Source organism: Canis lupus, chromosome 20, assembly GCF_003254725.2.
Source record: "Canis lupus dingo isolate Sandy chromosome 20, ASM325472v2, whole genome shotgun sequence".
NCBI classification, from domain to species: Eukaryota; Metazoa; Chordata; class Mammalia; order Carnivora; family Canidae; genus Canis; species Canis lupus.
The window spans coordinates 48,720,823-48,775,487 of record NC_064262.1 but is presented as its reverse complement, the minus strand read 5'-3'; the positions used below and the strand labels follow the sequence as shown (position 1 = coordinate 48,775,487).

The following is a 54,665-nucleotide window of genomic DNA, read 5'->3' as shown; positions in this document are numbered from 1 at the left end:
AGACTTTGTGGCAGGGAAGGTAGTGTGGGCTAGAATTGTTCTTTTTTTTTTTTTTTTTTTTTTTTTTTTTTTTTAGAGTTTATTTATTTATTCATGAGAGACACAGAGAGAGAGGCAGAGACACAGGCAGAGGGAGAAGCAGGGTTCATGCAGGAAGCCTGACGCAGGACCCAATCCCGGGGCCCTGGGATCACGCTCCGAGCCAAAGGTAGACACTCAACCACTAAGCCACCCAGGCGTCCCTAGAATTGTTCTTTAAAAAAAATTTTTTTTAAATATTCATGAAAGCCACACAGAGGCAGAGACATAGGCAGAGGGAGAAGCAGACTCCCCGCAGGAAGCCTGATGCAGGACCCAAACCCAGGACCCTGGGATCACAACCTGAGCCAAAGGCAGACGCTCAACCACTGAGCCACCCAGGTGCCCCGTTCTATTTTTTTTTTTTTTGTATAGTAGTTGCATGGGTATATAGAAATAAAGATTCCCTTAGCTCTCCATTCAAAATCTATGCACTTGGGGCACCTAGGTCGTTCCATCCGTTAAGCATCCAACTCTTGATTTTGGCTCAAGTCATGATCTCAGGGTTGTGGGATCCAGTTCTGTGTCAGACTGCATTCAATGTCTACTTGGGATTCTCTCTCTCTCTCTCTCTCTCCCTCTGCCCCTCCCCTTGCTTGCTCTCTATAAATAAATAAATAAATATCATTTAAAAAAAATCTGTGGGAGCACCTGGGTGGCTCAATCAGTTGAGCATCCGACTCTTGATTTCAGCTCAGGTCACGATCTCAGGGTCATGAGATCGGGTTCTGTGTCAGACTCCACTCAGCGTGGAATCTGCCTGCCCCTCACTCTCTGCTCCTTCCCCTGCTCACGCTCTCAAGTAAATAAATGAAAATAAAATCTTAAAAAAAAATCTGTGCACTTTATATATGTTATGCTCCAATTTGAAAGTTAAAAACATATACATACATTATACCATTGGAAGCAGCTCTTGACCAATTCCTTTCTGAAACATTGGTAATTAAAAGTAAGGAATTAAGGATCGTCTTGCCTCCCCAGTATTAGCTGTAGTGGTCACTAAACAGTCCAAGAAGAATGCCAGCTTAAAAATTTAGGAGGAGAGGGGATCCCTGGGTGGCTCAGCGGTTTGGCGCCTGCCTTTGGCCCAGGGCGCGATCCTGGAGACCCGGGATCGAGTCCCACGTCGGGCTCCCGGTGCATGGAGCCTGCTTCTCCCTCTGCCTGTGTCTCTGCCTCTCTCTCTCTCACTGTGTGCCTATCATAAATAAATAAAATAAAATAAAATTAAAAAAAAAAATTTAGGAGGAGGGCAGCCCCGGTGGCGCAGCGGTTTGGTGCCGCTTACAGCCTGGGGTATGATCCTGGAGACCTGGGATGGAGTCCCACATCAGCCTCCCCGCATGGAGCCTGCTTCTCCCTCTGTCTGTGTCTCTGCCTCTCTCTGTGTCTATGAATAAACAAATAAAATCTTAAAAAAAAATTTAGGAGGAATGGCAGAATGAGAAAAATCGCCATTTTGCAAAAGCCAAGGATATAATTGGTTTGGGCAGTGATCATCAATAGGCATTATAAAGCATCAAGGGAAAGGATGATGGGGAAGAAAATATTCACAGGGTGTTGGATGGCTCACTGGGTATTGGGGAGTGGACCTCATCGTGGAGGCCAGACTATCATCAGCCTTAGCTGCAGTGAAGCTCAGTGTCACAGTAAAGGGACCTGTGGCCTCATTAGTTCACAGCTTCTCCTATGACACATCTTGCCAAAATGTTAAACCTGACTCATTAAGTCTCTCCACCTAACATCCAGTTGGCAGAAAGTGGAAAGAGAAGAGAGAGAAATTAAACGACAACAGCAGGGGCACCTGGATGGCATAGTCGATTGGGTGTCTGACTCTTGGTTTTGGCTCAAGTTGTGGTCTCAGGGTCCTGGGATCAAGTCACATGTCTGACTCTGTGCTCAGGAGGGAATCTGCTTGAGATTCTTCCTCCCTCTCCATCTGCCCCTCCCTACCTCCCCTAAAATAAGTAAAATCTTAAAAAAAAAAAAAAAAAAAAAGACAACATCAGCAAGCAACAGACAAATTCAGGGGTGGCGTGTGCTACAGGACGACTGTCCCTGTCTCTTCAAGTCAGTCCTGGAAAAAAAAGAGTGGGGACTTTTCTAAGACCAAATTGTTCTTTGTGGCAGGGGGCTGCCCTGTGCATTAGAACATATTGAGCATATAGATGCCAGTAGCACCGTCCCTCCCCAGGTATGACAACCAAAGATGTCTCTAGAGAGAGCCAGGGATCCCTGGGTGGCGCAGCGGTTTGGCGCCTGCCTTTGGCCCAGGGAGCAATCCTGGAGACCCGGGATTGAATCCCACGTCGGGCTCCCCGTGCATGGAGCCTGCTTCTCCCTCTGCCTATGTCTCTGCCTCTCTCTCTCTCTGTGTGACTATCATAAATAAAATAAAATAAAAAATTGCTTTATAGAGAGAGCCAAATGTCCTTGGAGATGCTATCCTAGAGGATGGTACAGCAACTGACAGAAGGACATGAGGTTCCCAGCAAGAGACAGACATTCTGTCTTACTTAAGCCAGTTATTGGGTCTCTGCTAAACTGAGAGAACTGTGACTTGGTAAATTCTGTTCCACGTTTTTATATTCATTGAAAGTTTCACATCAGGTAAGGATGCTCATTGAAGTGGGAAGCTGGAGGCAATGTAGGTGTCCATCTTTCTAGAAAGATGAAATCAGAAGGCTGCATGTTATAAATACTAAGCCAACAGTGAAAACAAAGTAGCTCTTAAGAAACGGAGTGCTAATGGGGTGAAATCCAGACACATCATAGCATTTTAAAATATAGCAACCTTGCTCCTGATCCAAGCAGCAAAAGAAAGAGATCTCCATGGAATTTTGCTAAAAGGTAGAAAAAAAGAAGTTTAAAACTATCTACTAATGTGCCAGGTAGTGAGAGTCTGACACTTGGTTCATTGAGATGCAAACAAGGTATCTTCCTGTTACACTGGCAAATCATCATAGAAGCTGGTGCGTTTCTGCTTATTATATATGAAGCGTTATGAATGATTAGCAGGCTAGGGTTGTTGGTTTTTTTTTAAGATTTTAATTTGTTCATGAGAAATAGAGAGAGGCAGAGACACAGGCAGAGGGAGAAGCAGGCTCCATGCAAGGAGCCTGATGTGGGACTCGAACCTGGAAATCCGGGATCACGCCCTAAGCCAAAGGCAGGCACTCAACCGCTGAGCCACTCAGGCATCCCTGGGGGATTTTATTTATTTATTCATGAAAGACACACAGAGAGAAGCAGAGACATAGGCAGAGGGAGATAAAGGCTTCCCATGGGGAGCCCGATGTAGGACTCAATTCCAGGACCCCAGGATCACGACCTGAGCCAAAGGCAGATGCTCAACAACTGAGCCACCCAGGTGCCCCTCTTTAAATGTATTGTTGAATCCAGTTCACTAATATTTTGCTGAGGATTTTTGCACCCATGTTCATCAGGGATATTGACCTGTAATTTTCAATGTGGCTATTAAAAGTAAAAGCAACTAAAATAAAATACAATGAACTAGTTAGTTCTTCTTTTCTCCTGAACACATTTCAAGTACTCAATAGCCACATATAGCCAGTGGCTACCATGTTGGAAAGCAAAGATATAGAACACTTCCACCATTGTAGAAAGTTCTGTTGGCCTGGGCTGCTCTAAATCAACTTTGAAAAGACATTTCAGAGACTCAGGAAAATTTGAATATGTGTTTGGTGTAAGATGATATTTGTCATTGTGTAAATGTCCTTATTTTTCTAAAGGCATCCTATAGTATTTAGAGATGAAAAATGATGTCAATAAGGTTTAATGAGATAGTGTGTTTAAAGCACCTAGCACAGGGCAGCCCCGGTGGCACAGCGGTTTAGCACCGCCTGCAGCTCAGGGCGTGATCCTGGAGACCCTGGATCGAGTCCCATGTCAGGCTCTCTGCATGGAGCCTGCTTCTCCCTCTGCCTGTGTCTCTGCCTCTCTCTCTCTCTCTCTCTCTCTGTGTGTGTCTCTATGAATAAATAAATAAAATCTTTAATAAAAAAAAAAAAGCACCTAGCACAAAACCAGACACTCATCAAATCCTTAATAAATGTTAGTGTTAATTTAAAAGTTTGGAGAAATGGCAAATTGGGAAAAAATATTTACAACTCATTTTACAATAGTAAATCTCCATATATAAAGAACTCCTAGAAATCAAGAAGAAAAACATCAACAACCCAAAAAATAATGAGCAATGAAAGTGGCCAGAGAGCAAAGAGAAAACTATAATAGCTCTGAAATGCATGGAATATGCTGCACTGCACTTATGGAAGGGAAATACAAATCTTCTCTTCTCTGAGATTCCATTTTTCACTTGTTATATTGGCAAAAATCCAAAGGTTGATATACTCCATTGGTGAGGCTATAGAGAAACAGAACTCATTAGTTGCTGCAGGGAATGTGAATTTATCCAGCCTCCAAAGGGAAAATTTGGAGATATCTATAAAAAGCACGGATGCGCAAGGGCACCTGGATGGCTCAGTTGGTTAAGTGTTGGACTCTTGATTTTGGCTCAAGTCATGATCTCAGCGTCTTGAGGCTGAGTCACATCTTGGGCTCCAAGCTCAGAAGGGAGTCTGCTTAAGGTTCTCTCTCTCCCTCTGCCCCTCCCCCTGCTCTCTCTCTCTCTTAAACAAACCTTTTTTAAAAAAGTCACAAATGAAAAAAATAAAAATAAAAAATAAATTAAAAATAAAGTCACAAATGCACATATTTTTCAATCCAGAAATCTCACTTTGGCGAATTTTTCTTAGTATATGTGCTGCTGAAGCGAGCACTGGGGAATTTTTCTACTGATACATGTGATGTATGTGAAATGGCGTTTCTACAAGGCTTTTCACTGCAATCTTAGCTTAAAAACAAATGTATGAAAAAATGTCTGTCTCTGGGAGTGAACAGCAGAATACCATGCAACTGTAGAAAAATAACAGGGTGTATGAAGAGAGTTTCATTTATCTTTTTTGGGGGAGAGGAGCAGAGGAAGAAGAAGAGAGAGAATCTTAAGCAGGCTCCACACCCACCATAGAGCCTGATGCCAGGCCCCATCTCATGACCCTGAGACCATGACTTAAGTTGAAATCAAGAGTCGGATGCTTAACCAACTGAGCCTCCCAGGTGCCCAGGATTTAATTTTATTTGTTTTTTAAAGATTTCATAAAAAAAAAAAAAAAAGATTTCATTTATTTATTCATGAGACACACACCGAGAGGCAGAGACACAGGCAGAGGGAGAAGCAGACTCCCTGCAGGGAGCCTGATGTGGGATTCGATCCCAGGACCCTGGGATCATGCCCTGAGTCAAAGGCAGATGCCCAACTGAGCCACCCAGGTGTCCCCTGAAGAAGATTTTAATAAGGGGAGATCTCTAGCATTTATTGTTAAGTGACAGGGCGGGGGAGGGGGGAAGCAAGGTGCAGCAGAATGTGTAAAGCATGCTACCTTGAATCGAAATTCTGAGAAAAAAAAAAAAAAAAAAGAAATTCTGAGAAATTCTGACGCATGCTACAACATGAACTTGAAAACATTGTGCTAAGTGCAAAAAGCCAGACACAAAAGGACAAATACCAACTGCTTACACAAGGTACATAGAAGGGACTCCCTGGTGGCTCAGCGGTTTAGCGTCTGCCTTTGGCCCAGGGCCTGATCCTGGAGTCCCAGGATCGAGTCCCACATCAGGCTCCCTGCATGGAGCCTGCTTCTCCCTCTACCTGTGTCTCTGCCTCTCTCTCTCTCTCTCTCTCTGTCTCTCATGAATAAATAAATAAAAATCTTAAAAAAAAAGGTACATAGAAGAGACAAATCCATAGAGACAAAAAGGGAGGGTGGTGAGCAGCAGGGGCTGAGTGGAAGCTGGGGAGGAAATGGGGAATGTCTTCAGCTCCTGTCATTGGATTTAGGGTCCAACCAGATAATCCAAGTTGATTTCATCTCTAGCTCCTTAATTACATATGCAAAGACCCTTTCCCCAAATAATATCATGTTCAAAGTTCCCGAGAGGGGCAGCCCGGGTGGCTCAGCGGTTTAGCGCCGCCTTCAGCCCAGGGCGTGATCCTGGAGACCCGGGGATTCAGTCCCACGTCGGGCTCCCTGCACGGGAGCCTGCTTCTCCCTCTGCCTGTGTCTCTGCCTCTCTCTGTATCTCTCATGAATAAATAAATAAAATCTTAAAAAAAAAAAAAGTTCCCGAGGGTTGGGATGTGGAGGTATCTTTGTGCAGGTTACATGCGACCCACTGCCCTTACTCTGTGCTATGCATGGTGCTGCATGCACCAACAACTGCGAATTTCACCAAAGTCCCCAAACAGCCCCATGAAGGAAATATGCTTATTAACCCCATCTTCCCAATGAACTCAGAGAAGTGCCAAGCCTTGCTCAAGGTCACGTGGGTACTGGAATTTGAATGCAGCTGTTTTGGGCTCAAAACTCTGATTCTGTGTGAGGCATAAATCAGTCAAAATCAGACAGGCAGCCGTTACTTTCTGGCATGATCTTTCCCAGCCGGCGAGTTAGGCACTGGGGATCTGGAGGAAAGGGCAGAAGGGTGCATCCCTGGAGAGTCGCTGGGAGAAGAGGAGATATGTGTGGGAGCGCATATTATTCATCAGCCCTTTCAAAGCAGTACAATCAGTAATGATTCCCACTTTCTGGAGCATTGCCTTGGCCCAAGATACCACAGGGGGCAACCGAGGTCAGGGGTTTGTCACAAAGAAAAGGACAAAGGAATAAAGTTCGAACCCAAAGGGAATGTGTCAGGTAGACATAACATTTAAAAAGCACTCACTGACTGCCACAGAATGTTTTAAGGTGCACTCATCGAATCTTCCCTATTTTACAGAGGAGAAAACCCAAGGTACAGAGAGGTTAAGTGACTCACCTATGGTCACACAGAAGGGAAGAGGCAGAGATGGGATTCCAACCCGCCTCAGCCCATCCCCAGAGCCCCTCTTGTTGTTTATTTAAATTGAGGTGAAAATGACATAACAGAAAATTAACTGTGTTAAAGTGAACAAGTCAGTGGCATATAGTATATTCACAATGTGCTACCACCGCCTCTGTCCGAGACATTTTCTTTTTTTTTTTTTTTTAAGATTTTATTTATTTATTCATGAGAGACACACAGAGAGAGGCAGAGACATAGACAGAGGGGGAAGCAGGCTCCTTGCAGGGAGCCGGATGTGGGACTCGATCCCAGGACCCTGGGATCACAACCCAAGCCAAAGGCAGATAGTGAACCACTGAGTCATCCAGGTGCCCCTGTCCAAAACATTTTCATTACCCCAAAGGGATATCCTGTGCTGATTACTACCCATTCTGTCCTCCTCCCAGCCCCTGGCTACCTCTAGTTTGTTTTGTTTTGTTTTTTATCCTCTATGGACCTGCTTTTTTGGGATATTTTAGGTCAACAAAATCATGTAATATGTGACATTCTGGCTCTGGCTTCTTTCACTCTACGTAATGTTTTCAAAGTTCACCCACATTGTAACATATATCAGAACTTCATTCCTTTTCATGACTGAATCCTATTCCATTGTAGGGATCTACCACATTTTGGTTATCCATTCATCTGTTGATGGGAATTTGGGTCTTTTCTGTTCTTTGGCTGTTGTGAATAGTGCTGCTATGAACACACGTGTACGTAAAACACTGAAATGGTGAACTTTATGTATAGGAACTTTACTCCAATATTTTATTTTATTTTATTAAAATATTTTTATTTTTTAAATATTAATTTTTAATTAAAAATTTAAATCTAATAAAATAATATTTTAATTATTTAAAATTTTATTTTTTAAATAATTAAAATATTTATTAAAATATTTTGTTTTGTTTTACTTAGATTTTATTTATTGATGGGGGTGGAGAGAGCAAGCAGGGGGAGAAGCAGAGGGAGAGGGACAAGCAGATGCTTTGCTGAGTGCCGAGCCCAACCTGGGGCTCCACCTCACCCCCTGGAGATCACAACTTGAGCCTAAACCAAGAGTCAGATGCTTAACTGATTGATCCACCCAGGCGCCCTTATCCCAGTATTTTTTTTTTATAGAATGCTATTGAGGTGCCTCAGTGGCAGTGGGTTAAGCATCTGCCTTCAGCACAGGTCATGATCCTGGAGTCCCTGGATGAGCCCCAAGTCAGGCTCCATGCTCACCAAGGAGTCTGCTTGAGATTCTCTCTCTCCCTCTCCATCTGCAGCCCTTCACCATGCACGCACTCTGTCTCTCTACAAAACAAAACACAAAACAAAACAAAACAAAAACCCTCTTAAAAAAAATAAAATAGGGCAGCCTGGGTGGCTCAGCGGTTTAGTGCCACCTTCAGCCCAGGGCCTGATCCTGAAGACCCGGGATCAAGTCCCACGTCAGGCTCCCTGCATGGAGCCTGTTTCTCCCTCTGCCTGTGTCTCTGCCTCTCTCTCTCTCTCTCTCTCTGTGTCTCTCGTGAATAAATAAAATATTTTTAAAAAATAAAATAAGGGGGATCCCTGGGTGGCTCAGCGGTTTGGCGCCTGCCTTCGGCCCAGGGGGTGATCCTGGAGTCCCGGGATCGAGTCCCACATCAGGCTCCCTGCATGGAGCCTGCTTCTGCCTCTGCCTGTGTCTCTGCCTCTCTCTCTCTCTCTGTCTGTCTCTCATGAATGAATAAATAAAATCTTTAAAAAATAATAAAATAAAATAAATAAAAGGAAACAGGATCTTCCCAGAGCCTCAAAATGTTTCATCTGAAGCATTTCTCAATTACTGTATTTTGAACATATGTCCACAGATTCTTCCAAATTCTCCCCTCCCAAAAGGTGGAGATTAACTCCTCTGTCTTGGGGGGAGGCTGGAAATGTTGTTTTCTGGACCCAGCCGTGGTTACAAAGTATGTTCAGTTTGTGTTCTCTTATGATCTGTGCACTTTTCCTTGTGTGTGTCATACTTTGATCAAAAGTTGAAATTGTTAGAATACAAAAGGAAAACAAAAAAAGGAAAGAAGATGAGACAAAGAACTATCTGTTTCAGAGATGCACGTGTTAGTGTTAGAGTTGTCACTAGAAGCAAAGCAGGAAGAACTCAAGGCAGGATGGCAGCCACCTCTGAGGGGAGGGCGCGGTTGTGACCAGAGAGGATGCACAGTAGGGGATGTCTGTGCTGCTGGCAACGTCCTACTTCCTGACCTGAGTGATGGTATCGTGGATGTCCTGTTTATGATTCTTTTCTCTGTCTCTCTCTCTCTTTCTCTCTTTTTTTTTAAATGATTTTATTTATTCATGAGAGACAGAGAGAGAGAGAGAGAGGCAGAGACACAGGCAGAGGGAGAAGCAGGCTCCATGCAGGGAGCCTGACGTGGGACTCGATCCCGGATCTCCAGGATCAGGCCCTGGGCTGAAGGCAGGCACTGAACCACTGAGCCACCCAGGGATCCCATGATTCTTTAAATTGCACATTCTAACAGTGTCCTGGAGCCAGCTGACACTGACTTGTGAGAACTGATGGTTAACTTGTTAGGACTTCCGTGACCACGCTGACATCACTTTGGTGCTTGAAATTGGCCAGAAACCAACAACTGCTACAAATTAGGGCCTTTTTTTCTTTTCTGGAGAACCCATTCGTCAATATTTCCCAGTTTCTCTATGTATATTAAACATTTTAATTTTATTTTTTTATTTATTTTTAAAGGTTTTACCTATTTATTCACGGGAGACACACACAGAGAGAGAGGCAGAGACACAGGCAGAGGGAGAAGCAGGCTCCATGCAGGGAGCCTGATGTGGGACTCGACCTCGGCACTCCAGAATCACACCCTGAGCCGACGGCAAGCACCAAACCACTGAGCCACCCAGGGATCCCCAATATTTTAATTTTTTAAGATTTTATTTTTTTTATTCATGAGAGACACAGAAAGAAAGACAGAGACATAGGAAGAGGGAGAAGCAGGTCCCCTGTGGAGAGGCTGATGTGGGACTCGATTCCAGGACCCCAGGATCACAACCTGAGCCAAAGGCAGATGCTCAACCACTGAGACCCCCAGGTGCCCCTAAATTAAACATTTAAAAATTATTATTATTTAATTGCAGTAAAATACACATAAAATTTACCATCTTAACCATTTTTAAGTGCCCGGTGGCATCCAGCACCATCCATCTCCAGAACTCTTCTCATCTTGTAAAACAAACTCTGTCCCCATAATAGGCTTTTTTTAATCCTCAAAATTTTCCCTTGTCGGGCATGGATTCTGGAACCAGATGCCCCTTTTGAATCCTCATCCTCTGCCCCCCGCCCCTGCCTTACTAGCTGAGCCTGGGGACCATGTGTCACCACTCTGTGCCTCAGTTTCCTTATAGGTAATATGGGGATAATCTTAGTCCTAATCTCCTAGTCCAGAGGCTTTCAAAGTGTGATTTCTGGACCACCGCAGCATCAGCACGGCCTGGAAATTTATTGTAAATGCAGATTCTCAGAGGCTCTGTAAATAGGGCCCAGCAATCTGTGTTTTAACAAGCCCTCCAGGAGATTCGGAGGCGTGCTCAAATTTGAGAATCATTTTCATAGGTTTAAGTAGATACAACAAACTTAGAGCAGTGCTTGACCTCGCAGCGCAAACCAGGGAAACACTCATTATCATTGCTAATATTCACAGAGGAGGTCCAGCCCTATGAGGGGGGCGGTATCTGGCTGTGCCCTCTCTTCCTATCTGGTGGGGTCTGGGTTCCTGGTCTCTGCTGAACTGAGACCTTCTCGCCCCTCTCTGTTGAAGATGACAGTGAGCTGGACCACGTCACCCCATCCCTGGTTAAAGGTTATCACTTGGTCCTGGAAACAGGAAAGGTCGGGGTGAGGAGGGCCATGCCGCCTCCCCTCTGCCGAAGGAGATAAGGGAGGTCACTCGCCTTCTCCATGACAGGTGCGGGGGAGCCAGGATGTATAAATGGGGGGCCAGGAGGCAGCAGCGACACAGACACCCAGGGGAGTTGCCTTGTCTCGCCCCACTTGCCAGGTGTTCTGTCCAGCATGGCCAAGCGCCCGCTGCTGCTGCTGCTAGCCGTGTGGGTACTGGCTGGGGAGCTGTGGCTGAGGGCTGAGGCCCGGCCATCACCCTACGGAGTGAAGCTCTGCGGCCGGGAATTCATCCGAGCAGTCATCTTCACCTGCGGAGGCTCCCGCTGGAGACGGTCTGACATCCTGACTCATGAAGCTCCAGGTGAGGCTGGGGGAGGTAGTGTGTAGGGGCAGGGGGTGGGCAGTGGATGGGACATGGGATGGTCCAAAGAGCAGGGGATGGAGATGAGATGAAGGGTGGGGACAGAAGAGTCCCTGTCCTACTACATGCAACTGGAGAAACATGCTCAAGTCTCAAAGCGGTGCCAAGGTGAGAGGAGCCAGTTAGCAGAGCTGGGATGGGGGTGGCAAGCCATCCACAGCCTCTAGTCGTCGGAGAACTGGCTACTATTTCTGGAGCACCTGCCGTGTGTGAGCCTGCCTTAAGCAAGGCTGCTCCTGGCACAACTCCTAGGTTGGGGGAGTAGGTGGGAGGTAGGATGCCATTTAGACACTGACGCTGAAGTGCTTTTCAACCACTATGTACAAGGTGGTATATTAGGCCAGATTTTGCCACCACCTAGCAGGTGACCCTGAATCTCTCAGGATGGTTAAGTGGCAACACAGTCAAAAACAGATTAGGACACCATCTAAGCTGGGCAGGGGGCTCAGCATGGGCTCAGCAGGGGGAATGGGGTCTAGTTTCATGAGATGCAACGGCCTGGCCAAAAACGACAACAAAAAAAAGAATAGAAAAAGGCTTTCATGATGATGATGATACATATACGGACCTGGAAGACACACTGCCTGGGTTCTAGTGGCAGCCCTACAACTTCATAGCTGCGTTTTCTTGTGCAAGTTAATCTACCAACCACTGCCTCGGTGTTCTCCTCTGGAAGATGGGAATGATAATAGCTGCACCCACCTCATGGGGTTGTCATTGTGAGGAATAAAGGAGTTAATGCACTAGATCCTTTAAATGCACCAGATCCTTTAGTATCTGGCACATAGTAAGTGCTCAGTAAAGGATCAGTGCTATTTTGAGTGCTTATGTGCCAGACACTGTTCTCAGCTTTTCTATGGGTATTGATTATCTCATCTACTCCATATAAAATAGAAGTTATTACTATCCCCACTTTTATTCATTCATGAAAGACACAGAGAGAGAGAGAGAAAGAAAGAGAGAGGCAGGCAGGGACACGGGCAGAGGAAGAAGCGGGCTGCATGCCAGGAGCCCGATGTGGGACTCAATCCCGGTCTTCAGAATCACTCCCTGGGCCAAAGGCAGGTGCTAAACCGCTGAGCCACCCCGGGATCCCCCATATCCTCACTTTTCAGAGAAGGAAACTGAGAGTCAGAGAAGTAAATTCATTTGCTCAGGATTATAATTCAGAGAGGCTGGACTGGTGCTTAGTTCAGCTCCCAAACGCATGTTCTTAACTATCAGGCTCTCAATAAATAAAGAGGAGGAGAAAAGAAATGACGAGAGAAAAGGCAAGCTCAATGAGGTTGAATAATCTGCCCATCAGAACTGGAGCCCAGGGGATCCCTGGGTGGTGCCTGCCTTTGGCCCCGGCGCGATCCTGGAGACCTGGGATCGAATCCCGTATGGGGCTCCCAGTGTATGGAGGCTGCTTCTGCCTATGTCTCTGCCTCTCTCTCTCTCTCTCTCTCTCTGTCTCTGTGACTATCATAAATAAATAAATTAAAAAAAAAAAAAAAAAAAGAACTGGAGCCCGGGCCGGAATGGAATAAAACTTTTGACCATGATGCAGCATCACAAGAATACAAGTAGCTGGGCCAGCCAGACTCTAGGTGTGACAGAAACTGAGCCCCAAGCACTAACTCTTTTCATGTTTCCCCTTCCCAGATGCAGACTCTGACACAGACAGTGAGCTGGATGAGGCTGTAGCCTCCAGCGAGTGGGTGGCCCTGACCAAGTACCCCCGGGCTTTCTATGAGGGCCAACCTGGCTGGCAGGGAATTCCGGGGGCTGTGCGTGGTGGCCGCGACGTCCTGGCCGGCCTCTCCAGCAACTGCTGCAAGTGGGGCTGCAGCAAGAGTGAAATCAGCAGCCTCTGCTAGACCAGTGTCTGGACTCTCCTGCATTCATTCATCAGCAAGTCAGAGGTCAGGCACTGTGCCCTTGGACACAGTCCCCCTCAATGACCCTGACCTTTGACCAGCCTATCCCGACCCTGAGAAACTGCCCCTACCTGGCCAGATGGGAACCTCTGATCCTGACCCCTTCCCTCTCCCCAGGCCATATCATGCCTTTGCCTGGTCTATACCGCACGCGGCTGCAACCGTGCCCCTACTTTACCCAAACTGGCTGCATCGCCAGACCTTTGCCCAAACTGATTCTCTGTTGCCCCCACCGTGGCCAAGACCACGGCGTCTCTGACCAGCCCAAATCGTGTCCCGGCTCCACTCCGGCCTTTGCCCACGCCTCTCTCCCAGCCTTCCAGCCCCTGCACCCCCACCCGCTGCGGACCCTAGAAGCCGTGGCGGGAGCCCTGGCTGGGTTCCCCGCACAGCCTGCGGTGGGAGGCCCGGCAGGGGTACGGATCAGGACCTTCTTCAACCCCGATAATAAAAGTTCCAGAAGACTTTGCAGCGTCTGTGCGCCGTCGCTGGGGGAGGAAGCGGAGGGGGGCGCACCAGTCCCCGCGGAGCTCGGCGGCGCCCCAGGCCGCGCCCCCCCGCGCCCGCGGCCCCCGCCTGCGCGGCCGCCTGGGACTTTCCGGCGCGGGGAGGGGGCGGGTCCCGGAGCGCAAGGTGCGGAGGCGGCGGGCAGGGGAGGGGCGCTTCCCGTCGCCGCTCGGGGCCGGAGCGAGGCGGGCGGCGCGGCGGCGCGGGGCCGGGCAGGGCCGGGCGGGACTGGCGGCGCGGCGGGGGCGCCATGCGGGCGGCCCGGGCGGCTGCCCCCCGGCCGCGGCCGACGCCGCTGCGGCTGCTGCCTGTGCTGCCTGTGCTGCCGCTGCTGCTGCTGTGCCACCGGACCCGGCCCCAGGGTGAGTGCGGGCCGCCCCCGCCGCAGCGCCGAGCCTCCCCGCGTGCACCGGCGGCCCGCACGCGCGAGACGCCGCCAGGCCCCGGGCGGGCCGAGAGCGGGGGCACCGGGGGACGGGGGTCGGCGGCGCGGGGGCAGCCGACGCCCGGGGCTGGGGTGGAGGCTCCGGGTGGTAACAGGATGTGGCTGGAAGAAAGGGAGGGGAGGAGTTCTGCCCCAAGCCCGGGGAGGGGTGCCCAGCGCCCCCTTCCTGCTGCTCACGCCCGGATGGGACCCCCGGATGGCCCCCCACCATGGGCAGAAGTTCAGCTTCTGGGATGCGCGGGATGGGGGAGTTGAGCCTTCTGCCCTGGGAACACCCCTCCACCCCCCACCCTGCCTCCCTCTCCAGACAGCCCTGGGCCACTGCAGTGCTATGGAGTTGGACCCTTGGGCGACCTGAACTGCTCGTGGGAAGCTCTCGGGGACCTGGGAGCCCCCTCCACGCTGCACCTCCAGAGCCAGAAGTAGTGAGTACAACCGGCCGACTTGGGGAAACTGAAGCTTTAGAGGGGTGGCCGCTCAGGTCCCAGCATACTCAGGTTGAGAGGACCCCAAGAGTTCTGCTCCTTAGCGCCCCCCCCCACCACTCTCAAGCCCTTCGATTCCAGGTTTCCACGTTTCCTTGCCGTGTGACCCTAGACCAGTCGCCTTCCCTCCCTGAGCCTCGCTGTCCTCCTCTATCAGAAGGCGGTAGTGAAGAAACCTGCCGCCAACCTTGGTTCTGAGGGTTCTGAGGATATGAGGAATTAGGCAGTGGTGAAGAGAAATTGCTTAATAATCTGAAGCTGTCTTTTATGGCTGTGTGACCTTAGGCAAGTAGCCTAACTTCTCAGCGTATAAAAAGATAATTTGGTAAAAAAAAAAAATTGGTATGGTGCCAGGGAGGCAGCAATGAAAGGCAGACGGAAGCCTGGCCCTCGAGGAGCCCATAGTCAAGGGGGAGACCTGGGTTCCTTCATGATGAATCGCAGCTGCAAACTCAAATTCATTTCAAATTTGGCTGAAGGAGGAGTAAAAGGGGCATTGAAAGGTGGGAACCACAGTGGGAGTGGGGGGAAGCTGGGTTTTTGTTTTTTTTTATTTTAACAATGGCAAAACGTAAAAGTTGCCATCTTTTTTTAAAAAAAGATTTTATTTATTTATTCATGAGAGACACAGAGAAAGAGGCAGTTTCCCCGTGGGGAGCCCGATGTGGGACTCGATTCCGGGACTCTGGGGTCACATCCTGAGCCAAAGACAGACGCTCAACCGCTGAGTCACCCAGGCGCCCCTGAAATTTACCATCTTTTTTTCTCAACCATTTTAAGTGCACAGTTCAGTGGCATTAAATACATTCACGTTGTTGTGCAACTGTCACCACCGTTCCTTTCCAGAGGGGCCTAGTTTTAATTGGCATAAGACAAAGGGGAGTCAGAGAACGTCCCCCCCTTTTTTTAATGAGATGAAATTCACATCACATAAAGCTAACCTATTTTAAAATGAACAATTCTTGGGATCCCTGGGTGGCGCAGCAGTTTAGCACCTGCCTTTGGCCCAGGGCGCGATCCTGGAGACCCGGGATCGAATCCCACATCGGGCTCCCGGTGCATGGAGCCTGCTTCTCCCTCTGCCTGTGTCTCTGCCTCTCTCTTTCTCTGTGACTATCATAAATTAAAAAAAAAAAAAAAAAAAAAAAGAACAATTCAGTAGTATTTGGTACATTCACAGTATTGTGCAGCCACCTCCTCTATCTAGTTCTAGAACATTCTCATCACCCCAAAAGGAAGTTCCATCCCTATTAACAGACACTGTATCATCATCCCCCCACCAGCCCTGGGAACCACCATACTGCTCTCTATGGATTTTCCTCTTCTATGGATTTGCCTATAAATGGAATCCTAGGAAATGCAGCCTTTTGCATGTGGCTTCTCTCATCTAGCATATTTTTAAGTTTCATCCACGTTGTAGCAGGAATCTGAACACAATTCCCTTTATGGCTGAGTAATAACTCCACTATATGGATCTACTGCATTTTGTGTTTGTGTACCCATTCATCTATTGGTGAACATTTGGGTTGCTTTCTTCATCTTTTGGCGGTCGTGACTAGCACTGTTAGGAACATACATATACAAGTCTTGAGTCGCTGTTTTCAGTTCTTTGGGGGTCTATGCTTGGGAGGGGAATTGCTGGGTCCTATAGCCATTCTGTGTTTAACTTTTTGGGGAACTGCCAAACTGTTTTCTGCTGCAGTGGTACCATTTTTTACCTTCCCACCCGCCGGGTACCAGGGCTACAGTTTCTCCACATCTTCACCAACACCTGCATTTTTGTTGTTACTGCTGTTTTATGAAGGCCTTGTTTGGAACCTTTGAAATCTAATCCTTTAGGATATCCTTCACGGTGCTCTCTGTCACCCACATCTGGTCTGTCAGCAAGCCTGGCCGGCTCCACCTTCTACATTATCCAGATTCAGGCACTCTCTACATCCTGGGCAGGCACTCTGGTCCAGCCCCCACCATGGTGGCTAGCTGGCCAAGGTGGTGCAGTGGTCACTTCCTTCTGGGACCCTGGCTGGCACCCTCAGGCCCACAGTCTGTTCTGCATCACAGCAGCCAGGGGGCGCCTGTGAGCATTTGCGGCCGGGACCATCTCTCCTTAGCTCTCTGCCTTCCCCTGGGCTCCCACCTCACTCAGGGTAAAAGCCCAAGTCATTCTTGTGGCCCCCCCAGGCCCCGCACAATCTGCTTGTCACCTCCCTGCCTCACCTCCTCACACTTCCCCCTCACTCATTCCTCTCCTGCCATGCGGGCCTCCTCCTTGCTATTCCTCAAACACACCAGTCAGCCCACTTAAAGGCCTTTGCTTCCTCCTGAAATGCACCCCCCCCCCCCCCCCCCCCGCATCCTGCAGGGCTCTGTCCTCATGTCCTTCGGGCTTTTGTGCAATGGTCTCCGCATCTGAGAGATCTCTGCTGAGCACCCTCCCCAAAATAGCACTGTCGTGCCTCACCACATCATCACACTGCATCCTCTTCACCCCATGACTGCCCTTTCTGTCACTCACACCGCCAGCAATTATATACTCACGTGTTCCTCGTCTGCCTCCTGCGCTGGAAGAGCAGCTCCCGAGAGCAAGGTCCTCGCTTGCTTCGATCTTAGTGCTATCCCCAGCTTCGACCAGACGGCCTGACACAGTATATATTTGCTGACAGAATAGTTGCATAAGTGTAAATGTGCATACATATAAGTAGGTGTGGATAAACACAACATGCGATGCTCACGTAACGTGTATTGGGCGCCCAGTGCTGTTCTAAGCACTTTTCAGTCATTATCTCATTGATTACCCTCATTCTTTTGTCCTTCAGCTAGTATTTCTGTCACCCTCATTTTATAGACGAGGAAACAGACAGAGAGAAGCTAAGTCACTTGTTCAAGGCCACACAGCTTTGAAGCAGCAGAGCTGGGATTTGAACGCAGGCAGATGAGTTCTCATTATGGCTCCAGGTCCAACCGGATACACCCCCCCTCCCATGCCCACATTTCTCCTCACAGCCATTCCAACAGAACGTGGACTGTGGCAGTGCCTGCCGGGCAGAGCTGGGTGACCATTCCACGGGAACAGCTTACCATGTCTGATGAACTGCTTGTCTGGGGTACCAAGGCAGGCCAGCCTCTCTGGCCCCCTGTCTTCGTGAACCTGGAAACCCGAAGTAACAGGCGGGATGGGGGGTGTGCTGTATGTGGGGTGGGTGGTCCTGGAGGCCCCGGCTCAATGCATCTGGCCTCCCCTTCCTCAGTGAAGCCAGATGCCCCCCGGCTGCACCCTGATGTGGACTTTTCGGAGGATGACCCCCTGGAGGCCACTGTCCAGTGGGCCCCGCCTGTGTGGCCACCCCATAAGGTCCTGGTCTGTCAGTTCTACTATCGAAGATGCCAGGGGACAACCTGGACCCTGGTGAGTGTCAGGGGCCCCCTTTCCCCCACTGTATTCCAGGGAGGGCCCAGGGTATCATCCCCAAATCAAAGACCCAGCCCAGAGAGCCACTGAGAGCCCCTTTCTTATTTGCCCTATGAGTCTGTCCATATCTCACACAAAAGGCCTGTACATGCATCTCGTTCAACTAAAAAAAAAAAAAAAAAAAAAAAAACCCACCCCAATAATCTAAAATTTCATGCAGGTCCCAATCCACATTCCACTTGGAATTTATGAGAAACTCAGTAAACTTCCTCTAACATTTTTGTGCATGAATAGAAGTCCTCAAATAGCTTACCTTAACCTTAAAATAATGATCGAAGACATTTAGAGAGCATCTGCTGTGTGCCAGACACTGTTCTAGGCTCTTTATTGAACCCTTACAAGAACTCTTTGAAGTAGGTGCATTTTATACCTACCCATTTTATGGATGAGGAGCAAGGCTTGGTTTAAATAAACACCCAATGGCTCAGGGGTTTAGCGCTGCCTTCAGCCCAGGGCGTGATCCTGGAGACCCGGGATCAAGTCCCACGTCGGGCTCCCTGTATGGAGCCTGCTTCTCCCTCTGCCTGTGTCTCTGCCTCTCTTTCTCACTGTGACTCTCATGAATAAATAAATAAAATCTTTTTTCCTATGTTCTTGGAACCCCCATGGTCTTGGACAAAGCAGTTGGACCCTGCTGACATATCAGGTCAAATACTCTCAACTCAGTTCTTAGCTTCATTGCTCTTTCCTCTCTATCCCCCAGTTGGAACCAGAAGTAAAGTCCATACCCCTGACTCCTATTGAGATCCAGGACCTGGAGCTGGCCACAGGCTATGAGGTGTTTGGTCGTTGCCGAATGGAGAAAGAAGAGGATCTGTGGAGCGATTGGAGCCCCATTTTGTCCTTACAGACACTACCCTCTGGTGAGAATCTCCAGGCTTTGCCCCTCCACCCTCTCCTCTCCTGGCAGTCTGTACCCCTCTCATTTGTACCCCTTCCCTCATCCTTGACAGCTCCAAAAGATGTATGGATATCAGGGAACCCCTGTGCACCAGGCAGACAAGAATGGCTGCTTCTGTGGAAGGTGAGCTATAGTGATCAGTTTCATTTTTCTGCACATGTCAGAAGCCCCAGATAACCATATAAACAAGGCAATGGTTTCAATGCTGCCTTCTTGAGGTGGTTTCAAGGCTTCAGGAGGGGTCACTCAGAGAGGTCCTAGCATAGTGCAAAGCACAGAGCAAGCCTCCACCAATGTCAGCTACTTCTAGGAGACCTGAGCTGAGACATGAAGGTGGGTGCAGGTGTTCCAGACAGAGGGGAACAGCAGGTGCAAAGGTTTGAAAGCAAGACTAAGCTCAGCTCCATAAAATACAGCACAGCGTGCCAGGACTTGGATGCTTGTATCAAAATGGCATTAAGCTGGGGCGCCTTGGCTGGCTCAGTCGGTTGAGAGTCTGCCTTCAGCTCAGGTTGTAATCTTTGGGGTCCTAGGATCAAACCCCGCATCAGGCTCTCTGCTCAGAGGCGAGTCTGCTTCTCCCTCTGCCTCTCCCTTTATGATCTTGCTCTCTCTCAAATAAATAAATAGAATATTTAAAAAAATGGCATTAGGAGATGATAGGCAATGATGCAACCATCCTCATTGATCCAACTCTGTTGAGCATCTGCTATGTTTCAGGTGTTCCAGGTCCCTGGCTCACAGTAAATATGGCAAGGGACAAAACAGGGATCCCTGGGTGGCGCAGCGGTTTAGCACCTGCCTTTGGCCCAGGGCGCGATCCTGGAGACCCAGGATCGAATCCCATGTCAGGCTCCCGGTGCGTGGAGCCTGCTTCTCCCTCTGCCTATGTCTCTGCCTCTCTCGCTCTCTTTCTCTCTGTGACTATCATAAATAAATGAAAAAAAAAAAAAAAAGGGACAAAACAAAAGGGCCCATCTCTTTGCCCACACAAGCTGATAGTAATTTTAACCACACATAACACAGAGCTCTTCCTACATACCAGGTGCTAGCCTACATGCTCATTTATATTAACTGACTTTACAGATAAGGAAAATGAGACACAGAGGTTGCTTCAGACCACACAACTGGTAAGGGGCAGAGCTGATATTCCTTGCTTTCAAACAGCAATTCACAGCCTCAGTGTCTCTATATCATAACACATCCTTGTTTTTTTTTTTTTCATAACACATCCTTGTACTATACTGAAATGAAATACATAGATAACCCTTGTATACTCATGTTTTTAAAAATATATGACAGAGTGTTCTAATTGTAATATTCTGTAGAAGATAAAGGGAAAATAAGGTAACTGCATATGGCAATTATGTCACCAATATGAGATGAGCACTAAATCTGTATGTACCTAATAATATGGCTTTAAAATATAGAGAGCAAAAATTGACAGAACTACAAGGAGAAATATATGAATCTGCAACCAATGTAGGAGATTTTAATGCACCCCCATCAATAATTTCATAATAGATAGAAACCAAGTCAAGATCTAGACTATTTGAACATGTGGTTAACAAACAGCCTAATGGACTCACATAGGAAATGTCAGAACCCTTTCTTCCGTGTACAATTAGGGCATTTATCAAAGTCAGCTGCATGCCAGGCCATAGAGCCAGTTTCCAGGGACTTCAAAGGGGTGAGGTGATGCAGGGCAATTAAAGAATTCTCTAAATAGAACACAGATTGTGCTAGGAATTGATCATAAAAACTGCCTAGAAAGTCCCTATATATTCTGAATATTTAAATATTCAGTGAGTATTGGGGCTCCTGGGTGACTCAGTGGTTGAGCATCTGCCTTGGCTCAGGTCATGATCCCAGGGTTCTAGGATTGAGTCCCGCATCAAGCTCCCCACAGGAAGCGTGCTTCTCCCTCTGCCTGTGTCTCTGCCTCTCTGTGTGTCTCTCATGAATAAATAAATAAAATCTAAAAAAAAAAAATTCAGTGAGTATTAAAACCAGTCCTCCCCAACAAAGATTTTGTCTTAGGAGTTTGTTTCCAGGATCAGTTAACATTATTAGAATATTCATCTACAAAAGTTTTTCCTCTATACAACAGCAAGAATTTTGAAATCCCAAAGAATTGCACAGGACACAGATTAGGATGAGGCGAATAAGGCAGGCTCATGCAAGTGCAGGGTCAGATCCCATCTGTACTTAAAATCTTGAAATTTGGTTTGTCATGGGTTGTTTGGCTTTAATTTTGATTGATTAAAATATAATTTCTCTTAATTTACTGGGTTTTTTATATCCTCCCTTTTAACTTTTGCATCTAAGGGGAGTACCTCACTCATTTCCCTTTCGTTTTGGTCCTGGAACTGTATTATCATGTCACCTCTGCCACTGAGCACCCCCTCAGTCTTATTTTCTTCACCTGCAAAGTGGAGCCAACAGAAATATTTCACTGACTGTTTTTCCAGGTGGACCCCACTGAGATATGCAGTGTGTGCCTGATAAATGGAAGATACTAACCCTTTCTTCCTCTCATCCCTCAGGACCGGGGGCACTGCATGCAGATGAACTATAAAGTCTGGTTCCAGGTCAAAGATCAGGAGCTGATCCAGAAGACGGCTCCCTGCTGCAACCTTTTCATCCCCACCCAGGCAGAGTGGGTCGGGGTGTCTGCTGTCAATGCCACAAGCTGGGAGCCTCTCACCAACCTTTCTTTGGCCTGCTTGGGTAAGAGGCTGTGATTTCCTCTGAGCAGTGATCGGACTCCCTGGGACGGAGGCGAGGACTCCCCAAGTGGACAGCTCAGACTTCTCCTCCCCCATCTAGGTCCAGATTTTGCCCCTCATGACGTGGTGGTCAGCAGCATTCCTGGGAGGACAGAGCTGCTGGTGACTTGGCAGCGGGGGCCTGGGGAGTTACAGGAGCACGTGGTGGACTGGGCTCGAGACGGTGATCCCTTGGAGAACCTCAGCTGGGTCCGGCTTCCCCCTGAGAACCTCAGTGTTCTGTTGCCAGGTGAGGCTCTGGGACACCTGGGTTCCCATCCCAGCTATTGCAGAGCAGACTGTGAGTCCACCTGCAGGAAAGAATGTTATGGCTGAAGTGTCACTAATTCATGCAAGCAGTGTTCATTGACCACTCACTATGTGCTAGGCCATGTTCTAGACACTGGTATGCGGCGACAGCAGCTGATGTCTACTGGCATTTGCCATCAGCATTAAATTATTCAAACTTCTTGGGATCCCTGGGTGGCGCAGTGGTTTGGCGCCTGCCTTTGGCCCAGGGCGCGATCCTGGAGACCCGGGATCGAATCCCACGTCGGGCTCCCGGTGCATGGAGCCTGCTTCTCCCTCTGCCTGTGTCTCTGCCTCTCTCTCTCTCTCTCTCTCTGTGTGACTCTCATAAATAAATAAAAATTTAAAAAAAAAAAAAAAAAAAAAAAAAAAAAAAAAAAAAAAAAAAATTATTCAAACTTCCTTATAAAGTAGGTTTCTGTTATTATCATACTTGAGGTATAGATGAAGATAAAGGCCCAGGAAGGTTAAGCAACTTGCCTGAGGCCACACAGCAAGTAGGTGGTAGAACCAGGATTTGTTTTTTTTTTGTTTTTAAGATTTTATTTATTTATTCATGAGACATACAAAGAGAGAGAGAGAGAGAGGCAGAGACACAGGCAGAGGGAGAAGCAGGCTCCACGCAGGGAGCCCGATGTGGGACTCGATCCTGGGACCCCAGGATCACACCCTGGGCCAAAGGCAAGCGCTAAACCGCTGAGCCACCCAGGGATCCCCATAGAACCAGAATTTGAACCACATAATCAGGCCTCTGAAGCCAGACCCTGAGCCATCACACCTCTCTCTCTCTTTCTCTCTCTCTCTCTCTCTCTCTCATGGAGTTGACCTCCTTGTGGGATGAGCAGCCCAGTGAAACAAACAGCAACAAAACAAGTACATTACAAGTAATGTAATTGGAGAAAAAAATAAAACGGCAAAGGAGAGGAGGGAGGATTGCTATTTTAGAAAGGAAGATTAGAAAAGGTTCCTGGAAGGGGATCCCTGGGTGGCGCAGCGGTTTGGCGCCTGCCTTTGGCCCAGGGCGCGATCCTGGAGACCCGGGATCGAATCCCACATCGGGCTCTCGGTGCATGGAGCCTGCTTCTCCCTCTGCCTGTGTCTCTGCCTCTCTCTCTCTCTCTGTGTGACTATCATAAATAAATAAAAATTAAAAAAAAAAATTTAAAAAAAAAAAAAAAAGAAAAGGTTCCTGGAAAAGCCGCATTTGAACCAAGACCTGAAGGAGGTGAGAGAGGGTGCTATGAGGATGTCCGAGGGAAAAGCAAGAGGGAACAGACAGTGCAAAGGCCCAGGGGACAGGAATGTGCCAGATGTGTTAGCAGAACAGCAAGGAGGCCCACATGGCTGGAGTGGAGTGAGTGAGGCGGAGAGTGGGAGGAGGTGAGGGCAGGGAGGTTGAGGACAAGGAGATTGTGCAGGACCTGGTGAACCTCAAGAGAGACTTGGGCTTTTGGTCTGAGTGAGGTAGGAGCCATGGAGAGTTCTGAGCAGAGGAGGGATATGCCCTGGCTCAGTTGTCTACAGGTGCTCTCTGGCTGCTCTTGGGAGGAATAGACTGGAAAAGGGGTGAGGACCATACCAGATGGGAACTGAGAAGGGGAGACAAGCAGGTTCTGATTGGAGGTCCTGGGGCAGAATTTTGGGGATCCATTTGGATATGTTGTGTTGGAGATGTTCATCCAAATGGAGCTGTCCATGAGGCTGTTGGATATTCAGGTCTGGAGGCTTTCAGTGAGTTCTGGCTGGGGTGTGGCATCGGGGAGCCCATTCTTGCTGTAAAGGACTTGGGAGAGCATGAGAAGGTATTGAGTGGAACATTTAGGAAGAAGGAACCCTGATTCTAGACAATTCCCATTTGGGGAAGGCCTGGCAGCAGCAGTAGGTCTTGAGAAGGGACTTCAGGAGTCTCACCCACCATGATGGGTGGTGTCAGGGCCCCACCTGTAGCCTGGTTTGAGCATCTCTCAGCCTCTGGCACCTGCATTTCCTGGCCTGAAGGTGCTCTCTGGTCACTGAAGCATTTTGCCTGTCTGAGCAGCAGGCTGGACGTGCTGGTGAATGGAGTTGCCTCAGATACAGCTCACGAATTACTAGTAAGAATTGGTGGATAAATACCCCAGATTCCTCCCTCCTTGGATGGGATGGCTCGCTAGGCTGATGCTCTCTGCTGCCCCCCTGAGGTCAGCAGTGGGATCGCGTTTCCATTGCCTCCATTGGGAACGTGTTCTCATTTACCCGCTGCCTTTCCGCCCCTGGTTAGCTCACTTCCCAGCTGCCCTGTTGGCATTGTGTGGGGTTACCACCCAGAAAAATTGCCATTCCCCAGATATTTATCTCAGCATGTCCTTCAGGAGACACAAATGAAGATGCCTATCAAGTAGGAAATGAGCAGGGGAGGGAAAGCCAACTCTAACTGTCTTTGCTCCTCCACCGACCAGGGAATTTTGAAGAAGGGGTCCCCTACCGAATCACAGTGACAGCAGTCTCTCCTTGGGGCTTGGCCCCTGCCCCCTCAGTCTGGAGGTTCAGAGAGGAACTGAGTAAGTGGTAGAGCTGGGGAATGGGGGAGCCCCCTGGAACCCCGGCAGGCCTTGACCTATTGGCTTTCTCCCCAGCACCCCTAGCAGGGCCAGTGCTTTGGCGACTCCAGGATGCCCCCCCAGGGACCCCTGCCATAGCATGGGGAGAGGTCCCAAGGCACCAGCTCAGGGGCCATCTCACCCACTACACCTTGTGTGCACAGAGCGGGACCAGGCCTTCTGTCTGCGTGAACGGTGAGTTTCACGGCCTCTTGCCCCCTGCTCCGAGCTCCCACAAGACCCACCCATCAGTCTACCTCACCCTTGTCCCCAGGTTGGCCTCTTTTGGTTCCTTCTCAGTCCCTGGGAAAGTCTGGGATGGCATCTGTTCCCTAGTGAACAATAACCCTGGTGGCTATCATTATAATGGACTGTCATTTGACTATTAAAAGTGAAGACTTGGATCTATATTTATTGACATTGAAAGATGCCTGTCATGTTTTATTAAATGAAAAAGATAAAAAGAGGGCAAAACTCCTCGAGATGGTTCCATTTGTATAAAATAAACCTGGTGTCAAGCAAAGCAGAGACACAAATGTGAAAAGGAATTGTCCACAGTGTCAACAGGATTGCAGGATTGTGTATGATTTATATTTCTTTAACATACCTTTGGGTATAGGCTACATTTTTACTCTGGGCATAAATTCCTTTTTAAAAATGCCTTTATTACCCTTTTTCTCCCTAATTACAAAAGTTAACTGTGATTATTGCCATAGCTGACCCATTAAAGGAATAGGTCATCTAGAATATCATATCAGCATTCTTGAGGTGCCTTGGGGGCTCAGTTGGCTGGGCACCCAACTCTTGATTTTGTTTGTTTGTTTTTTTTTAAGATTTTATTTATTTATGAGAGAGAGAGAGAGGCAGAGTCACAGGCAGAGGGAGAAGCAGGCTCCATGCAGGGAGCCTGACTTGGGACTTGATCCCAGGTCCCCAGGATCAGGCCCTGGGCTGAAGGCAGCACTAAACCACTGAGCCACCCGGGCTGCCCCAACTCTTGATTTTGGCTCAGGTTACGGTATCAGGGTTGTGGAATTGAGCCCCATATCAGGCTCTCTGCTTGCTATTCTCCCCCTGCCTTGCTTCTCTCTCTTTTTCTCAAATAAGTAAATAAATCTTAAAAAAAAAAAAGAGAGAGAGAGGCACCTGGGTGGCTCAGTTAAGCATCTGCCTTCGGCTCAGGTCATCATCTCAGGGTCCTAGGATCCAGCCGTGCTGTGGCAAGGGGCAGGGTGTCCCTGCTCAGAGGGGACTCTGTTTCTCCTCCTACTTTGCTCTTGCATTCTCGCTCACTCTTTTGCTCTCTCTCTCTGTCTTAAATAAATAAATAAAATCTTTAAAAAAAAACAGATTATCAGCATTCTCATAATTTTACTGACACTGATAATGCAGATTCCACATTTTTCCATCCATTTATTTTTTTTTTTAAGATTTTATTTATTTATTAATAGACACAGAGAGAGAGAGGCAGAGACACAGACAGAGGGAGAAGCAGGCTCCACGCAGGGAGCCTGATGTGGGACTTGATCCCTGGTCCCCAGGATCACACCCCAGGCTGCAGGCGGCGCCAAACCGCTGCACCACCGGGGCTGCCCTCCATCTATTTTTTTAAAGATTTTATTTATTTATTCATGAGAGACACAGAGAAAGAGGCAGAGACATAGGCAGAAGGAGAGGCAGGCTCCCCATGGGAAGCCCAATGTGGGACTCAGTCCCAGGACCCTGGGATCATGACCTGAGCCGAAGGCAGACGCTCAACCGCTGAGCCACCCAGGCACCTCTTCAATCCATTGAGATATAGGAGTTGTGTTCTTTAAAGATTTTTAACTTTGTATTATAGAAAATTCAAGCACATACAAAAGTAGAGAGGCTAGTATAACAAACCCTGATGTGCCCACCACAAGGTGTCAACAGTTACCTGCTTTCTGCCAGTCTTTCATTATATCCCTTGCGCTTTTTTCTAATCTTTGGTGTCACTTTACCCAACTACATCAGTGCTTAAGCATTTATCTCTAACTGATAAAGCCTATTTTTTAACATAATTACTTTGCCATGATTGCTCCTTACAAAAAGTATATGTTGATCATTGGATTAAATTTTTTACTTGTATTTATTTTTAAGGATTTAATTTCATTTATTTGAGAGAGAGAGAGAGAGAGAGAGAGCAAGCATGAGCCAGGGTGGGGGCGAGGGGACAGAAGGAGAGGAAGAAGCAGACCCCTCACTGAGTGCAGAGCCAGAGGAGGGGCTCGATCCCAGGACCCCAGGATCATGACCTGAGTCAAAGTCTCAGGCTTAACCGACTGAGCCACCAGGTGCCCCATTTTTTTAGATTAAAGTTTTCATGCATATCTATATTATATATACATTTATTATTATTATTATTTATTATTATTATTATTTTAGAGAAGGAGAAGAAGAGAGAATCTTAAGTAGACTCCATGCCTGGAGCAGAGCCCAGCATGGGGCTCAGTCTCATGATACTGAGATCATAACCTGAGCTGAAATCAAGAGTCAGATGCTTAACCAACTGAGCCACCCAGGCACCCCGGTATTATTATTTTTAAAAAAGGACCATGTTATAGACTATAGTTTGGCCCCTCAATCTCTTATCCCTGTGATGTTTTGCAACTTCCTTTATTTCACCTGCTGATTTAGCTTGGACATCTTTCTATGGCAATATAGCTCGATCAGTGTTCCTATCTCCCCCAATCCTACAACAAACCAAAAGCTTCTTCCTCTTTCAGCTTAAAAACAAAAAAGAGGGGGATCCCTGGGTGGCTCAGTGGTTGGGCGCCTACCTTTGGCCCAGGGCGTGATTCTGGAGTCCTGGGATCACGTCCCGCGTCGGGCTCCCCGCATGGAGCCTGCTTCTCCCTCTCCCTCTGCCTCTCTCTCTCTCTCTTTCTCTGTCTCTCATGAATAAATAAATAAAATCTTTAGGATAAAAGAAAACAAAAAAGAGCAGTTTAGTAAAAAAAAAGTAAATATAGTTCTGAGAGGTGTATGTCTTCCCATCATCTAAAGAGAATCTCCATTCACTGGGTTAATGTGCAGGTGGGGGATATGCTCATTTATTCTTTTATTTATTCGAATATATATCATTTTTAAAAAATATTTATTTATTCATGAGAGACAGAGAGAGAGAGAGGCAGAGACATAGGCAGAAGGAGACGCAGGCTCCCCACTGGAAGCCCGATGTGGGACTCAATCCCAGGACCCCGGGATCACAACCTGAGCCAAAGGCAGATGCTCAACCACTGAACCACTCAGGTGCCCCTGAATATATATCATTTTTGACTGCTTTCTGTGTGCCAGGCACTGATCCCGGTGCTGGGAACACGGCCTTTGTGGAGCTAACTTTGTAACAGTCAGGGAACATCTCACTGAGGAAGTGAAATTTGGCAAGACCTGAAGGTGGGAGCCAAGTGGATATCCAGGGAGAATGTTGCAGACAGATAAAGGAAGCACATGCAAAGGCCCTGAGGTAGGACTTGACTGCCTCTGCAACCTCTCTGGGTGTGTCCTTCAGTGAGTGGCAGCACCCAGAACATCACCTTGCCCGACCTTCAATGGGGTCCTTGTGAGCTGTGGGTGACCGCATCCACCATCGCAGGACAGGGGCCACCTGGTCCCAGCCTCCGGCTTCACCTACCAGGTAGGGGGTTTGGGGTGGGTCTGCCATGGGAGGGGGTCTGCTCCCTTTGGAAATAGGGGTTTCAGTGAGTGAGCAACCTTTTGATGTGGGGGTGGTTATTGGTGACGCCTCCAGGGCACTCTGACCCTGCTAAATGGATCATTGGGCTGTCTGTGTCTCTGACCCTTTCACCTGCCTCTGACCTTGACTTATCACCAGCGACTGTTTTGTTTTATTCACCAGCTGCACTCTCACCCCAAGATCTCCCAGCCCTTGGCCCCTACCCACCCATAAACCCCGCCTATTTACCTGCCTCCCTCATCCAAGCCCTGCCCCATCCTTTTTTTTTTTTTCCTGCCCCATCTTTGACCCTTACCTGATCCCTCCCCATCCCTGGTGTCCAAATGTTCTTCTGCCCCTCTGCCTCAGATAACACCCTGAAGTGGAAAGTCCTGCCAGGTGTCCTTCTCCTGTGGGGTTTGTTCCTGATGGTCTGTGTTATGAGCCTAGCCACTTCTGGAAGGTGAGGCTGTCAGACGTGTGGGTGTCTGCCCAGGAGGGCAGCTGGACACTAGCTAAGCTTTGGTTGGGGGAGGTGGGGAGAAGTGAGGGGACACCTCAGGGCTGTGTGACACTCCTGGGCATGGGTATCAGGTCACCCGGATTCCCAACCCTGTTACCCACTTGCCAGGTGCGTCCACCTCCGGCACAAGGTACTGCCCCGCTGGGTCTGGGAGAAGATTCCTGATCCTGCCAATAGCAATTTTGGCCAGCCCCACATGGAGGTGAGCAGAAAGGCTGACCTGCCTGGGCCCTCTGGGAGGTTGGCGAATGCGGGGACAGCAGGGAGTGGGTGGGAGCAGGTCTGGGAGAATGGGGGTCAGAATCCCTGTCTCTTCTCTCCCCCAGGAGGTGGTGCCTCCGGCTCAGACCCCCGGGGACTTCCCCATCCTGAAAGTGGAAGACATGGAGCCACTACAGGTTATAGAGCCCCCCCAGGCCTCCACCCAGCTTGACTCTGGGTATGAGAAACACTTCCTGCCCACCCCCGAGGAGCTAGGCCTTCTGGGCCCACCCCCAGGTCCCAAGTTCTGGCCTGAACCCACCCCAAGCCAGGAGAGGGGTGCCCATTTGACAGATGAAGACACTGAGGCTCAGAGAGGCTGAGTCACTTGCCTGAGGACACCTGGCCAGGAAGAACCGGCTGAAGGACCCCTATAGAGAAGGGCCTGGCCCTACCGGGAATAAAATAAATGAACATGGACGGATGAGGGAGCAAAGGCAAATGTATGAAATCCAGAGTGGCAGCTGCCTCCCCAGATCTGTCCTGCTGCTATAACAGAACCATAGCGGGTTGTATCCGCTGCTGCACCTGCAGCCAGGTGTGGCCACGGACCAAGTTCTCGCCAACGGAACGTGTGTAGACGTGCCACGTGCTGATGCCCAGATGGGGTCGGAGCTCCTCCATGTCCTCTCCCCTCGCTCCCTGCGAGCTGGAACATCACCGAGCTGCAACATCACCGTGCCTGTGAGCCAGCTCGAATCCTAACGAAGGGGAATGTGGAGCAAGAAGTGGAAAAGGAACCTCCATCCCCAAGTGACTGCATGACTCAGAGCCACCCTGAGAAATAAACTTTTATGTTTTTATAGCTACTGTGGCTTGGGTACCTCTTACAGCAGCCGTGTCTGGACTCACACCAAGTCCATCTTTGATTGTGGCAGAGTCGAGCCTCTGCTGTCCCACCGGGAGATGGTCAGGTGGTTCTGTGCGAACACCACACACACTCAAACTATCCGGTTGCTTGAACGTTTTATTTTCAAGTATAAAGGCTTTGTTGTCAAAGGGGGCCAGGGTCACAGGCAGTGGGAAGCGTCCGGAAAGCCCAGGTGGATGTGCGGGCCAGCTGGCTCCCAGGTGCCACAGCCAGTCCGGGGGTGCCCTGTCTGTGCCCAGGACCCGCTGCTGGATGCCAAGAGGCCGAGGTAGCTGTGAGAGGAGCTGGATGTGGGGTGGAGGGTGTGGGCTCACATGACCGCACAACACTGGCACGTCTTTTGCTTGGGGCCGCTTGCCTCTTCACCCTCTGGAGGGGCAGATGGCTCGGGCTGCCGGGCAGGTGCATAGGTGGGCACGGGCCGGGCCCTAGGGTTGGCCCTGGGCCCTTCTGCCTGAAGCAGTGGCTGGCACTCGGCAGGCTGCTCTGGAGCTGGGGTCTCTGCCAGGAGCGGGGTGGGGTCCCCCGAGGGGCCCTGGCTCTCCACAGGGGTTCGGGGCCTTGCAGATTCCTCCTCCAAGGAGCCTTCCTGCTTCTCCTGGGGCTGTGGTTCTTCCTTTTCTGGCCTTGAGTCTTCCTTCGCCCCCAGGGAAGCCCCTGCCTCACTCACCTCCTCTGCCTGACATTCCTGTCCTCCCCCAGACTCTCCCTGCTCTTCTGGACTCAGATCTTCCTTAACCGCTTCAGTCTTCTCTGCCTCCAGGGACTCCTCACCTCCTCCTTTCTTAGCCTCCAATGGAGTCTCACCTCCTCCTTTCTCAGCCCCCAATGGCTCCTCACCTCCTGTTCCCTCAGCCTCCAGTGGTGCCTCACCTCCTCTCTCAGCCTCCAGTGATGCCTCACCTCCTTTCTCTGCCTTCAGTGACTCACCTCCTCCTCTCTCGGCCTCCAGTGGCTTCTCACCTCCTGTTTTCTCTGCCTCCAGTGATTCCTCACCTTCCTTTCTCTCCATCACCAACGGTTCTTCAGTTGCCTCTAGTTTCTCTTCATCTCCTTCCTGCTCCCCTCCCAATGGTTCCTCATGTTCCTCCTCCGCCTCTAGCCCTCTCTCACCTTTCTGCTCTGCTGGTGGTGGCTCCTCGCCTCTTTCCCTCTCTGCCCTCCAAGGTCCCTCAACTGCCTTTCCTGGTGCTGCCAATCGTTCCTCAACTGCCTCCCTCTCCAGCCCCAGCTTCTCCTCATCCCTTCTCCTCTCTGGCTCTGGGGAGTCCTCACTTCCTTCCCTCCCTGCTCCCTCCTGCTCTGCCCCCACCTTTCCCTCGCTCCTCCCTGCACCCACAGGTCCTTCTACTCTGCTGCTCCCTGCCTCCCAGGCCTCCTCCCCTACCCCCCTCTCCACCCCCAGGGGACTCTCGGGGCCTCCCCTCCTTCCCCACACCCTTGGCCCTTCTGATCCCTCCACCACCAGCTCCTCCCACTCCTCGCTGAGGGTCACCTTCTCTACCCAAATGAAAGAGCCCTCCTCTCCTCCAGAGCCCCCTGGCCCATCACCATCAGGGCTGCCCCTGGGAACACCCTCCCCAGGAGCTGCCCCCTCTGGTCTCACCTGAAGGCTAGGTGAGCTGATCTGTGCAGCCTTTAGGCCCCTGCCCGCCTCTCCTGTGGCCTCTGAGTGGCTGCTCTCTGGCCCCCCCACCCCCTCCCAGACCACCTCCACGACACCCCTGTCCTCCCTCACCCAGGATGGGCGCTCTGGGCAGCCAGCTTCCTGCCTGTCCCCAATGGCTTCCATCACCATCTCCTCTACCTTAGCCTCCAGCTCCGGGCCCGTGGCCTCTGTGGCACAGTCCTCTGTGGCCCTCAGCCTCTCCCATACCACCTTCACCACACCCCCTTTGGCCTCACCCACGCCCCCCTCGGAGGCTGCCAGCCCCTGCCCCTGGCGAGGCTCCTGCTCTGGAGGGAGGCTGGGTCCAGCGCAGGGGCCATTGGCTTCTGAGGAGACCCCTGCTGCCCCAGGGGACAGCCTCAGGGCTGGAGGAGCCCTGCCGGTCTCATCTCTGGGCTCAGAGGGGGCCTCTGGGGATGCGTCCACCAGTCCGGCTGGTAGGGAGGCTCTCTTGTTCAGATCATCGTAGTCTTGGGGAGTCAGAGGAGGAAAGGAGAGGAAACAGGGGGCGACAGAGTGAGATTCTGGCCCCCCCCCACATTCAGGGCCCTCTTCTTGGGACCCTCCAGACCCGGAGCACAAACACCCACCTGTGGGATCTGTCTCCACGGTCGGCTGGGAGAATGGCCGGTGACCCTGCAGGGATAGCAGAAACAAGGTCAGGCCATCCAGCGTCTCCACCTCCAGCCTCCCTGCACGTGGGTACCCTCCCTGCTCAAACACCCTCAGTGCCCCCCCCCTTCATGTTCAGGACCAAACCCTCAGCCTTCTTCACCTACTGCCCTCTGCTCTGCCCATAGTAGCTGCTTAATCAATACCATGTCCACGAGCCAATAGCTCTGTATCGGGGACCTACTCTGTCAGCTACTGAGGTTGCTGTGGCCAAGGGACACTTACTTTGGCTGTGGGAACCTAACATTCCAGGAGGGTGACGTATAAACAGAAACACAAAGAAATACGTAACAGTAAAGGAGAAAGACTATGGCCAAAAAAAAAAAAAAAAAAAAAAAGCAGGAGGAGGGGCTAGAGAGTGCCTGGGAGGTGGTGGGGGGCAGGAGGGCCTCTCAAGGAAGTGACACTGAAAGGAGACCTGAAGGGTTGGAAGAGCTGGCCTTGAGTCAAGAGGTAGGTATGGGCATTCCAGGCAGAGGGGAAAGTGTAAGAGCCCTGGGGCCACGATGAGCTACACAAGTTCAAGGACTGGAAAAGAGGATCAGTGTAGCTGGAATGGAGGGAGGGAAGAGTATGAAAGTAGGTTCAGGGAGGGGAGCAGGGGACAGCCAAGCCCCAGGGATCTCCTCCTCACGGTTCTCTGATCTTATCCTCTTTCCAGCCTCCGGGCCTTTTTTCCTCTGCCTGTTCCACTCTTTCCTGGTTCCTGCCCAGATCCCATATAGATGGCACCATCTCCAAGAAGCTTTCGCCCCCAACCTCACTCAGGTGATCTCTCTATGCTCCTTCTCTGCCCAGGGCTCCCCGATCACAGACTTGTTCTTGGAGAGTGAGCTCCCCTGAGCCAGGAATCATGCCTTGCATGCTCTGTGCCTCTCTAGCAAAGAACTCCTGGCCTATACTAAAAATCCACATCCATTAACAGGTCTCCTCTCCCTCTGTGCTCTGCAATGGGCACCTGGGAGCTAAGATAACACATCGGGGAGAACAGGGGACCGCGGAAAACCTGCACCTCACTGTGGCCAGGCACAGATGTTGCCAGATCTTCAGACTTCAGGGGCAACCCAGAGAGCCAGATTTTAATGTGAAGTTGTCCTGGTTGTCAAGAAGCCTGTGTGTTGGCGTAGCATGTACATTATATCATAATAAAGGTGCCACTGAGACAAAAACCCATGTGGAAACCCCAGATCACAAAAACATCTCGCAGTGCTCGGTTCCCTGTTTGGAGGCCCAATTCCAAGAGCACTCCCTCACACTTCCCCAGCACATTCCTCTCTCTGGCCATATTAGCAATCATGTATCAAAACTCTTCCCCATGCTTGTTTCTAGCTGGAACAAGGAAAGGGACTTGTCCAAGACCACAGAGCAAAGAAATAGCAGAGGACTCAGTGGTTAAACTGCACTTGGAGAAATCCTGTCTTTGTCCCTTCAGGCCGCCTCCCTCCCACCCCCCACTGACTCTCTGAACTCCTCACCTGTCTGCGCCAGGTGGGCCTGCCTGAGGACTTGTGCTGGGCACCTGTGGATGCACTTTGCAACAGCTGCAGCTGGGATTGGAGTCTGAGGAAGAGAGGAGGCTGCTGGGAGCCAGGCCCCCAGGCTCAATGCCCTCCCCCACTCCCCCAGGCCCCCTTCAATTTTCCACTTCCCTGGAGTGGACCTGGGGACCTGGCCTAGCCAGGCTGGCAAAGCCAGCAGGCAGGGACCCAACTCACGTGAACAAGCTGTCTTCCAAGTTCCGGATTCGAGCCTGAGCCTGGCCCTCAGGTGACTGGGGGTCCTCCTGCTGCTCCGGCCCCTCAGCGGCCCCGTCCATTAGCCAGCGCTCTCGGAGAGACTTCCTCTGGGCACGGGAAGGTAGCTCTGGCTGTGCATACTGACCACCCCACCCCATGGAGGGTCCCCTCCTAATCCCCTAGGCTGGGAAGATTTCTTATTGCCCAAAGCCACCCGAAGGGGACAGACCTTTCTCCTGCAGGTTGGGATATGATACATGCCCTCACTGTGTTCCCCCAATACTGCCAGGGGGTCCAGACATCCCATTACCAGCCCATAGCTCTAACAACCTGGAACAAAACACCCATCATCTCCCCACCCCTTCCAGAACGGGATAGGCACCCTCGAATGTGAAATCGATGTCTCTATTGGCCTCTCCCCGCCGGAAAACTGGGCAAACATCTTCACTGTCCCCATACTCTTTCCAAAGGTGGTACAAATGTCCCCATCACCACCATCATCACCACCTCCACCACCACCCACTCTCCCAAGGAGAGGAAAATCGCCCCCCCAGCGGGAACCCATGCCCCCAGCCTCCCTCCAAATTGGACAATGGTCCAACGGTCCTGTGGTTCCCCCCAAACCGGCTCTCGTTGACACCCCCACTTGATTGCCCAGGCCGGGCAGACGCCCCTGGCCGCGCCCCACCTTGAGCCGCTCCACGCGCAGTTTCTCCTCCTCCAGCTCCCGGCGCGCGGCGCGGATCTCCTCCTGCAGCCGCCGCTTCTCCTGCGCACAGAGGACCCGGAGCTGCCCGCGGGCCGGGCGGGGCCTCCGCCTCGCCTCCTCCGCGGGGGCTCCCGGGGCTCCCGGGGCTGCGAGCCGGGCGGGGCGGCGGAGCGCACGTCGGGGCCCCGGGCGGGGACGGGGCGGCGGAGGCGCTGACTCAGCAGCGGGCGGGGGCGGGGCGGCGGGGGCGGCGGGGGCGGGGCCGGCCGCGCCCGGGAGGCTGCGGAGGCCTCGCCCCAGCCGCGTGGGGGTCCGGGGAAGGGTGGGGGGCGGGGCCTTGGAGGGGGGGATCCCCAAGGGGGACAGAGCTGGGGGCGTCTGAGATATGGGGTTACAGAGAGGGGATTCAGAGACAAGGGGTCCAGATATGGATATCAGATGGGGGGGGGGGGTCCGGAGAGGTGCCGTCGTGGGCATCTGGGAGAGACTGGGGCGTGGAGATGAGGGTCCGGAGAGACGGAGGTGCAGAAGCCGAGGGACGAGCGATGGGAGTTAGTGAGATGGGGGTGCAGAGGGATGGGGTACAGATGTGGGGGTCAGGAGGATGGGGGTTCAGAGAGACCAGGGTGCAGAGATGGGGTCCAGAAAGATGGGAGTGAAAGAAGCGGGAGATGAGAGACATAGGGGTGTTCACGGAGTGAGATGAGGATCCGGAGATGGGGGTCTGAGAGATGGGGTTCACACATAGGATGTTTGGGAGACCGGGTTCAAGAACAGAGCATCGGATGTGGATTCTGGGAGTGCGGAGTACACAGCCGCGCCTTTCCGGGGGTAGTGGTGACCAGACAGAGGAACTGGGGAGCAGAGGGCCCTGAGGATTTAGGTGGGGCGCCCCGGGCAAAGCTGCAGCTGAGGCTGCTGCCCCCCCCACTCCCCTCCCCCCATTTCATAGCTTTAGGCCTGCTCCCCAGATTGAAAAAGAGGCGAGGAAGAGCCCAAAGGCGAGACTAGGAGCGCCCAGGACGCCGGGCGGAGCGCGCTGGGAGGACTTCACTTACAGCGATGACCTCTAGCCGCTGCCGGTAGAGGGAGCTCTCGGCCATGGGCCTGTGGGGGAGAGGGCAGAGACTGCGGAGGGGGTCTCCCAGCGCCCGGACCCCGCCTCAGGCCACCTCCTGAATGCCCCTCTCTGAGCCAAGATCCCTGAGCTGCTTGGAAACCAACCAAAGCCCAGCATTTTCCTCCATTTCTCCTTTGCAGCTGAAAGAAGTTGGGGTAGAGGGCCCAGGACCTGGGGAGGCGGGTGCGGGGCAGGGAGAGAAGAGACCATGACAAATTGCTCTAAAGCCCTTCCTAGGCCTGACATCACCTCTGTGAGCCTCAGTTTCCTCATCTGTAAAGTGGGCTGGGAGAGCTTGATCCTCACCTTGCAGAGAGGTGCCCTTGCAAGGAAAATATCCATGCAGGAAAAAAATAGGACATAGTGATCCAAAAACAGTAGTGTCATTTATTATTATTATTTTCAAAGATTTTATTTATTTATTCATGAGAGACACACACACACAGAGATAGAGAGAGAGAGAGAGATCTAGGCAGAGGGAGAAGCAGGTTCCATGCAGGGAGCCTGATGTGGGCCTTGATCCCAGGACCCAGGGATCAAACCCTGTGCCGAAGGCAGATGCTCAACCGCTGAGTCACCCAAGCATTTCAGTGTCATTGATTATTAATAACTTTAGTAATTCCTATAGTTAATAATGTTTATGGTTAATTATAAGAACCAGGGGATCCCTGGGTGGCTCAGCGGTTTGGCACCTACCTTTGGCCCAGGGCACGATCCTGGAGTCCCAGGATCGAGTCCCATGTCAGGCTCCCAGCATGGAGCCTGCTTCTCCCTCCTCCTGTGTCTCTGCCTCTCTCTCTCTCTCTCTATGTCTATCATAAATAAATAAATAAATAAATAAATAAATAAATAAATATAAATCTTTAAAAAAATTATAAGAACCATTCCCAAGCTGTCCTACAGACACTCTCCAATCCTGCCAGGCCCCTAACATGCTGTGTCTCTTTCCAATTCCACATGCTCTCTGGACCTAAGGCACTGGGGGATGGGAGAGTGTGGGGACAGAAGTGTCCATCCCACAATGGACACATGCCATTGCCATGGAAACTCTGGAGCTACCTGTCAACTTCTCTCCCCGGGAGCAAAGGTACTAGGTCATGTAGCCTAGCATTGGACTCTGAGCTGGGAGGAGGCAGAGGGGTCTTGCTGTTTAAGGTTTAACTCGAGATTCCCCCCATCTTGGATATCCTCGCAGCACCCCAGGATCCCTGCTTCCCAGCCTACACCGCCACCCCTTCTGGGCTTCCTTAGGGGATAGTCGTTGTCACATGAACCTATCATCACAGATGTGCACTGAGTGCCCACTATGTGCAGGTGCTTCATGGGCCAGTATCTAGAAGGATGTATCTATTTGCTTGCTGTCCCTGACACTTAGCCCAGGGAGGGCACAGGGCAAGCCCTCAAACATTTATTAATTTGAGCACTAACTCTATTGGGTGAGCATTAGCCTTATTGCCCTGACTCTGCTGGGGCCTCACAGATCTTCCCTGGCCACTCCATAAAGACATAATAATGCAGTGCTTACTATCTATAGTGCTCTGAGTGCTCTACACGGCTTCCGCTACGCTCTCACAGCCACCTCTGCCTCTCCCTCCCAGCCCTGAACTTGAGACACTGTAGTCCACTCTTTGCTGAGTTGATGGAATAAAGTCAGCCAACCATTATCAGCCATTGCATACCATGTGCCAGGCCCTGTTAAATGCTTTGCCTATGGTAACTCATTTAATCTTCCCAATGACCCTGGGAGGCAAGTAGTACTGTCCCTACTTTATGGATGGAGAAAATGAGGCTCCTAGAAGTGGTGAAAAGACTCATCTAAGGTCACTGAGTCAGGAGATCAGAACTCAGGACTCTCAGGCCCAATATACTGGGAACACCACGGGGAAGAAGGGAGTCCAGGCACCCTTTTCTTGGCAGCCGGGAGGCCAGAGATCAGCCTGGGAGACCGATTTCAGCTAGGCCAGGGTGCTGAAGTCATGCTCTGCAAGGTGTCCCAAAGGAAGCTAAGACACCTGCTAATAAGTTTGCCCTTGGGGGAGGGCTAAAGTCCCTCCTCTGCTGTCCCATTCCCAAGATGTAATCTCCCTGCCTCTTCCTTGCTGGGGGGGGAGGGGATCGGGTTCCCATTGCTAGGCAACCAGGTTTGTAGTTGGTGAATAATGCAACAGGCACCCAAAAGAGTGAGGAACCAAATTGGGGTCCCTGGGTGGGGGGGACTCTTCTTTCTCCAGAACTCTTTACAAACCTCTGGAGCCCCTCCATCCTCTTCCTTTGAAATGCCCTCAAACTTTGAATATTAAAATCCCCTGTACACCCTGTTTGATACTGTTTATCTCCAACTCTGCAAGAACAGTGTTAGTGGCCATGGCCTGTTGTCACCAGGAACAGGCTATGTGGCTATTTCATTAAAGTGGGTGATGGTTCCGATTTTGCCATCATCTTGCCCAGTTTGGGAGCTCTTAACTTTTTCTGTTGTATCTCAAGCACTTCTTCTCACCCTGGACACTGGGGGGTGTTTCTAGAGGCAAAGCGCAGGGAGCAAGGGACCCTGGCCTTTCCGGCTCCCCACCCAGTCACAATCCCACCTCCAGGCTGGACTTTGAGCTTGAAGCCTGCCCCACTGCCCTACAGAATATCCCCGAAAAAATGAGGTGAGGGTCTGCATCTACCCCCTGACTCTCTGGGGAAAGGGACATGAAGAGCCTGCAGGATTGGCTGCCGACCTCTTTCCATTCCCCCAGTCCCCTTAGGAGAGGCCAGCTGGGGCTCTCACCCCCCCCCCCCCCCCGCAGAAAGGCCAGTGACCTCAGAGCCCCTCCCAGGCCCTGCCCACCAGCCCCCCCACCCCCCCGGATACTTACATGGGTGCGGCCAGAGACCACATCTGGCTCTGCAGGGCCATCTCTGTCCAGAAGCCCACCTTCAGGTCTTGAAGGTGCCCAGGAGGCTGTGACTTGGCTGGTGGGAAGGGGGGTGCTGCAGGAGGGCACCGGGAGAGCTGGTCCAGCTGGTTTGGGCCAGGAGGCAGGAGGCAGAGCACGAGGAGCAGCAGCAAGGGGGGCTGGGGGCTGGCGGGCACTTCTGGGGAGGTACTATCAGCTGTCCTGATAAATTATTTACCAGCCACTGGCCTCGTTGCTGCACTTGGCTGACTCGCAGCAAACACACTCTCACATGCATGGTGCAGTGTGTGGGCGGGAATGGTGAGTCGCTGACCCCCCTCCAGGGAACGCACCAGCACTTGGCACCGCAGATGCCTCAAGTCCAGCTGCCCACCAAGGTCACCAACGTGTGACCATCGTGGCACATCACACGCTTGGGATATTCTTACATACTACTGCCCTCCCTCCTTGGACCCTGGCTCTGGGGCAGGGAGGGAGGGACTGATCCAGTTAAGGGATCCTGGAGACCAGAGGCTGAGTACCACGTGAACCAGGAGGCCTGGCCCCTGGGTAACTGTGGATGACTTGCCCCAAGGTTTCTAGGCCTTGGTTTGCCCTTTTGTGAAATGGGAGAATCAGATCAAGTGGCCTCCAGGACCCTGGCACCCCTTAGATGCTATAACAAGGGTGGCGCAGTGTTGAGGAAGGTCCAGAGAACTTCCTACCCAAATCTTGAGGGTCCCTGTTAAAGCCCCCCAGTCCTGTTCTTAAAGGGCCAGCACCCCATTTCTCAGGTACCAGCATGCCTCATTTACCTTTTGCCATTTGGGGAAATCACCTCCTATCTTCCAGGCTCATCTCCCACAGCCCCCGCCTTCCCCCAGTGCAGTCCTGGTCATGCTGCACAATTTGACATGAGCCTCAGTGAGAAGGGATGTTGCCCTCAGCCCCCTGCCCTAAAGGACACACTCCAGCTAGGACCCTCCCCATGTGACAGGGAAAGTGCCTCCCTAACTCCTCCCTTCTCTATTAGGTCCTACCTACTCAGTGTACTCAGACCTCAGAATTCCCTGCCCACATGGTCCTGAGCTTAAGATAAGGCCTATGTACCTCCTGAATGCAGACCTTGCAACCAGGGTGTGCCTCACCCCACGATCTCCAGCCTGAGAAGCGGTCAAGGGCAGCTATGGGCAGAGGGGTGAGAATAACGCTTGGACACATGGCACAGGGTCCCCAGGTACAGGCACAAGGCTCTCTGCTATGCAGGAGAGAGATGAAGTTGGGAAGTAAAGGGGGCCAGGCTGAGAGCTGGAGTTTCCCTGGGTCCCACATTCTCATACAAAACTCCTAGGGATTCAAAATGTTTTCATTTGAACCTGGCCTTCTAAGTCATCCTGAAAGTACATTTGCCATGACAGGAGGAGAGAACATATTTTTTTATTATTAGTTTTTAATTGTGGTAAAATACACATAAAATTTACCATTAGTGGCATTTAACACATTCACAGTATTGTGCAACCATCACCTCTGTCTGGAGCCAGAATATCTCCATCACCCCGAAAGGAGACCCTGTGCCCATCACAATCACTTCTAATTCCCTCTCCTCCAGCTCCTGGCAACCACCAATCTGTCCCTGTAGATTTACCTATTCCACACATTTCATATAAATGGAATCATAGGAATGCCTGGGTGGTTCAGTTGGTGGAGTGTCTGCCTTTGGCTCAGGTCATAATCTCAGGGTCCTAGGATCTAGCCGCATGTGGGGCTCCCTGCACAATGGGAAGCCAGCCTGCTTCTCCCTCTCCCCCTATCCCCTGCTCGTGCTCTTTCTCTTTCTCAAATAAATAAATATAAAATCTTAAATAAAAAAATGGAATCATATACTATGTGGCCTTTTGTATATCTGACTTCTTTCATTCAGCTTAACGTTCTTTTAAGATTTATTTGAGACTGAGCCACGTGAGTGAGAGTACAAGCAGGGGGAGGGGCAGGAGAGGGAGAAGCAGACTCCCTGCTGAGCAGGGAGGTGGTGGGCTCATTCCCAGGGCCCCAGGATGATGGGGCTCATTCCCAGGACCCTGGGATCACGACCTGAACTGAAGACCGATGCTCAACAGACTGAGCTACCCAGGCGCCCCAACTCAGCATGTTTTTAAGATCCATCCACAATGTAGTGTGTGTCAGTATTTTACTCTTTTTATGGCTGAATAATGTTCCTTTTTTTTTCCTAAGATTTTATTTTTTTTAAGTAATCTCTATACTCAATGTGGGGCTCGAACTCACAATCCTGAGATCAAGAGTCGCATGCTCTACCCACTGGACCAACCAGGCACCCCTGAATGATATTCCATTGTATGGATCTACCACATTTTGTTTATCTATTCATGTGTTGATGGACATTTGGGTTGTTTATACCTTTTGGAGGAGAGATGTATTTTTTAAAAAGATTTATTTATTTATTTTAGAGAGTGCTGTGAGAGCCCAACCAAGAGGGGCAGAGGGAGAGGGAAAGAGAATCCCAAGCAGGCTCCACACTGAGCATAGAGGCTAATGTGGGGCTTGATCTCACAACTCTGAGATCAGGACTTGAGCCAAGATCAAGAGTCGGAAGCTCAACCAACTGTGGCACCCAGGCAGTCTGAGAATATATTTTATTTAATTGTTTATAGTTTGATTTTCTAACTGTTAAATATTTAGATGTATGGTATGTGGGCTTCCCTTTGTATTCTTGTCCTGTGTGCCACATTGAGGCAAGACTGTTCTATTTTCTTTTTAAGATTTTATTTATTTTTTCATGAGACTCACAGAGAGAGGCAGAGACACAGGCAGAGGGAGAAGCAGGCTCCATGCAGGGAGCCCAACATGGGACTTGATCCAGGACACCAGGATCACACCCTAGGTGGAAGGCAGACGCCAAACTGCTGAGCCACCCAGGGATCCCAAGACTGTTCTATTTATAATTGTCTCTGTCTCCCAAACTCAACTGCACCTTCCAAGTCTGATTTGTTTCTTTCTTCTCAGCACTGGGGTAGGCACCTAGTAAGTATCATTAAATAATTCTTAAGCAACTGTTATGTGCCAGGCACTGTTCTAGGCATGGGGTAGTTGAGTCTAGGGGTGACCAGACAGAAAATGGTATAAGGCAGCTCACTTTTGGTGGTGGTGAGGAGAGAGATAATATACAAATAAAGGCAATTAGTGATGACTCCTGTATAGGGTGGGTTACAGCCAATAGTAGGGTTAGGGTTATGAGGAAGGACTGTGTGTGATGCAGGCTGGGTGACCAGGGACTATTTGTCTAAAAAAGTGATATTTAAGTCAAAACCTGCATAGCAAAAGCCAGCTTTGTGATGAGTCATTCCAAGCAGAGGAAAAGGCAAGTAAGTGCAAAGGGCCTGAGGCAGGAGTGAACTTGGCAGGTCTGAGGGGAGAGAATGGAGGAGTGACAAGAGAGTGTCAAGATGAGATCTTAGAAATGGGTAGGGCCTTCTGGGTCAGAGTAGGGAATTTGGATTTTTTTTTTTTTTCTGAGTGTGGTGGGAACCACTGGAGGACAGTGAAGTGGCTGGGATGAGGGTTGAGAGAAGTGGACATGTTCAGAATATGTTTTGGAGGCAGAGCCTACAGATCCAACAGCAATCCAATATATGGCTGGATTGGAGCACGGCTGAGAGAGAAGTTGAGGTAGATTCCCAGGTACGGGGCATGAAAAACAGAATAGATAAGTTTCCACACATAGTGAGGAGGAGTAGAGCTGGGGGGATCCGAGAGCTCAGTTTTCACTTTTTTAAAGATTTTATTTATTTATTCATGAGAGGCAGAGACACAGGCAGAGGGAGAAGCAGGCTCCCCACAGGGAGCCCAATGAGGGACTTGAGAGAGAGCTGCTTTTAAAGTGTCCAGTTTGGGGGATCCCTGGGTGGCTCAGGGGTTTAGCGCCTGCCTTTGGCCCAAGGCGCGATCCTGGAGTCCCGGGATTGAGTCCCGCATCTGGCTCGCGGCATGGAGCCTGCTTCTCCCTCCTCCTGTGTCTCTGCCTCTCTTTCTCTCTCTCTCTCTATATATATGTCTATCATAAATAAATAAAAATAAATAAATCTAAAAAAAATAAAGTGCCCAGTTTGACCTATTTGCTACACTCAGGAGTGTTGGAGATGAGTCTACAACCCAGAGAAGTGCAAGATGATAAATCTGAGACACCAGCACAGAGATGGTGTTTAAAGTAAGGTTGGAATTGGTCAGGGGCTCAGTGCTGGCAGGAGAGATTGTGTTCCCAAACCGAGTAACTGATGAGAACTTAATACAGGGATGCCTGGCTGGCTCAGTGGTTGAACATCTGCCTTTGGCTCAGGGTGTGATCCCCGAGGTCCTGGGATCGAGTACTGCATCAGACTCCTCACAGGGAGCCTGCTTCTCCCTCTGCCTACATCTCTGCCTCTCTCTGTGTGTCTCTCATGAATAAATAAATAAAATCTTTTTTTTTTTTAAGTTGATTTATAAAGGTGTCAGGAGGTGTTCCTGGCTGGCTTAGTCAGAGAAGTGTGCAACTCCTGATCTCAGAGTTGTGAGTCTGAGCCCCACACTGGGTGTGGAGATTACTAAAATAAATAAATAAACTTAAAAAAAAAAAAAAGACACTCTGGGTTAGCAGCAGTACAGGGGGATGGGGGGTGGTGGTGCTGTTTCCATGCCTTGACCTTGAGACAGGTGTGCAGAGTGGCACCAGCAGTGGAGGGACACAGGCCGGCAGTGTGGGTTAGAGGGGGCTTAGCATAAACCTGCTGACCTCACTCCCTTCTCTCTCATCAGCCAACCCCACGGGAAGCAGGAGAAAAAGGAAGCCTGTTGCTGCAGGTGAAACAGATGTCTGAGAAGAAATACCTGGGAGGGTCGGAAGGGAACCAGGCGAAGATGGTGCCCCCGGGAGACCAAGAAGCTAACGGAGAGGCAGTCAGGGAGGAATCAGTGACTGGGTCTGACAGATGAAGTCCCTCAGTGTCCTTGGACGGAAAGGGCTCAGTGGCGCGGTGGGGCCAGGAGCCTTGTTGGCACCACCCAGCAGGAACAGGAAGTGAGGCTGTGTACCCCCCCTTCTCTAGGTAACTATATCTTTCTTCCTGGTCACCCCAGAATGGTGGAGTGAGGCCAGAGGGCAGCCTCCGGCCACGATCTGCCGCCAGCTGCAGAGCTTCTCCGTCCCGCGAGCCTGGGTACCTCTGCGGGCCTTTCCAGCCGCCTGGGTCCCAGGGTGACCGCCTTTCAGTCGCAGCCGCTCCGCTAAGCCCGGGCCGCGCTGTGTCCGTCCCTCCCTCTTCCCTCAATCTGGACGCGCACTTGGCCGCGGACGCCAGGCGGCCTTTTCCGGGAGGGGTGAGGGGAGAGCAGCCTCTGGGCTGGAAGCGGCGGTGCACACCTCTCGGAGAGGCCTCGGGGCGCCCAGAAACCCGGAGGGAGCCCGGGGCGCGCCCTGAGAGGGCTCCTGGCGCCCCCTCGAGTCTGAGCCGTCCGCTGCAGGCGTGGAATGTGGATCGACGGCCCCGAGGCCAAGGGCGTCGCTGCCCGGCGGCCTGGGCGGGGCTAGCGAGGCGCCGGAAAGATGGCTTTGGAGGACACCAGCGCCGGAGGGCCAGTGGCTTAAAGGCCCAGCCCAGGGAGGGCACAGTTGGGGGTCAAGCCTCCTGGGAATGGCGGGGACGGGGGGGGGGCGGAAAGGTGCCAGGGTGGCGCCCCGTGAGTCGGACGGCACCCGGACTTGTCCCCCAGCTGGCGGGCCGAGCGCAGGGAGCCCTCTTACCAGAAGCCTGGTGCCCTGAGCTGACCCGAGGAGCGTCAGAGTGCGAAATGCGCAGCCCCGCGGGGGCGCCCCCGCCCCGAGGGCGGGGCCGGGGCGGGCCGTAGTCGTCCCTGCAGGTGTAGGGGGCGGCGCCCAACCCTGCCCCCGGGGGCCGTTCTCGGAGGGCAGGGGCGGGTCCGAGAAGCGGCCGAGGTAGGCGACGCCTTGGGACCTGCGGGCGGTGACTGTGCCACAGGTGCCGCGCAGGGCACCGCGTCCCCGCTCTGGGCATCAGAACTCCGGCGCTGGAAACTCAGGGTTTCGAGCTGCTCCCAACCCTGGACACCGAGGCCCCCGGGCCGGAGAGCGGAGCCCTGGGGTCGCCCGAAGCGCGGGGCCCCGAGCCCCCCAGGTCAGACAGCGAGGTCCCGGGGCCTGCGGCAGAGCAGGACGGCGGGGTCCCCGGGCCGGGAGGCAAGGTCTCCCTGCCCTCCGCAGAGCAGGGTGTGGAGACCCCTGAGCAAGAGAGCCAAGTCCTTGGGGCACCAGCGGGGCTGGACGCGGAACGCCCCGGGCCGTGCGCAGCTGGGGGTTTTGAGAGCCTCGGGCCTGGCAACGACGACCCCGAGGCGTCTGGAAGCGCGAGGGTGCTCCAGCAGTGTCCTCTTCGGGATCCCGAGACCTCCTCCTCAGGGTCAGGCTCGGAAGCCCTCCTGCAGCGTTTCCTACAGAGCCCCGAGACCCCCCAGCGGGCGCCCGGGGAGCCGCTCATGGAGACGCCCATCGAGCGAGAGATCCGCCGCAGCTGCGAGCGCGAGGAGAGCCTGCGCCGAAGCCGGGGCCTGAGCCCAGGCCGCGCAGGCCGAGAACTCGTCGAGCTGCGTGTGCGGCCGGTGCTCAGCCTGCCGGGTCCCGGCCCCGCGCTCCCGCGCGCTTTGGAGCGCGCGCGGGCGGGCGCGCAGATGCAGCGAGACATCGAGCGTGAGGCCCACCGTCAGGCGGCGCTGGCGCGCCCCGCAGCCCCGGAGCCGTGCGCCCGGCCGCCGCCGCAGCCGCTGGGCGAGCTCAAGCGATTCTTTGAGGCCGCCGGGGGCAGCGGCTCCTCGCCGGCGGCTGAAGGCGGCGCGGGCCCGCGGGGGCTTCCGGATCCCGGAGGCCGGCCGCGCTTGGCCGTGCCCAGCCGGTGCCCGGTGCTGGCCCGCGCCCCGCCGCGGGTCGCGCCGTCGCTGCTGGAGCAGGAGGTGCGCGAGGTGCTTGAGCGCGAGCGGGAGCTGCAGCGCCAGCGGCTCAGCGTCTACGGCACCGCCGACTTCAAGGAGCCCGCGCCCAGCCTCACGGGTAAGCCACGCGCGCCCTGACGCTGGGGACTGTGGGCTCCAGCCGCTCTCACCGACAGTCCAACTCCAGTGGCCTCTCTTCTGGCCCTCAAGGTACCCACGCAGGGCTCCCAGGGTCCTGGGACCCCCCCACCCCCACCCCTCAACTGTCCGTGCCCTGCCCATCGCTTCTGGGCTGCCCGCTTCCCTGGGTCCACCCCCAACTCGGAATGGTCGCCTCCCGAATCCACCTCACCTAGGCTCCTGGTGGGGAAAGGAGGAGGATTCTAGGAGTCTTTATCGGGTTCCAGGGAACCCCGCCTGAGTTCTGGCACTCCCAGATCCTCCTCTGAATTTAGGGGTTTCCACCTCCCCACCCTGGGTTCGCCTGCCTCCTTCAGGTTGCTCCCTCCTTCAGGATGGAGGCTTCCGTGGGAAGGAGGGTAGACGCCTGTGTGTTTAAGGGGCGCGGCCGGCCTCCTTGGTCCTGGCCGCCTCCAGCTGGTGACAGGAGGGGCAACCCCAGCTGAGCTCCCTTCCCCCGCAGCGAGCAGGGGCGACGGAAAGCTGGCGGTGATCTGGCCTCCCCGCAGGAAGTCATCAGAGAGCGGCCTGGAGCAGGTGGGAGCTCCCTTTCCCCTCTGGCCTCTAGCGCTAGTGGCTCTTCCCTCCCCCCTCCTCCGCGGGCGCCAGGGTGCTGGCTCAAGGAAAATGCACCCCCACGTCCTTGGGAAGTCACTCTGGGCTAGGACGCAAAGTTCTGGGCACGGCCCCGGGGTGAGGAGGCTGCGGCTGTCCCGGGGCCCAAAGCGCCCCACCCTGGGTCCGGGTGTCGCTCCTGCGGGGCGCGGGTGCCTGACGTTGGCCTTCCGTCTGGCCTCCTCTCCCCAGGAGGAGCGGAAGCCTTGAGATGCCAGCAGGCTGGGACCCTCTGCCAGAGGGAACTGGTGGGGGCGCCCAGGAGTGCTCTCGGAATCCACTGAAGGCCTGGAGGGCCCGCGGTCTGCACGCAGGGGAGGATCAAATCGACCAGACCCCCTTGGACATGACTTTGTGAAATTGACCGGTGTCGTCTATAAAACTGTTAGTCTCCACTGGGAAACACTCTCAATCGGCCGGCGAAACTGTCCAGCTCCTCGCAGTCTAACCGCAAACCCAACTGGCGTCGCCCTCTGGCCTTTACTATTAGAGGGCCAGGGTCACCGCCTGCGCTATCCTCACTCCCCCAATAAAGCCCCCTCTCTCTGGGCAGTACAGGCTGTTTTCCTCTGGGTCCTCTTCGTCTCGGCTGGGGCAGGAGGGCGTCTGGCGGAGGAAGGCCTGAGAAAGCCCAGGAGGCGCCGACCGGAACCCAGAACGTGCCCTTTATCTCCCAGTTCTGGGGCTGCGGCTCTCCCCCGGCCCGATGCGGATCCTGGTGCCCCCTGGCGGCGCGGGCGCGAACTGCGGCGTTCGGACAAATGAGCTCAAGCCCGGCCTTTTCCCAGACTTCGCCAACAACGATTGGTGCCTACGGCATGCATGCCTCGGGCTGGGCGCGGGCTAGACACAGGTGATAAGAGGTTGCTCCTGCTCTGGGGACAGAAACAACAGGTACCCAACAAAGGGGGTGGTGGTGAAGGGTACAAGCTTCTTAGCAAGGCGCACAAGGCCATTTATAATTTGTCCAGCTATGGCAAACCTCACATGCCTGTAGACCCGACAGACATTAGCGGATCGTGCTAGAAAATGCCTTGTTTCAGCGGGCAGGTAAATGTTCCTCCATATCAGTAGTACTACCAATGAGTGAGCTCAGTGCCATCAGAGCTTCTGACTTCCAAAAGCACGGAGGAAAACCAGCCTTTAAAAGGGGAGCCTGGGTGACTCAGTTAAGAATCTCACTTCAGCTCAGGTTATGATCTCTGGGTCCTGGGATGGAGCCCCATGTCCCACTCTCCACTCAGCAGGGGAGTCTGCTTCTCCCTCTGCTGCTCTCCCTGCTAGTGCATGCTCTCTCTCAAATCTTTTTTTAATTTTTATTTTTTTAAAGATTTTATTCATTCATGAGACACACAGAGAGATTGAGGTAGAGGGAGCCTGATGTGGGACTCGATCCCGATCCTGGGTCTCCAGGATCACAACCTGGGCTGAAGGCGGTGCTAAACTGCTGTGCCACTGGGGCAGCTTTTTTTTTTTTTTTTTTTTTTTAAGATTTTATTCACTTGAAACACAGATAGTGAGCAAGCAAGCCTGGGCAGGGAAGAGAGGCAGAGGGAGAAGCAGACTTCCCACTGAACAGGGAGCCTGACTGTGACAACAGGAGAATTGATCCCAGGACCCAGAGATCAAGACCTGAGCCACGCAGGTGCCCCAATAAAATCTTTTTGAAAAAAGAGAGAAATCTACTGAACTTTAAATGTGACTATTTAGAAAACTTTTAAAATTGGGGGTGGGTGGGTGGGTGGGACACAGAAATTGCAACAAGCAACACTTGCTTGCAATACAGCTTGTAGCTGTCATTTGTTAAGCCCTCCTTAATTTCTCTCCCAACCCAAGGGGTTCAAGAGTCTGTGAACACCATAAGTTGAATAAATGTATCTGAACAGTTATATTCCATGATTTCAGGGTACCAGCTTTTTAGGGGTGCATGAGACTCAGAAAAGACCCAGGAATGTTTTTTAATTTAATTTTTTAATGTATTTATTTTTTAAGATTATTTATTTATTCATGAGACATACAGAGAGAGAGAGGCAGAGACATAGGCAGAGGGAGAAGCAGGCTTCCCACAGGACTGACTCAATCCCAGGCCCCTGGGATCATGACCTGAGCCAAAGGCAGACAGAAGCTCAACCACTGAGCCACCCGGGCATTCCCCAGGAATGTTTTAGACTCATTGTTTCAGCTCTTGGATTTGTCCAACTCTGTATGCCCCAGGTCCAGCAACAGTCTTGATTCTACATAAGGAGGACAAGTAGCTGATGAAGAATGAAAGAATGCTCACACAACATGCACCCCAAGAGAAGCTCAGTCCAAAAAGAAACTACTTGATCCCATCATCAGGACACTGAGCACATACTTGATTGTGACTCTGCAGAGAAAGCAAAGATCCAGTGCTGCCAAGGTGGGAAATGGAAACACCCAGAGCTGCTTCTTAATTCCCAGCAGGGGAGCTAAGAACGAAGCCTGTAGAGTGGATTATGTAAGTGTGGACCTGAGTTTCAACCTTTCCTGCAAATTAAAATTACATGAGGCACCCTTATGCCAAGTAAACCAAAATCTGACAGGGAGCTTGGCCTCAGTATTTTTTAAAGCTCTATAGGTGTTTCCTACATGGAGCCAAGTTTGAGAACATCATCACGTAGGGGTAGGTTCGCAGTTCTCAAAGTGTAGTCCTCGGACCAGCAGCATCAGGATGGCTTGAGAACTTGTCACAAACACATTCTTGGGCCCCCACCCCAGACTTAAAAATCAGAACGTCCACACGATTCCATGATAAAGTTGGAGACTCATGAATATAGACAGTTCATGAGCAACAGGATCCAGGAAATCAAGCCTGTTTCCTTCCTCTGCCAGTACTGCCACCATGCATCAGAAACCTTTGGTTTAAGTGGCCTGTGGATTTGCCTTAAGGGTGACAGTCTAGGGGCTCCTGGGTGGCTCAGTGGGTTAAGTGTCTGCCTTTTACTCAGGTCATGATCTTGGAGCCCTGGGATCAAGCCCCATGTCAGGCTCCCTGCTTAGTGGGGAACCTGCTTCTCCCTCTCCCTCTGCTGCTCCCCCTGCTTGTGCTCGCTCGCTCTCAAATAAAAAAATGAAATATTAGGGGAAAAAAGGGGAGACCGTCTAAAGCTGGTCTGAACTGAGATGTGCTGTAAGTGTGAAATACACACCAGGGTGCCTAGGTGGCTCAGTCAGTTAAGGGTCTGCCTTGAACTCAGGTCATGATCTCAGGGTCCTGGAATGGAGCCCCTACTGGGCTCCCTGCTCAGTAGGGAGTCTGCTTCTTGCTCTCCCTCTGCCCCTCCCCGCTTGCATTCTCTCTCAAATAAATAAAATCTTAAAAAAAATATATATATATACATATACACACACCAGATTTCAAAGACCTAGTGCCCCCAAAACAGAAATAGCTCAATAATTTATTGCACTGATTATATGCTGAAACAGTATTTTGGATATGTTAGGTTAAATAAAAATCACTAAAATTAATGTCATTTTTTTTTACCTCATTTTAAAAAATGTGGTTACTAGGAAGTTTGAAATAACGTATGTGACTTGCATTTGTGGCTCAATTTAAATTTCTATTGAACCAAGCTGAAGAGTCTTACAATGTATGTGTGTAATTCACAGGGGCTAACACAGTATGAGGGAGTTTCAGAAACCCCTTTAACTCATTCAGATTAAACAATCCTTGAAGTCAGAAACTGTACACACACACACGGCCCCCTAAAAAAGACCAAGGGTTTTGCTTTCCGATCCTGATTCATTTTACTTCACACGTCTCTTTTTGTCATCTTAAACAGGGGCTTACAATACTGTGTGCCAGGTAAGCGAGTTTTAGGTAAGCGAGTGCTTTGCTCAAAAGGGTCAAGGTTAGGTCTCTGCTCCCACTCAACAAAAGCTGCAAGGAACGAAAAGGCACGACTTAAAGGAGGGGTACCTCGCAGATGAGTGACAGCGGGTCAGGAAGGCCACCCTTCCTCTCGCAAGGGACCAGCTGCAATCGCAAAGACCCAGTTGAGGTTCGAGCTCCGCCACTTGCTCGCCGGAGCTTTGAGCAGGTGAGTTCACCTCTCCCAACCTGGGTCTCCTTTCCAGTCCAAGGTCGGAGCTACGCTTAGAGATCCCAACTTGGAGATCCTTACGGCTTTCCCACCCGCCAGCGCCCCGGACACCCCGCGGAGTAGGACGACCTGCCCGCTCCACGATCCAAAAGCTGCAAGAGGAAGGTTCGACTCCGGCCTTTAGGAAACTGATCCCGGGCCCTTTCCGGGGGCACGTCGGGAAATATAGTCTTTTCGGTAAAAAAGTCACTTCCGGGTCAAAATACGAGAGTGGGCGTGGCTCCGGGGTCCCTTCCCCCATTGGGCGTTGAATTTCCCGGCTACCCAAAACTTGCGGTTTTTTGGGTTCCGGTTGTTGACAGGCACTGCTACTTCCCTTTTAGCTTCATGTGCACCTCTGCGCATGCCCCGTGTGCTTGTCCGCCAGTCGAGGGGGACTTCGTTTTTGTTTCAAAGACTACATTTCCCAGAAGGCCGCGCGAGTGGGCGGGGCTCCTCGCCCCAAGGGGTGGGGCGCGGCACTCGGAGCGGACGCTGAGCCTGTGACCTCTTTCTTTCTTTTATTTAACGCAAAACTGGTGTGTCCACGCGCAGTGCTCCGCGGCCGGGCCGGACCCGGCGCGGACTGGCCAGCTCGGCCCGGCCCTTTGGAAGGCGAGGCCGAGGTGCCCTGGGAGAACGAGTGAGCCCCTCCCCTGCTCCCTCTCCTGGAGTTTGGAACTGTCAAGCTCCAGCTCCCATCCTCTCTCCAGGCTCAAGACCCCTGCGCGGCCCACGCCGCGGGCCCGGCCGCGCTCGGGGGCCGGGCCGGGCCTGCCTGGCCGGTGAGAATCTGCACCAGCAGGTCGGTGGCCAGCATGTGCGAGGGCTCCTCGAAGCCGATGGTCAGCAGCTGCTGGTAGTCTCCCGGCGGCTGCGGGCACAAAATCCTGGGGGCCAGGACAGACAGGCCTGGACGTGAGCGCCCCCTGCTCCTCGGGAGCCCCTCCCCTCGAGTGAGAGGCTGTGGCTGAAAGAGGCTTTGTTTCAGCTGGGGGTGGGAAGAACCCTGGGGGGAAAGTGGTTTCCCTGTTGAGGAGAAACCTAGAGGGTAATGGCTCTGGGAGGCTGCACGACTCTATCCCTGGCCTGGCCTATCTATCACCCAGCTGCTGTGTGTCCTTAGGCAGGTAACTTAACCTCTCTGAGCACCTGTTTACTTCTTTGTAAGATGGGGCTTGTAGCACAGACTTAAATGGGTTGTGACACAAGTCTGCATAAAGCACTTTTCAGGGCACAATAAAATGCTATCCTTATTACCAAGGGAAACAATGTTGGGAGAAGTGGATGGTCTTTGGTGGGGTTCCGCCCCTCCCTCCAGGCCGCAAACCTACTTTGCCATCACCCTAGCTCCTACCATGAATAAAGGTCATCCTCCGCAGGTCCCAGCGGCACCCAGCGGCCAATGGACCACAGCTTCTGGATCTGGGGGCACGAATTGGCCGGGCTCTTGCCTGTGTCTTCCCATGTATCTCGATAGCACAGGAAGTAGCTGGGAGGGGAGGGGGCATCAGTTAAGAATGAGCAGTTAACTAGCTTCTGTTGAGGGCTTTGAATTTGGGAGCAAGTGGAAACTCATCAGAATTTGCCCTCAAATTCTCAGGTAGGGATGTAGCTCAATATTGAGGCCTTTTCTCCCTGCTAGCCTACTTTTAAGATGAGGATTTTTATTTTAATGGAAGGGTGATTTTTTAAGGTGGGATGGCCTTTCAAAGAGCTTTGGTTTCCTGCTTGGCTTTCCGTGGTGGTGGTGGTGGTGGTGGTGGTGGTGGTGGTGGTGATGGTGGTTCAGAGGCCCACACTGGCATTCTGCAAAGAGAGGGGAGAATTTTGGTTTTATAAGGGCACTCACTAATCCACATGGGAATCTTGCCCCCTGCCACTGGGCTCTGGGGTGGTTTCCAGGTTCCATCGCATCTTCTTATAGAGGTATCGGGGGAAGCGGCTGGCGGTGTAGGCGGCTGGGGCACAGTATCTGAAGATGGACACTTCATGGGAAGGGCTGATGGAGAACCTCCCACAGAAGAAACAGGAGATGCTGACAGTAGACAGGAGAGTGGGGGAATGAGGCAGGGCTCTGGACTCCACCCTCTCTCCACCCCCATTCCAGTCTCCTACCCTTTTACCTTAGGGGGTCAGTCTCCTCCAGGTCCACGAACCCAAAGGAGGCATACATGAGGACCAGCTGTTCCAGGCGCAGGGTCAGCTGTTGGGATATCTCCAACAGCTGCATGGAAGAAGGGGCATAATGAGATTAGCTGGCCTGCCAGGATCGCCCTCCCCCCACCATCTCCCACTCCTGAGGTTCTGATGAAAAGGGCATGGGGTCTAGGAAACCCTAGACCCCCTTTTACACACCCCCTTTCGGACCAGCTCCTGCAGGGCTCCGTAGATGGGGGGCACACTCCGTGCAGCTGCCTCCAGGTAGAGAAAGTAGGGCTCACACATCTGTAAGAAGGTGGGCATGGCCTTGGCCAGCTGTTCCTTCTGCACGCGGTCCCTGCTAAATAGAAAAGGAGGCCTTTGCCTGGAGTCCATTCCATTCTATTCACTGCCGACTTGTACCCCTAGCCTGGACCCCCTATTAAAAATTCCCCCTGTGCCAGGCCTTTCTCAGAATATCTTCCAGGATCATTTGCATCAAAACCATTGGGAACACTTGTTAAGATGCTGACACCTGAATTCTGCAACTGACTTTCACTCAAAATTTCCTGTAGGGTGGAGCCCAGAAATCTAGGGTTTAAACAGCCTCCCAGAGGATTCCAATGGATACTGGAAATGTGAGAATTACAGCCCCTTTCCCCCTGGGCTGGGAATCATGCTATCCCTTGGGGGTTTCAGTGTGTGTGTGTGTGTGTGTGTGTGTGTGTGTGTGTGTGTCTCACACTGGTAGCCCATGGGCCAAATCTGGCACAGATTGGTTTTGTTTAGCTTGCCCAGGGTTCAAAATATAAGCCAACAGTTAAAAAACTGGGAGAAAAGTCCTCGTGAATTGGCAGCCCCTGGGGGCCACATAATAGCAGGTGCTCCCTAACCCCGAATTTCTACATAGTCCTCATCACTCTTCGAAATGGGATCCCCAATCAACGAGCTTCGTTTACTGTCTCTGGTTTCTGATGCTTTTGAGTTTGGGAACCTAGCGTGTGTTGCTTGTACTGTTACCCTCTCCTCAGTCTCCTCAGGTAACTCAGTTACCCTCTCGGGAGCTAGGACCCCGTCCAGCATCACCTGTAAAGTAAGTAGCTCTGGAAATCATCTGCCTTCTTGAGCAGGTAGCGGAGCTGTTCCGTGATGGGGCTGAACATGGTGTCCAAGGGGAGGCGAGGCGGGGCGGGCCCCGGGGCCAGAGGCTCGGGGGAAGGAGTAGCGGTAGAGGCCTCCTGCAGCTGCCCCTGGACGTCCTCCGGTTCCGCCTCCGGTGGATCCCCAGGTCCGCCAGGGGACGCCAACCAGGAGGCGTCTCCGCAGAGCTGCGCCCCAGCTTCCAAGTCGTCCGGGGGCGGTGTTTCCCCAGGGCCCGGGGGGAGCGGCTCCACGAACCACTGCTCGGTAGCCATCGTGGGGTCGCCGGCGAGGACCGCCGCGCTTTAAGCCTCCGGCGCTCACGTTGGCCGCGGGTTCGACCCCGCCCCGGGAAGCTCGGACTTGCCGGCGCAGGGAACGCGGCCCCTCCGACGCGCCCCTGCCTCGACCTCTCTGCCGGCGCGGCGCCGCGCGGAGGGAGTTCGCCTCGTTTGAATTTCAGCAGGCGGGAGGGGCGCGCCGCTCCGGTTCGCGCTGCGCGCCCGGGGGGCCCCCGCGCACATGCGCGCTCCCGGAACCTGGCTGTCTGGGGGCGGGGGGGGGCGCGCGTCCGAGAGAGGCGACCTGGGCGGGTGCTGGCGCGGCCCTGTCCTGGGGTGCGGCCCGGGGG

The 54,665-nt window shown here is 52.0% G+C and overlaps 5 protein-coding genes across 10 annotated transcripts; 3 read left to right on the top strand and 2 right to left on the bottom strand.

The window, feature by feature from the left end:
- Window positions 1-10,885: 10,885 nt before the first annotated feature.
- On the top strand, window positions 10,886-13,755 carry RLN3 (relaxin 3). The gene is made up of 2 exons (XM_025457767.3): window positions 10,886-11,276; window positions 12,984-13,755. Exons 1-2 carry the CDS (start codon window positions 10,973-10,975, stop codon window positions 13,196-13,198), a joined length of 519 nt encoding a protein of 172 aa, XP_025313552.1. The 5' UTR covers window positions 10,886-10,972; the 3' UTR covers window positions 13,199-13,755.
- A 218-nt stretch (window positions 13,756-13,973) lies between these two features.
- On the top strand, window positions 13,974-30,011 carry IL27RA (interleukin 27 receptor subunit alpha). Of its 2 annotated transcripts, XM_025457766.3 has the most exons (14): window positions 13,974-14,127; window positions 14,518-14,635; window positions 17,699-17,856; window positions 17,944-18,101; window positions 18,868-19,027; window positions 19,118-19,188; window positions 21,612-21,795; window positions 21,895-22,083; window positions 24,581-24,682; window positions 24,758-24,916; window positions 28,254-28,379; window positions 28,788-28,881; window positions 29,050-29,143; window positions 29,268-30,011. In XM_025457766.3, exons 1-14 carry the CDS (start codon window positions 14,016-14,018, stop codon window positions 29,523-29,525), a joined length of 1,983 nt encoding a protein of 660 aa, XP_025313551.1. In that variant the 5' UTR covers window positions 13,974-14,015; the 3' UTR covers window positions 29,526-30,011. The 2 variants fall into 2 exon arrangements, with proteins under 2 accessions (XP_025313551.1, XP_048954318.1); XM_049098361.1 differs by lacking the exons at window positions 13,974-14,127; window positions 17,699-17,856.
- A 140-nt stretch (window positions 30,012-30,151) lies between these two features.
- PALM3 (paralemmin 3) lies at window positions 30,152-39,034 on the bottom strand. The gene is made up of 7 exons (XM_025457765.3): window positions 38,841-39,034; window positions 35,918-35,966; window positions 34,839-34,919; window positions 34,130-34,257; window positions 33,890-33,974; window positions 32,333-32,378; window positions 30,152-32,212 (listed from the first exon to the last, which is right to left on the bottom strand). The coding sequence occupies exons 1-7, from the start codon at window positions 38,879-38,881 to the stop codon at window positions 30,384-30,386; spliced, it is 2,259 nt and encodes a 752-aa protein (XP_025313550.3). The 5' UTR covers window positions 38,882-39,034; the 3' UTR covers window positions 30,152-30,383.
- Window positions 39,035-43,576: 4,542 nt separating this feature from the next.
- On the top strand, window positions 43,577-47,204 carry MISP3 (MISP family member 3). Of its 2 annotated transcripts, XM_025457768.3 has the most exons (4): window positions 43,577-43,715; window positions 43,992-45,972; window positions 46,498-46,571; window positions 46,842-47,204. In XM_025457768.3, exons 2-4 carry the CDS (start codon window positions 45,405-45,407, stop codon window positions 46,857-46,859), a joined length of 660 nt encoding a protein of 219 aa, XP_025313553.1. In that variant the 5' UTR covers window positions 43,577-43,715; window positions 43,992-45,404; the 3' UTR covers window positions 46,860-47,204. The 2 variants fall into 2 exon arrangements, 1 of the variants encoding a protein (XP_025313553.1); XR_007404361.1 differs by having other exon boundaries at window positions 43,577-46,064.
- A 4,054-nt stretch (window positions 47,205-51,258) lies between these two features.
- C20H19orf67 (chromosome 20 C19orf67 homolog) lies at window positions 51,259-54,461 on the bottom strand. Of its 4 annotated transcripts, none has more exons than XM_049098360.1 (6): window positions 53,981-54,461; window positions 53,111-53,255; window positions 52,879-52,979; window positions 52,605-52,727; window positions 52,110-52,244; window positions 51,259-51,642 (listed from the first exon to the last, which is right to left on the bottom strand). In XM_049098360.1, the coding sequence occupies exons 1-6, from the start codon at window positions 54,307-54,309 to the stop codon at window positions 51,468-51,470; spliced, it is 1,008 nt and encodes a 335-aa protein (XP_048954317.1). In that variant the 5' UTR covers window positions 54,310-54,461; the 3' UTR covers window positions 51,259-51,467. The 4 variants fall into 4 exon arrangements, with proteins under 4 accessions (XP_048954317.1, XP_048954316.1, XP_025313555.1 ...); XM_049098359.1 differs by having other exon boundaries at window positions 52,605-52,790; window positions 53,111-53,252; window positions 53,981-54,458; XM_025457770.3 differs by having other exon boundaries at window positions 52,605-52,790; window positions 53,981-54,455.
- Between the last annotated feature and the right edge of the window lie 204 nt (window positions 54,462-54,665).

Bases quoted from the DNA above. Each gene is read 5' to 3' on its own strand.
- C20H19orf67 (XM_025457770.3), bottom strand. From the start codon at position 54,309: ATGGCTACCGAGCAGTGGTTCGTGGAGCCGCTCCCCCCGGGCCCTGGG. The intron at 53,256-53,980 runs GTGATGCTGGAC...TTTTCTATTTAG, and splicing joins CAGAGCTACTTACTTTACAG to CAGGGACCGCGTGCAGAAGG. The intron at 52,245-52,604 runs GTGAGTGCCCTT...CTCCCCTCCCAG, and splicing joins CAAGATTCCCATGTGGATTA to CTACTTCCTGTGCTATCGAG.
- MISP3 (XM_025457768.3), top strand. From the start codon at position 45,405: ATGGAGACGCCCATCGAGCGAGAGATCCGCCGCAGCTGCGAGCGCGAG. The intron at 45,973-46,497 runs GTAAGCCACGCG...CTTCCCCCGCAG, and splicing joins GCCCGCGCCCAGCCTCACGG to CGAGCAGGGGCGACGGAAAG.
- RLN3 (XM_025457767.3), top strand. From the start codon at position 10,973: ATGACAGGTGCGGGGGAGCCAGGATGTATAAATGGGGGGCCAGGAGGC. The intron at 11,277-12,983 runs GTGAGGCTGGGG...TCCCCTTCCCAG, and splicing joins CCTGACTCATGAAGCTCCAG to ATGCAGACTCTGACACAGAC.
- IL27RA (XM_025457766.3), top strand. From the start codon at position 14,016: ATGCGGGCGGCCCGGGCGGCTGCCCCCCGGCCGCGGCCGACGCCGCTG. The intron at 18,102-18,867 runs GTGAGTGTCAGG...TCTATCCCCCAG, and splicing joins AGGGGACAACCTGGACCCTG to TTGGAACCAGAAGTAAAGTC. The intron at 29,144-29,267 runs GTGAGCAGAAAG...TCTCTCCCCCAG, and splicing joins TTGGCCAGCCCCACATGGAG to GAGGTGGTGCCTCCGGCTCA.
- PALM3 (XM_025457765.3), bottom strand. From the start codon at position 38,881: ATGGCCCTGCAGAGCCAGATGTGGTCTCTGGCCGCACCCAT. The intron at 34,920-35,917 runs GTAAGTGAAGTC...CTCTGTGCGCAG, and splicing joins AGCGGCTAGAGGTCATCGCT to GAGAAGCGGCGGCTGCAGGA. The intron at 34,258-34,838 runs GTGGGGCGCGGC...TCCCGTGCCCAG, and splicing joins TGCGCGTGGAGCGGCTCAAG to AGGAAGTCTCTCCGAGAGCG.